The following is a 68644-nucleotide window of genomic DNA, read 5'->3' as shown; positions in this document are numbered from 1 at the left end:
CTGAGCAGGGGGCTGCTGCGAATAATCCTGAGGAACGGTAAAATAAAATGAATGAAACCAAGTTTATGAAGAAAAAATAAAGAATAGAAGAGTGATGATCAAATGATCAAATGAGTCAAAGAAAAGGACACCTACAAGAGGGGGAAAAACTTTTTCAGCTGCACGGCGGGGAACAGAGAATCCTCCATGTGTGCTAGTATCACTTGCAGTCAAAGTTTTACAAAAATAGTTGGTTGGCTGTTTGCTGGCAGCACCCAACTCTGCAGGCAGTAGGTATACATCTTTTTGCTCTTGCTACAAAACAGTTTATGTCAGGACATGAAAATTACTTGACTCACAAATCAAAATTTAAAACCAGCCTAATGCAGTACCGGACTTAATGGTTGTAGGGTCATTTGAGCATATACTTCATCCGTCTCTACATCTGCCTGTACCATAGAATTAAAATTTTAATGAGCGTCCCACGAAATTGTACAGAGAACACATAAACAGGCTGACACTTACGTGCATTGTCACATTGTGTAGCTGACAAATTAGTTGCGGAGGCAAGTTGGGGTAATTGGGAATATGGGCATCCACTTCCTTGTGGGTTGATGCTGCAACCTGTATAAGAAATACCAGGAATTAACAACGCAGAAAGGATACCCTGTAAGGTTATTAGAAGATTCAGCTGTTTGAGCAACAAGTGTACTTAAAAAGTACTGGACTACATTATAGTAATTGAGGTAATGATTTGTATAAAATGCTTAATATACAAATTTGTAGCTATATACATGATGCACAATATCAAACAAAAACAAAACAAACAAGTAACGAAAAAATAAGCTCTAATTCATCCTTTATTTATTTATTTATTTTCTATAGTAACAATCATCCTTTATAAATTAATATACACCTGTGATTACACAGCACGCCAACATCAAAATACATACTAATTTTAGTATCCAGACTCCAAGATCACAAGAATAATTATTCATTTTAAGATATGCTCTCAATAATCAAGATGCAAGGAGATACAAAAACAAGACAATGGTACCAAAAGAATAAGTCCTTAAATTAACAAACAACAAACTTCCCTATTCTACAAACTGCAAACCAGACAATTGTTTTCTGCAAATACCGATCAGAAAGAAAAATCTGCATTCAACAATAAATGAGATAATGATGCGGTTGCTTACCTGCTCGCTGTGGCCCTGTGGAAAGTAGACTACACGACTTCCAAGAAGAGGCAGAGACACCAGAGGCCCGGCACACGCATGCCATAGCTCAGAATTCAAACATTTCTTCTCCTCTGCAATAGCTTCTATGCTTGTGTCAGTACGCATGAAATAAGCATCCATAGATTCATAATCCTAAACCAATTCAATCTTATAACAAGTTTCCACCTCGAACTCCATCCAGCATTGTGGGCAGTTAAGATAATTGAAAAATGGTAAGTTGTGTGCTCAGTCACCAAACTTAATTTCTCAAACATACAAGTAATTTATGCATAAAGTGTCACTTTCCTTACCATGAAATAACTACACAAATAGACACAGCCACTAGTAAAGCAAATATAGAGTAGGCATGTTCAATGACCTTTTAATTAAGACATGCACATATAAGAATTGCCTAACACGTACGCTCAGTAACTTCAGACCCCAAACAAAAATAGCATCAAAGCAAGCAGGACAATGCTCAGAGTGAAATAACAAACGCTTCGTTGAGTATTAAATTTCGGATGACAAAAAGTGAAAGAACCAAATAAGGAACAAAAAATGCATACCTTCCTGAGGCTGATGATTAAACCCCGGAGACGAGGACGAAGACAAAAGCCTCATTGTTCGAAAATCCAAAAAAGCAACCTCCTTTCACCACCTACTGAAACCCCCTTCAAACCCAACTTAAAAAAAGATTCAAATACTAGTCCCTCCTTATTTCTTAAACATATTTAGCACCCATACTGAGCACCTTCACCTTTATATCACCAAATGCTGTAAAAAAAATGCCCACCCCCCACCCCCCCCCCCCCAAGCAAAAAACCAGAAAAAATCAACTACCCTTTTAGGAAAATCTCATCCAAAGCCAGTGCCAATATAAAACACAACCCCTCTCACCCATATACGCCCCAGATCTTCTTCCCCCTACAAACACCCTCCATATTAACCCCAATTACAACCCTAAACCCTAACTGTCACCTCCAAAGCTCAGAAATTTATCAACTCTTGCATGCTCCAGAGAAACCCTAGACAACCCAGATCTCAGACTTTGAACAGTAACTTAGACAGTGAAGTAAAACAGAGAATTGGGGAACTCTCACTGAGCCGAGAGCGACATTTTCAGAAACTCCGATTTGACTGCCGAAAGAGGTGAAGTTTGAGCTTGAGAGAGCTTGAGCTCTGCTTGTGAAGCTGCTGATGAGAGAGAAAGTCGGAGACAGAGAGAGAGAAAGCTTTATTGGTCTTCGTTGAGGGCGTGTTTGGTCTACGATCAATTAATACAGTAGTAATTATTGCTGGTGGGGTAATGTAATGTTCATAGGGATGGCTGTCAGAAAAAGCAAATTAAAATAGAAGGACCAAAAATCTAACCATACGTTCCCTATTTTACCCTAGCACTTTCCCCCTTTTTGCAATCTTGCCCATATCACTTTTAAATTTGATATTAGTTGTGAAGAATACAATTTTTTTTTAAATAAAATCTTTGATATTACAACATGATTTTTTATCAAGTGTCATAATATAATTTGTTGAATTTGTTTTTAACTAATTGTGCTATGACACTTAGTGTACTAGTCCATGTTTTCGACACTAAGTGACCAAAAAAGAGATCCATCTTGCTGGAATTGGATTCGCTCTGAATCTTAGTGTCCGAAACCTTAGGATCAACATATTTGGGCAACACAAATTGAATTTACTGGTCATCACACACAAACCAACAGCTCTAATTTTTTTTTTTTACACTAACCAGTGATCTAGATGGATTGATCTTTAGGCTCGAACACTAAGGTCCGGAGCATATCCAATTCCCATCTTGCCCATACCAATTAGTTTTTTTCTCTTTTTTCCTCATTTGGAAATTGCCAATCTTTTTCATGTTAGCTTTTCGGAATAAAAAAATTCATTTTGGGAAAAGATGATTAGGTTATCATTTGGTTGTCCATATGAATTTAATAAATGGGATTAATCAAATTACGTTTATAGGGAGGTCTCTTATCTCCTATTGTTTTCTCCATAATGCATTGATCCAACTTCCTTAAATATTGATTAGGGGGCCTTAATTTGTGTATGGTTTGAGTTAAAAATGCTTCTAAATTATGTTGAACTTCTCCATGTGTGCCCACAAGAGGCAATTTCCTTAAAAGGTTTGCTGAAATAATCAATAGGTTGTGATGGTTGCCGGTCATAGTTCAATGTGTCATCTATCAAGCAATTAGAATCTAAATTGTCAATTCAATCCGAGCGGCCACAAATTAATGTTTGAAATACTTCTTGTATTTTACTATCAAATTTTATGTTCTTGGTTTGGTTTATAGCGCTTTAACATGGTCTTGATTAAACTCATGTTTGTGCGAAAATTATTTGTCAATCGCAAAGATGAGTAAAGATTGTCATATCTAGCACCGCTTCACAACATATATAATATTTAGCATCTTATCATGATAAGAAATTGTATAGGTTGCAAGAATTACAAGGTTCTTGAATAATTATCTTGAATAAACTAAGTATAGCATGCCCCTATCGTGAGAGCCATATCTTGACCATATTCAACCATAGCTATGTGTGGCCGTTGAGAATATAGAAACATTGATCCCCATGCTTCTTGCGTTATTTGAACTAAATCTGTAGCCTTGCTTTTGATTAACTCTCTGCAAAAACAAAAACCGTTAGCGATAAAAAACTTACATACAATTATCTTCCTTGTAACTGTCATGTATAATCATTTTTCGCATCAAATAGATTACCTGTTAATCGTATAATGAAACGTATATCACGTGTGCTCTAACTCTAAGCACATGATCATACGGTTATATATACAACAATTGGGAGGAGAAGGGGAGTTGTTAATACGATTATTTACTCATTGCAGTTAGCATTTCTTGGAAATGCGAAGACCTAGTTGAACATTACAGGCCTTCCTTAATGTTTGACTTGAGTAGCGAATTACCATTTCCTTAAGGCACTCGCAGGTTTCACGCCCGTCTTCAGTGGTTTTGAGTCAGCCATGTAAAATCCTTCACGCCATAGCAATATTCCGTGAACGGGCCATGAAATGCATTGCATGCTGTGTAGCTACTTGATATATCTCTGTTAGGCTTTTCATGCATGACTATCTGCCAAGGGCGTTACCTGCTTTTCGGTAGTTTTGTTTGACATGTGTTCGATGTCATTCGACTGGTTTATGGTTTATGCATTGCATGACTTTTGTTAGTTTTAAGTATTCTATATTTTTTTTATAGTCACTTTTAAAGTCTTTTTAAGTTTTTCTCTATTTTCTTTTTTTATAGTCACTTTTAAAGTTTTCTTAAGTTTTTCTCTATTTTCTTTCTTACAAGTAGTACTTTCCAACGAAAGTGTAATTGAAGTAGTAACACATTGATTTTCATTTGATGTTTTTTATAGGTTATACTTTGCAAGAAGGCCTCAAATATAATATATACACACACAGAGATGTGCAACAGATAACTAAGATTTCTTTATTTTATTAAATACAATATTATCTCGTACATTACAAGTAGTGGTTTGAATAAACCAAGTACATATAGAATGGCTCTCTAGTGCGAACCATATCTTGACCATATTCAACCACGCATGCATGCTTCTCTCTCTTTATTTTAACTCAATCTGTAAACTTCATTTTACTCAATCCTGTGCATAAAAAAGCACAAAACATTAGAAACAGGCAAGAACACTTTGAAATATAAGCAATCAAAAAGCCACAAATAACAATAACATCAAGATGCTTGTAGCTTAGTCAGTTAGTTAAAAATATTCTCTCCTTTATGCTCGAGATCCTAAGTTCAAACCTCTTTTGCCCAATATCACTTGTATCAGGATAAACCATCAATGCCAAAACAAACAAAAAAATCTTCTTAAGACCACCGTATATAAATTGTTTCTCAAATTAGACTCATCACGTCATAATCACATGATGGATTATTGCATGCAAGAGTTGTAGGGGAAGACTTCTCAACACAATACATATATAGTAAATTTACTTACTGGTTGCAGTCAACGCTCCTAGAAATGGGAACGTTGATTTGAACTTGACACGACGCAGGGAGACCAGCAGCAGCGTCTTCCCTAATGCCTTGGTTCTGACTTGCCGCGTCCTTAAGGCATTGGCAGGCTGTACGCCTATCTTCGGTGGTTTGAGTGAGCAGTTTCAGACCCGAAACCCCACTGCAACACGCCGCAGGCGGGGTTTCAGCGCCGCTGGTGAGATATGGAAGGCAAGGAGTCAGAGATGACACTGCTTGTTGGCAAGTGACCGTGGCATGCCCCGGTTCAACCAAGACCAACATGGCCAACACCACTGCCACTGCCGCTACAACAACGCGCTTCATTTTTCTCGTACGTTTGATTTTCAATATCAATTAATGAAGTGCTAGAGTGTTTAGTTACCCTAATCGTGAGCTTAAATTGTTATGTAGGTTATGGTATGTAGGGTTTGAGGGGTATTTATAGTTGACAATGGAAGATATGATCCAAAGAGATGATTTTTGGCGTGAAGATGAGAAGCCGTTGTGGAATGAACTTGTGCTTTTTCTTGTTCTGATATGGGAAGGTTGAGCATCCTTTGCATGCTCCCTACTCCCTACCTCTTCTCTGGGTTAGGTTTTTCATGCATGCCATGGGCGTTACAATTTTCTTCGAAAGAGAAAGTTGAGTAGATTTGGTTTACTGACAAGTGTTTATTTCTTGCCTGTTAGCTGATCATATTGAACGTATCATTAAGTTAAGTACGAGGCTTCTGGAAGGGCCAAAAGTATTTTCTTACTACCAAAAGCGTTTATGACTATGTTTGGCAGAAAGTGAATTAAAGTTTTTCTAGACCAAAGAAGCGTTTTCTAAAGAAGAACCTGCCAAGTGTTATGTAAAAAATTCATTTCAACGTGTTTCTACTAAAAATGCTTTTAGCAAAAGCACATAATTGAACTTGAAATCATTTTCTTTACTTCACTATTAACAATGATACTTTTACATGCAACACTAGGTTACATCAGATACCTAATTCTATGCAGATTAAAAATTGGTAGTCACTTTCTTATATATTGATGATGCTTTCCTTTTCAATTTTGATCTGCTTGTTTCTGTTTCACTTCGTCATGATCCTTTCCACTATACAATTCGTAGACTACGTAACACAACAACAACAGTCAGCTCTTGAAGGCTTCCTTCAGAGATTCATTCATGTAGAAATTCCATGCTAGCAATGCTGCTCCAACTGCAGGCTCTACCTGACGGTGATTCAAGATAACAAATGAAGCAGTATTGTAAGCAAAACGTTAGAAATTCAACAAGATAATGTGCATATACAAGCATATGGGACAGTGGTTAGTCGGACCTTTACCTAATTATAGCTAATAACTATTATTTGTTCCTTCCGCAGACTATTTGCGTGTTGCCTATTTTTCATGTACTCTCTAGCTATCAGTTTGATATGAACTCGCTTTTCCGTTTTATTCAAAGGAAAGTGTGAAATTGAAAGACAAGGAAGCCCGACTCTTGTGAGCGCTCAAGAAGCCATCTAGCGAAAGAAGTTGGCTCACCATTTAAATCTTATTTGCATGAAATGTCAAAAGTTGATTGAAGCGAGGCATAAGATGTGTTTACCTTTGGCCTAATTGGAACTGCCCCTGGGTAGTCCTTGGAGATGCATTTGATGACTTCCTTACCTATATCCCACCTTTTATTTGCTTCAAGAACACCACCAACCATGACGAGCGGAAAAGAATCTTTCCCCTCTGCAATTATTTTCGTACAAAAAAATAAAATTAGCATGCACGTTAGGGACGTCCTACATATCAATTATTACTCGCAACACATAAAACTCCTTGAATCTGATACCCATAAAGAATATCTCTCATGAACACTACAATAATACATCCCCATATGTACAAGGAATGGGCATAGAACAAAGGCATAAAACTTGAAAATTAAATAAGATAGCAAGGCATGACCATACAGCTGCCACACCATCGTACTTCAAATAAACATTGCATGTTAAGATGGAAGGTCAACTAGGTGTACTTTCAATAAGCCGTACCCCCGCTAGTGGGAAGCGAGAGAGCACAAGACAGAGGGGAGACAACACCTATAGGTGTCAATCAACTATAATGATAGTTAAACTCATAAAGTGAATCAAATCAAGGCCCTACACAACCACGTTGTATTAATCATTTTGTTTTTACAACTGGGTATTTAAATAGTATCACTACCCTACCGCTAAATGATTAATGTCCATGAGGTCATGCATAACCACACGTGTCATGGCTTATTATGCATCATACAAATCCAAGAATTATTGGTTCGGTACCTGGACCACACAAGCCAAGTCTTTGAACAACAGCTTTCACGCTGAGCCCCAACTCCTGGACTGAATCAAACAAGATATTATTTGCAACTTCATCACCAGCCTCTGCACAAGATACAACAACTGGAACAAGCGCTGCAATGCGAGCCCAGGATGGATCTGCATATGTCCACCTAAATCCAATATAAAATTACAGTTGTTATCTGATGTCCCATACAATCAAACCCCTGGAACTCATTTATATCAACATATCTTATGAATTACAGTTCAGATGTACGAAATGATTGAGTTCTCACTTCATTTTCCCAAGATGGTTCACAGAGACATACACAAAACACCAAAATTCCATTTACATAAAATGTATTTCAATCAAGAATGCATGACAAGTGCAAGGGAAAAATACGCATAGATTTTCAAGAGACTAAAATCCAATAAAAAATTATGGTAATTCTCACTTTACTACCCTTAAGTATTGTGGTTTTCAAACTTTCATACATCAAGTTTTTTTCATCTCAGCCTCATGCCTAAAGTGAGGATTGTGGGTCACTTTCATACTTTTGTTAGGCTTTCCGTCAAAACCTCCGTTAACGTGTGATGTGGCTACAATAAGTGGAAACTGTCTCACATATAGGGTGTGTCAATATTGATATCTGACAAGATTAGTCTCAAAATATGAAATGATTGTACTTCAATGGAACTGGAAAACTTTTATAATATACATCTATACCAGAACATAGCTACAATAAGTGGAAACGTCTCACATTTTTGCATCACGTAACCAGGACTATTCAACGGATGGAACAAACCTTGTCATCTATTTCACCAAAACTGCGTAAATGACAACTAGTAACTTCACCCATATATGTGATGATGGCAATTATAAGTTTCAGATAGATACCCAATGAGTTCATCTGGAGAAGAAAGACCAAGCTCCTCTACAATACTAGCTGTAAGCTTTGTATCTGGACCACGACCATCATTGGCCCTTACAACCGCGGTTAATGCCTGTGCAGCTATACCGTATCCACTACAAGTAAACAAGATACTACCTTCAATAGAACTGCTGGAAAGAGAAAGGGTGCGAAGAAAAAGAAGCCTACATCTTTACTGATCACATCCCAAATGCTATTGAGTATCGACTATTGAATTCTACGATTGATAATAAGTGTATTTAGCATATCGATTCATTTACACATGGCAATGAAATCTTATAATTAAGCACAACATATACCGTCAGGCATGGAGCATCTTCTGACTATAGGATGATCATAATGATATGATAAATGATGAGCAGGAAAGAGTAAGATGAAACGTGAAAAACAGAAAGAACTCTACGAGATTTCAAACTAAGTTTTAATTCAAAATATGATCAAGAAGACAGAAAAGGACCAAAAGGTTCTGGGTTTAACATCTCCCATTAAGTTCTTTCTTCTCACAACCCTCATATCTTTCTATATGCTTCATGGTTAGGATGGTTCAATGACAACCACCTCCATAATGTAGATAAAGCATTGGCCATACCATCCCCTATAATTTTCATAAATTAGGAGCATCATGGATTCATGAGGCAGAGAATGAGATAGAGCAGAAATAAGAACAATGCAACAAGGCTATACCTTCCCCAATCACCTAAGGTAGGACCTGCACCGGCTGCCCGAGCTTCTCTACCGTCTTCTGTGAACCCGTAGGCAATGGTCCCTGTGCCGGCAATTAGAACACACCCATGAAGCTTTCCCAGAGTCCCACAAGCTAGAGCCGCCACAGCATCATTCTGAACATACAACCTCACATGGCTGGGAAATATATCCCTATTGACACCAAGAAAAAATCAAACATTTAGAACTAAACAACATTAATTCGACATTAATGTGTCGAAAACCCAAAAAAAAAACCAAAAGGGTACGATGATAAAACCAAAGAGAGGCACACAAATGGGAACAATGTAGGAAAAGATAGAGACTTGGAAGTGTTACCTCATCCAATCCAATATCCTCTGCTGATCAGTGGGGTGGTTGACGCCGGAAACCGCCAAACAAACAGCCCGAACCGCCGACCGGTTCGAACCCGACTTGGCCAGCGCTTCCGCCATCACCTGCTCCAACGTTTCCCTCACAGCCGCCTCTACGATTTCACCAGAAAGTGATCCCAATTGGGTAAAAAACTACCATCAAAACTTCAAAACAGTAAAAATCAACTGAAAATCCAAGAAATGAAGAACAATTACCGCCAACGCTGTTGTGGTTGGTGCAGCCAGCGACAGCTCGAGCGAGAACGGGAACCGGGTCGGGGAGGGGATCGGAGAAGGGCAAAATGGGCATGCAAATGCAGACGGTGGAGGTGGTTCCGCCGTCCACACCCAATATAACATCTCCGGCGCCGGCGGCCACTGTCATTTGGTGCTCAAAGTCCCAGATTTCGCCATTCCTGTAGGACTTCATCTGGGTTTTCACGGTGGTCCAATTGAATCGTATTGGATCGGATGGGATTGGAATTCGGCGTTTGTTTGGAGGAATCGGAGGGGTTAAAAGGCGCCAACGGAAGCTCGGTCTCCCTCCGTCAGAGACAGATGGGGATAAACGGAAGAGAACAAGGAGGAGAGGTTGGGGGAGTCGGATGTTTTTGGACTCTCTTCAATCATAAAATTGTAATTAATTTTTTAATTTTTAATTTTTGTTTTGGTTCTCGGACGGCAAGCGGGAGTGCCATAATTTTATTTTTTATCAAAAAATAAATTTTGTTAGATTAAATATCATTATTATTAAAAAGAAAATTTGAAATAGGTCCAATTTAACAAGCCTACTTTTGAAATAGATCCAATTTTTAGTAACTTTTGACTTTTGAAATACGTCTAATTTTTAGTTACTTTGGACTCATATTAAAAAATCCCTAATAACAATTAGTGGCTGTTAATTTTTTTTACGCTTTCAATAATGGCAATCCAGAACACATACACAATGTTTCGAAGAATCTTACGTATCACCAATTGTATACAATCATGCATTTACTATCATTTTGGTTCCTAAAATGGCCTCTGTTTGCATTCTACCACAAGAATGCAAAGGTGGAGGCAAGTTGGCGGAACGAGGGTTTTCGAACTAATAATCAAGATTCGAGCAGGAGGGCATCAATATTTCGTTTTCCTTCGGGGCCTTTTGTGTACCACGACGACACATAATCTCCATAAACAACTTCCCGGTAGAGGGCAGGAGTCGACTCGCTGATGAGCTCCGAAACAGGGGATACTTTCACTGTCTTGGCCGGATCGTGAAATGTCGCCACTGAGAGTCGTGGCTGACGGGAATTGGTTAGAGCCCTATGCACGGCACTTCTGTACTTGCCGTTGGTTATTATCTGCAGGCAAGATAATCCACTGTTAGAGAACAAACGAAATTGATACCATTGCTCTACTTGTTCATCCAATTCCAGAAAACAATTCCTAATGCATGAAACACGCTTTATCTTTAAATCGACAAGAATCATACGAAAGCTCACGCTGGTGATTCAGTTGTCAGCTTACGGAGAAACGGAATACACATATATCAAAACTAACCCTAAGAACGGCATTCTTAGTTTCAGACGTCACAGCTCAAGTCCACTTGGTACAAACACAAAACCGAACCAACCTAAATCGGTCCCTTGAGTATTGATCTAAAGCCAAACCCAATAATCAAAGCCAGTTTCCTAATGTTTGAATTAAATATTACAGGTTCCTCCTCATGTCACAGTTCTTCGTAATCTCAGTTGAAGACAATTATTAAGACAAATCAGAAAGGACACTGACCAAGCCTCATTGTGTTCCTTGGGACCCAAAATATATTCCTAACCAGAACACATAAAAACAAACAAAAAGAGAGAGAAAAATAAATACGACGGGAGTATTGATGTCATGCCAATGTCCAAAAATAGTGGTTGCCAGTAACATCATACAACTAGCAGCTCGATCGAAGACAAAATAAAGTTGATTAGGAAATTATGGCTTAACCCTTGCTGAAACTGAAAAAGCAGGCGTATGATCTCCAATGCGACCTCTCATACATTGACAGATTAAGCAGTTTGTGAGTTTTTTAGTGTGTGATGTCCAACTGCAACTAAAAGTGCATGTACAAAGCAGTACATCTTAACTTGGTTGGCTACGCATCCAATCAACTTAGAACCATATTAACCAATATTTATTGTCTAATCACTTATCCTACTCGACCGAGAATTAACAAAAACTAACCGAAAGAAAACAAAATGAGGTTCCTAGGTCAGTTTGTCTTCAAGTCCCTACAGACGAATTAATAATTCCCTACTAAAAAAAACATGCCCTAAATCAATACATTGAGCAAATAGAATACAAAATTATCAGAAGCCTGCCCAAGACCGACAGATAAGCACAATTACCCGGGCAAAAAAGTTAATATTCCTACACATGATATAACATATTGTGACTAGTAACTCAATCAATACGTTGAGCAAAAAGAAAACAAAATGATCAGAAGCCTGCCCAAGACCAACAGAAAAGCACAACTACCGGGCCAAAAACGTTAATATTCCTACACATAATATAACATATTGCTACTGGTACCACTTGATTAAATTCAGCGTCATTTAAGAAATCTAAATGCAAAAAGAATACTTTGCAATACGTTCATCATCTTCTCAAAAAAAATACGTTCATCATGATTCATTCACTGAGTTTCCTGGGATTCAAGCAATATTCTTATCTATTAAAAATGCCACACAGCTAATGATAATTCCGCAATGACATGGTGATTGGACTGCATATATTCAATGGGCGTAGGCATCAATTGACAACGGATGACATCTGTTATTAATAAAACAAAGGCACACTACAAGGCGCTTCTTGACGCCAAATTTATTCCTACAAAAGCGTTGATCAAGAAAATTTGACACTGCATTATAAAAACAGAAACTTCAAATACTTGGAACACACCCTCCCCTTCCCAGTCCCCACTTCCACTCTAAGAAATGTTAAACCCCCTGCATTCTATGCCCCTCCTTTCTTTCTCACCAACAATATTTAGCCCATTTCCTTAATCTTTATAGCAAAAGTTTTCAACTCTGTTATACTAAGAACTTGTATAATCAATTGGGTAATGTCAGCTCTTCGTCGCTTCGATTTGTTAAATAAAACAACCATAAAACAACCGATTGGGTAATGCTTATAAAACTAAAGTCTGCAATTTTCTCATAGTTATAGGCAGCAAAAAGAAGAACAAAGGTGTGTTTGTTATTTGACAGTAGAGGTTACCTCAGTTTGGTCAGCTAAAAGCACAACAACGGCGTCGCCGCCCAAAGGCTTCACCGGCACCCAATCACCGTCCTTAAGCACCTCAAGCCCGCCCACCTCGTCCTGGACCAGCAGCGTGATCGCCCCAAAATCCGAATGGGACTGCAGGCCCAAAGTCAGCTCCGGCTGAGGACACGGCGGGTAGTAGCTAATCGTAATGTTCTGCCAAAACTCCCCCACCGCCTCCTCCATACGCCGCGTTTCAAGCCCCAGGCTTTCCGACAACAGTCCCAGCAGCTCCCGCGCCAGCGAAGCTATTCGATCGCTGTACTCGGATACCACCCGTCGGTAGTCCGCGGGAAAACCGGGCCAGCGCGTAGGGTCCCGGCGCGCGAGGGGCAGAGTGTGGTGGTCGAAGTAGTCTCTCCAGTCCAAAACGGTGTCGTCCTTCTCCAACATCCGGCTGCCGTACCCCTCCGACGCCGACGAGCTCGGATCGCACGCGTAGTTCAGCTTGTCTTCGACCGAGCTATCGTTGAAGAAGGTGAGGCCGGCGCGCTTAATGGCATCGAGTAAGGCGGCGGGTACGCCGTGATTGGTAACGTGGAAGGCGCCCCAGTCTCTGCAGGCTTGTCCGATTGAGGCCCGAACCGAGTTGCGGCGGGTCGGGTCGAGTCCGAATAGGTCGATGATGGGAATGTTGGTTGAGGATGATGGTTGGTTGGGTCGGTACTGGGGAGGTTGAACGTATTGGGGCGGAACTTGGGTCAGACCGGCTTGGGCCAGGCTTTGAACCCTGATGGGCTCCGCCGCCGCCGCCGCTTCCATTTTTGATCGAATTGGGATTCCCGGAAAGGTACACAGAGCGATGCGAGGACGATGATGCCGATTTTATAGCCTGAAGCTAATAATTGGTATTGGTTCAGTGTTTTTGTTCATAAATAACACTGATTTTATTTTTCTATTTTCCAGGCAATTTTTTTTTTATCTCGGAAAAATAAATATATCCAGTAAAATTGACGGTAAAGGACAAAAAAATAAAAAATAAAAAAACTAACGAAAAATTAAAAAAAACTTCTCTTTTAATAAAAAGTCATTTTTAAAACTATAGTAAATAGTGCTAGTTAAAGGTAAAAATATGGTATTTCGTTAAAAGTGAATAGTACCGAAGTGTTTTGTTAAAACTCCTAAAAAAAAGAGGCAATTGAGCCAAATAATTTGAGTAATTAATGTGAATATATGGTTACATAAAAAATTCATGTGAATTTTATTTCAATCCAGCGATGTTAGGGGGCGTTTGTTTGAGCTTGCTAGCTTTCGCTAGCTTAGACTAGACTATGTAGTAGTCCAGTCCCGTATTTGTTAACAATCTGAGACTAAGTTTAATGAGATTAGAAGAGACTCGTGGAGACTAACTCCCTCGCTAGCAAACCCGTCGAGAACCATGAGATTAGCGGGGACTAACTCCCTCTCGTCTTCCTCTGCTCCTATGTTTTCACAAACGCCGAGAGCCACCATCATTCCCCCTCGCCAATTCCCCCTTCCCCTCCTCCTCTCTCCTCACTTTCTTCTCTTTCTGCTCTGTCGAGATCCAAGCTCAACTCGAACTCGGCCGCCACAGCGACAGTTGCCCCATCCTCTTCATGCTGCAAGTCTGCACGCTGCGTACAAAGTCTGCTTCTCTGCAACTCTGGCCACCTGTACCCAGACCTGAAACCCACCACACCCACTGCCTAATTCTCAACATCCAACCACCAAAATTTGAAAAGAAAAAAAAAAATCAATTCGATAACAACAACAAAATCTTCATTTTTCCCAAAAAATTAAGAGATTTTCTGAGAAAATCAGAGGAGGGGCGAGAAACAAAGTGGTTGTGAAATCCATGACACCGCAGAGAGGAGCCTCTGCATGATTTCAATTTTCCGTGGGATTTGAAGTTGGCAAATCAAAATATGTGGTGCCATAAATAATTTAGAGGAATCACAACATCAAAGAAACGGAAAAGGAAAAAAAGAGAGAACAAAAGGGGGTGATGAATGATGATGTTTTGAGGGAGGAGAGAATGGAAAGGAAAAGAAAAAGACGAAGAGAGGGAGAGGGTCATAGCAAAATTAGGAAGAAAAAGGAAGATCAGAGGAAAAAAAAAATAGGAATGGAGATGGGAGTTTCCAAAATGATAAAAGAAATAGACCGTGGTAGTAATAAAATATTACTAAATATGTATTAAATAATATAAAATATTAATAAAATATGAATGAGAAAATATAATATTAGAATTTGTTGTTATCCTATTTTTTAGTCCGACACTGCATCAAACGCTTCACTAAGTCAGTTCAACTTAGTATAGTCTAAGCCAGTTCAACTTAGTCTTTGAAGCTAGTCTAGTTCGAGATAGTCCGGTACAACAAACGCATCTTTAGTGAATTAAATATTTGGTTGTACTTGGTGCATTTTTAGGTCATACTTTTTTGGAGAGGAGCTTGGCTCCTTAAGATTGAGAGGAGTACCTCCTCAATTTAATTTGTGTCTAATTCAATGAAATTTCTGTTTATAATCGAAACCATTTATTATTATAGATGGCATTAATTGTTGGAGTGAAAAAATTTGAGTCCCCAAACCCTCCCACAAGTAATTTTGTAATCACGTCGAGAAGTTGAGCACCATCTTTGCTTGTCATCAATGAGGGAAGTTGAGGTACCTGTAAAAATACACTCTGACACTCTCAGTATTTATTCAAAACAATTGAATTACATTATAAAGTGATCATGTACTTCCATTTTTTACCCCCTCATATTTGATGGGATTATTAGCCTTTTTTGGGCATTCGAGTCTTTTGCACTAAGTCTCACTTTCCTTCTATTTTCCATGTTCCACATGGCCAAGCACAAGACTCCCCCGGCTATAGCATAAGGAGAATTTTGGTTCTCAAGCTTAAAAATATTAATCTTTTAGGCTAGTTTATGATTTTTAATTGTTATATTCCACTTGGCAAATGAAAATTTGATGATTAAGACCATTTTAAGAGTAATAAGAGCTAACACATGTTAAATAAACTCATCACTTTAACCAATATTATATTTTAATAGTAATAAATTAAATATTTCATACCACAAATGGTTCCTTATTTTATTCACTTGAAAGCTTTGAAGGCTAGAAACTTAGAAAACATAGCATAAAATTCTTGCTTCAAATTATTACATTCAAGTTTTTACTACTATATAACTCTATGTAGGCAACAAAAAATTACAAATTTGATTTCGTAGTAATAATTTTAGCTTAACCTACCCACCAAATAATTTTTGACTACGCCATTGTATGTTCCATCTCTTTTTTTGAAAAATTACTAGTTGGTAGCTTCGTTACAACAGTTCACCCTTTTAGAGGCCACTAGCGTAAAAAATCGAACTAAATTTCCGCGTTTCATGTTCTATGTTCCATGTTCCATGAAAGTGTTTAATCGGTTCCATCTTTTTTTTTTGAAAATTGACTACCTGGTAGCTTCACTACAACAGCTCACCCTTTTAAAGGCCACTAACGTCAAAAATCGAACCCAATTTCCACGGTTCATGTTCTATGTTCCATGAAAGTGTTTAATTGTGCTTCTTTATTTTCATATCCCTCCCTATTTTACTTCCACCCTCTTTTTTTTTTTTGGTCGAAATCATTTCCACCCTCTTTCACATGACCGCCATTGGCCTTAAATAGCCAACAGTAAAAGACCAAGCTCCCACAGTAAAACTAGATAATCCAATCCAATCCAATGGGCACTGAACAGAAGTATCTGCTTGCCATCTCCAACCGAAGGGTCCAGAGGGCCGAAAATAGCCCTAAAACCGTCTCCAACCGAGGGCTAGGCCAGAGGGCTCTGGAATCTGGGAGGGTCCCACGGGATCGGAGAGGGCTGGAGGGCTGGAGGGCTGGCTGCTTTCGGCCAGCCAGCCAGCCCGCTGGCTGGCTATTTTTTTTTTTAATATTTCCTATTGCTGTCGGTTAAAACCGACAGCATTAAAGGGTTTTTTTTTTTTTAATAGTTCTGCTATTAGTGTCGGTTATAACCGACACTAATAGTTTGAAATATTTTTGAATCTAACGGCTAGCTGAGTCAGCTAGCCGTTGGTTTTTTTTTTTTTTTTTTTTTTTTTTTTTTTTTAAATTTATTTTAAACATTTTTTTCTTCTATAAATATGGTGAAGTTCTTTCAATTCTTCACTTCATTTGCAATATTTCCTTCTTCAATATTTTTCAATATTTCCTTCAATATTTCCTTCAATATATTTTCTAATATTTCCTTCATCTATAATATTTGTTTTAATTTTTCAATATTTCCTTCAATATATTTTCCAATATTTCCTTCATCTATAATATTTGTTTCAATTTTTCAATATTTCCTTCATCTATAATATTTGTTTCAATTTTTCAATATTTCCTTCATCTATAATATTTCTTCACTTCATTTGCAATATTTCCTTCAATATTTCCTTCATTTTTTTTCAAAAAAAATGGCCTCATCTGCAATGAAAGGTAGGGCTTGGACCCGAAAAGAAGATGAAGCTCTTTGCAAGGCTTATAGATGGATCTCAGAAGATAGTGTGAGGGGGATTTCTCAAACAAGTGAAGGTGTTTGGACTCGTGTGTCCAAAAAATACTTAGAGTTCTACGAAGGCACCACTCCACCGAATACCCGAAACCACGAAAGTTGTTCTTCAAGATGGAAGAAACATCTTCATCCAAGTTTGAATAAATGGCATTAAGCACTATTAGCAGCAGCATGTAGACATGAAAGCAGCGCCAATTACTATGACGAAGTTAGTGTTTTTACAGTTTATTTTAAATGTTTAATTATATTACATTTAATTTCGTGAATTAATTTCCTAAAATTTTTTTAATTATATTTTCTAGGTACGCCAAGCGGAGGAATTGTATATGGAGGGCAGCTCAAAACCCTTTCAGTTTCACGGTTGTTGGGAAATTTGTAAAGGGTGGGTGTTATTTGAAGATCCACCTCAACATAGAGTGGATCCTTTGGAAGCTGCATCCCTATCTGTAGATATGAATGAAGATGGATCTCCTACCATTCAACAAACAAGGGTAGAAAATCCGACTTCGTCCGAAATTTCTTTACCTAGGGCTATGGGACGAAACAAGGCCCGAAGGTTGAGGGAAAAGGGCAAGGCAAATGCTGATTACGCCGCTCAACATGAAGTGGCGGCCTCATTTCGATTACTGGCGGAGCAAAATGCCCGTGAGGCGGAAGAAAGGAAGTGTAGACATGAAGAGCGAGCCAAACAAATACAAGAAGAGATGGATGATAAGAATATGGAAAGGAACACTTCGGATTACACTCTAATGAGTAAGGCCTATTTTGATAGGAAAAAAAAAGAAATTATGGCTCGGCGGCAATTGTTTACCTCTGACTATACTCCTACAATGGCGGATAATGAAGATGATATTAATTATGGATATTAAATTTAAGTCGTTGTAATTTTTAAATTTAAGTTAATGTTGTTTTTAAATTTAATTTGTAGTGTTTAAATATAAGTTGTTGTTTTTAAATTTAAGTTGTTGTAGTTTTTAAATTTAAATAATAAATTATGTTTGGTCCTATGGCCCTTTGGCCCTCGGTTGGAGACGGTTTTTTGTGACAGGGCTAAAATGAGCCCTTTGGCCCTCTGGCCCTCGGTTGGAGACGGAGGCAAATATGGCCCTGTACTGTTCATTAAAATATTAATATCTTGGGAAATCTTGGAGGGCTAGAGGGCTCAAACGAGCCATCTGGCCAGCCCTCGGTTGGAGATGGCCTTACATCTCGATTTGGTTTTGACTGACCGCCTTATCCCAATTCCAAATCCCTCCCTCTCGATTTCCAATGCCAGAAAGACCCATCCTTTAGAAAATCCGATTCAAAAATCGTTTCCAAACACCCACAATGCCACCGCCGGCGGCGCTCTCAGCTTCCTCCTCCTTCACTCTCCTCTCCCCACCTCCCTCCCCAAAACCAAAGCTCCCGCCTTTCTCCCCCATAAAACGCTCCTTTGCCATCACCCCACGTCGCCACCCCGTCCACTCCGCCCCCTCCTCCGCCGTCCGATGCGCCGTCATCGAAAAAGAAACCCCCGAGGCCCACCGCCCCGATACCTTCCTCCGCGAGAACTCCTCCTCGTCCTCCGTCCGCTACCGCTTTGAGAAAATGATAAGAGATGCCCAGGACACTGTCTGCGCCGCCATTGAGGCCGCGGACGGTGGCGCCACATTTAAAGAGGACGTGTGGTCGAGACCCGGTGGTGGCGGAGGCATTAGCAGGGTCCTCCAGGACGGCGCCGTTTGGGAGAAGGCTGGTGTCAATGTCTCTGTTGTGTACGGTGTTATGCCTCCTGAGGCTTACCGAGCTGCCAAGGGCGCCGCCGCAGCTGATCATAAGCCTGGCCCGGTTCCCTTCTTCGCGGCCGGAGTTAGCTCGGTAAATTCGTGAGTTGTGCTGTGTTTGTGAACAAAGAAATGTTGGGTTGTCTTATTTTTGTGTGTGTAATATGTGGGGTTTGATTGATTGCTTTCAGGTTTTGCATCCGAAGAACCCATTTGCGCCTACTTTGCATTTCAATTATCGGTATTTCGAAACCGATGCTCCCCAAGGTTAGTAACTTTGTTGTTGATTGTACATTGCTTAGCTAGGTGGTGTTTGTAGGTAGGCAGGCATGAATCCGTCGTTTATCGAAGTGCTGAAGAAGTAGATGATCTCAAATTGAGTATATCATTTTCGTTCATGCTTATGTTGAATAATGCAGAGGTTGTTTTTACATAGAAAAATGTGAAACCCTTAAAACATAGTCAGCTGGGAACTCGGATTATGCTCACTCACATGCTATGAATGATATGTTGAGATTCTGAGTAATGCCTTTGTGGGTTAATTAACAGTGAATAATGATAAGAATTGCAATGTTGATAAAACTATCAGTTACATTAGCAGAACAATATTAAGATTAGTGACCGAGCTAAGATATTTCTTCTCGTCAGCATCTGGAAAATTTGCCTGTTCCTTGTATCACTCGTGTATATATAATTTTATGAAAAAAGAGAGCTGCTGGGACTCTATGTTGATTTGTCATATTTGTGCAGATGCTCCTGGAGCGCCGAGGCAATGGTGGTTTGGGGGTGGTACTGACTTGACACCTGCTTATATTTTTGAGGAGGATGTTAAGCATTTTCATTCAGTATGTACTCACAACGGACAACTTTCCTCGTGGTGTTTTGTCTCCGGTGTTTTAACATTCTTTTCTTTTGAAAAACGCTGGGTGACTTTAACTAACTGCATACTAATGTTAGCCTAAATCTGTAGGTTCAGAAAAGTGCTTGCGACAAATTTGATCCTGCCTTCTATCCTCGGTTCAAGAAATGGTGTGATGATTATTTCTATATCAAGGTATTTTACCGAACCTTTTTTACTGTTATGTATTATGATTCTATAATATGGCGTTGATGATGCATTGATGTTTTCTAAACTCTAATAGTCAATTTGGACAACTTCTCAGGAACTAACAAAAGACGTGCCTGTGTGCCAAATAACTGCGTTCTTGTTTCTGTTTGCTTATATTATACTGGTGATATTATTCTGTGAAATGAGTATGTTGACGTTCTCATGGTAATGCAATTATTTGTGGATTGTGATTGTTGCCGTGTTAAATTACGAATTATTACAAATGTACTGAGGTTTACCCATCTAGAAGTTCCTGATGTACACATAAAAGGCATAACATTCAATACTACATCCACTAGGCATGTAATGTCTGTACTTTCTCATGTTTGTGGATTGTAGTCAATGAAGGGTAAAACCCTTTCGCCACTTCCCAATCATTCACTCTTAAAATACTTGTTTATTTTTAATTACGATGCTGACTAAATGGATAAAAGTAAAACTATTAATGAGTTCGGACTCGATGCAGATGTCAAATTACTATGTTTGCCTGATATTATTTTGCTTTATATTTGACAATCATCTTCGTATGCAGCATCGAGATGAGAGGCGAGGACTTGGAGGAATATTTTTTGATGATCTAAATGACTACGATCAGGAGATGCTTCTTTCTTTTGCCACAGGTATTGCTTAGAAAAGTAGAATGCTCTCTTTGTGTATTTTCCGTTAATTGTTTCATTCTTGTTGAGCGACTAAATCCTCTTCCTGCATGGACTTCTGTTGACATGAAGAATGTGCGAATTCTGTGGTCCCTGCTTACCTGCCGATTATAGAGAAAAGAAAGGACCTACCATTTACAGATCAGCAGAAGGAATGGCAGCAATTGCGAAGAGGGCGCTATGTCGAGTTCAATTTGGTATGAAAATAAGTCCTTAAGGCATTTAAAGACTTTCATATCATCAAGACTTAAGTAAATGAGGTCTAATTCATCTTGTTCTTTTATACAAAAGGTTTATGATCGTGGAACTACTTTTGGACTAAAGACGGGAGGTCGAATTGAGAGTATTCTCGTCTCTCTTCCACTGACTGCTCGATGGGAATATGACCATGTAAGCGATATTTTATTGACACTACTGAAAATGGAACGGTTTGAACTTTTGAACTCGTAATTGAGGGAGTGATCTTATTGTTTGCTGTGCAGAAACCAGAAGAGGGAAGCGAAGAATGGAAACTTTTAGATGCTTGCATCAACCCAAAGGAATGGGTTTAAGGTTTTGAAGATTATCTTTAACTGTATGACCTTGATTTTTACTTCTGTCCCCACTCCTCGTTTTTCTTATATCATCTTCCGTTCGATTTTTTTCTTTAGTTTGAGAGTTAGAGGTTAGCAGTCGGTATCTTGATCAAGTGTAGTATATGTACAAGGCGATGTAAGCTGTGAATCCTGAAAGAATTGTCATCTTTTGTAAGATAAGAAGCTCTTGTTGAATAAATCTCGAGATGAACAACATTTTCGAACTTCTTAGTATCCCGAGAACTAATCTGATAGACGGACAAGTTGATGTACGGTTTTTCCAATGGAAGAAGGCTCGGAAATGAATACAAACTCTTTTTTTCCACGTCGTGTTAGCAAGGTTTTCTTTCTCTTCTGATTGCCTTGCAATTGAGGGTCGGAAATGAATAGGGTTTTTTTTTCCAATGGTGACCAAGTTGTCTAACATCAGGCTTGTGGGGGAGAAATCCCAATTCTTTTCTTGATTAGCTACTTCATACAACTGTATTTGGGGGTAGAAGGGGCTTCGCCGCACAATGCAGTAAAAAAAAGATCGAGATGGCTACATAACTCGAAGACAACACGTTAAATAAAAAATACAAACTAAACCAAATTGTTAACTTTTCGAACCTAGCACTCAAGTCGTGTCAAACTCATGGTAGTAAACGACATGAGTTTGCCAAGAAAAATATTTGAAGCTGGTTGCCGATGCCAGTTCCAGTTCGAACTTTGGTACAGTAAAAACTTATGGGAAGAGAGAGAGAGAGAGAGAGAATTGATGCCAATTGATGAAGATGGAATGCAGCTGACAGGGGCAATGCTTGATCACCAAGAACACCGTCCGTCTAGTTACACAGCCTAAGATCTCACTCGAAGCAGAGAAGTTGCTAGCTATAGTGACAACCAACTCAATCAAAAGTTCAAAACCAAAAACCATACACTTAAGTAAATACCGCTTCAGATGCAGATACTGATTCAGACAGATTAAAACATGCAGAGAGATTCAAATGCAGAAGAGAGTTTCTAGCAAGGCATGAGGTTTCTAGTAAGGTTAGGATATGCGGGGCATAAGGTTTCAAATCCTTATCTACTTATCAATGCGCAAGCAAAGAAAAAAAAGAAATGTTGAGCCTAAAGCCAAATTAAGGTTCAAATCCTTGCAAAATGCCAGATCCATTAAACTTATCATAAGCAGAATAATTCCCTATCCGAAACTGAAGAAACTCGATCTTAGTTAGCTCTGTTGTGATTGGCTCATATTTTGAGCTGTCAACAATGAAGTGACCTGTGTTTGCTTTCGGTGGAAATATCACATGGTGTGGGTTGCATGAAAGTTGCAGACAAGTGCTGCAAAGTAAAAGCAAAAGTGGACAACAAGTCAAATGCATTTCGGCTAGTAAACTAAACAAAAAAAAGTTTGGTGGACACCATTATGAGTAAAGACACAATGATGATGCTTGTAAGAAAATAGAAAAAGGTGGTTGCTTTTACTTTAATGATTATAAAGAAATGTGATGATGGCTTGTCCTTTATTTAATGCAAGAAAATGCTTGCATTATGTGTGCTTGCCGATGGAGAAGGCTTGCATCAGGGAAGCATCCAAGGAGATGGTGAGAGCATTTGGCTCTACCATGGGAAAGGTTGAACATGGGTTGAGAGAAAATCAAGAGAGCTAGAGTGAAAAGTATTATAGTGAAAGAACTCTTGGGGTAGAGTGAGGCTCTTGGGAAAATTCTATGAGTGGGTGTGCAAGGGATTTGGGATTGTGTTATGTCGATTTAACTCATGTGTATCTTGTACTATTATTCTCATAGTGAAGAGCAATATCTCTCCGGGGACGTAGGCAGGATTTTTGCCGAACCTCGTAAATTTCTCGGTGTCTTTATTTCTTGTATTTTATTTTGTTCAAATGAGTGTGATTTGGTGATGTTGTAATCTAAATCTCGTTTCCGCACTAACGAACGGGCAAAGGCATAACAATTGGTATCAGAGCATCGTTGGACGCTTGGTTCGTTGGAGGTCCAGATTTGTTGTTCACCATGAAATTTTCAGTTGAGCAGTTTAATGGGAGAGGCAGTTTTACTCTTGGTAAAGGAGAGTAATGGAAGGTCGAAGAAATGAAAGGCATGTTCAGGGATGCTTGGATCAACTATGAAAGTTGATGTTGAGGAAGAAGACAAATGCCTCTTTCTTCTTACCTCACTTTCAGATTCGTACGAGAACCTTGTGAAACTTTACTGCATGGAAAGATACAGTAAGTTTGGAGCAGGTGCAAGCTTCTTTGGTGTGGAATGATACACAAAGGAGACCATGGATGATGGTGGGCACGAGACTGCTTAAGCTATTCAAGGTTGGAATCGTGGAAGAAAATTAGAAAGAGGATATGAGAGAGACAACAGGTTCAGATCTGGTTCCGGAGGCAAGGTCTACAGTGTTACGGTGCAAGGCTGGGTGGTAGCAAGTTTGTGGCATAAGGCTTTGAGTATGCCTTCTAGGTACTTGAAGCAACACTTCTCCTGGTGATGTTTAGTCTTAAGTGTTGCAGGGGTTTTGCAGCAGGTGGAGCTATGAGATTCACAGGTGATGAGATGGTCCTGAGGTAGGAGGAAGTGTGGGAATTTTGTTTGGCTCAATGGGTTGTTGCTGGAAACGGGCGCACTAATGAGTTTCTAGGTTGCAGACAATGAAGAGGAAGAAAACCTGTTGGAGGAGACGAGGGTGTGTCGAGATCCTGTTTGAAGCTAAATGGTGATTTTTAGCTTGCAGCAGCTGCACATGCATTGGCAGTGACTGAATCGGAACAGGACCAACGAGGTTGATTCAGTGTGTGTATACTGGTACGTAAGGCCAATGAGCTTTGGTGATGGGTGCAAGGATTTTTGCATGGTGTATTCGCTAAGGTGGAGATTGTTGTGATTTGCTCATATTTTGAGCTGGCAACAATGAAGTGACCTATGTTTGCTTTCAGTGGAAATATCACATGGTGTGGGCTGCATGAAAGTTGCAGACAAGTGCTGCAAAGTAAAAGCATAAGTGGACAACAAGCCAAATGCCTTTCGGCTAGTAAACTAAACAAAGAAAAGTTTGGTGGACATCATCATGAGTAAAGACACAATGATGATGCTTGTAAGAAAATAGAAAAAATGTGGTTGCTTTTACTTTAATGATTATGAAGAAATGTGATGATGGCTTGTCCTTTATTTAATGCAAGGAAATGCTTGCATTATGTGTGCTTGCCGAGGGAGAATGCTTGCATCAGGGAAGCATCCAAGGAGATGGTGAGAGCATTTGGCTCTACCATGGGAAAGGTTAAACATGGGTTGAGAGAAAATCAAGAGAGCTAGAGTGAAAAGTATTCTAGTGAAAGAACTCTTGGGGTAGAGTGAGGCTCTTGGGAAAATTCTATGAGTGGGTGTGCAAGGGATTTGGGATTGTGTTATGTCGATTTAACTCATGTGTATCTTGTACTGTTATTCTCATAGTGAAGAGCAATATCTCTCCGGGGACGTAGGCAGGATTGTCGAACCTTGTAAATTTCTCGAAGTCTTTATTTCTTGTATTTTATTTTGTTCAACTGAGTGTGATTTGGTGAGGTTGTAATCTGAATCTCGTTTCCGCACTAACGAACGGGCCAAGGCACAACAAGCTCGTCTCTAAATCCCCAAAGGTGATCGACTTGGAATCACTAAAACTGCCGGAGTGTATAAGGTGCTAACAATGAATTGCATATGAATTGCATATATTACCACAAGGGTGCGAAATGGGGAATTGACTTTGAGGACAAACAATTAGATCCTATAGCCTTCGGCAGCCAAATATAATTACAAGATGTATAAAAATTTCATGAAGCTTCTCAGATAGAGCAAAATATGTTGGTAAACCAAAGAGTCAATTTCATTGTACAAAGCATGAAAATAAATTAAGCACCAAGTCGGAATTTCAAGTCATGTCACCAGCTTTGAAACTAGGCAATCGTGAGCCCGTTACATGCCACCACAAGAAACTTTGTCATAAGCAACGACTAGTTGTTCTTGAAGAAAAAATGTTGGTAAACCACAAAGTAACATTTCCTTGTACAAGGCGTGAAAAGATAGTAACAATCCTTACGTGGTGACCATACAAATATTCAGCACCAAGTTGGAACTTCAAGTCATGTCACCAGCTCTGAAACTAGGCAATCGTGAGCCCGTTACATGTTACAGTCGTTGGCTTTGTGGTCTAAGAGATTGTTTTACGCATGCTTTGACAAGTTGTTGCAGATGGACATGTGCAACAACTTTAATTTGCTCACCTTGCTGACAATTTTAGGGAACGACTCTCAAATTGTCGTAAATTCCATAATCCTCTACTATTTGTTGCCTACTAGTTTGACTCCATAGTTGTTGCTTATATCCATCAGTAACATGTATGCCGTACGCTGCGTATTGTGGATTTGTTTACATCTACAACTCCTTTCTGCTTCGTTTTCATTTCACCAGCCACACAACATTCCCATTTTTTAAGAGTACCATCCTTAGAATTTTTAAGCCAATCTAATATGGATCCCGCGGTTCGCTGTGATCTACTGCATAGGGATCACTCAAATCATTGCAAAATGTATACTGCATCGGATCAGCAATCCACTAGATTTCAGTGCAAATACCATGTTCGAGAAATAATCGTCTTCATGAAAATAAAGAGTGAATGAATAGATTTCTTACTCCTGTAAAGAAATATCCTGAAGTATAATGTTGAATCAAGGTTTGTCGTCCAAGGACCAATAACTCTTGGTTCTGCAAACAATGTTACCATATCCATAATGGCAGGAACAATTGACGCAAGAATCTTGAGGATAAAGGTCGTACCCAGTGCACAAGGCTCCCGCTTTACGCAGGGTCTGGGAGAGGTGAATGTCGGCTAGCCTTACCCCCATTTATGGAGAGGCTGCTCCCAAGTCTGGAACCCGAGACCTACCGCTCATGGACGAAGACACTTGCTATCGCACCAAGTGCGACCTCTACGCAAGAATCTTGAGGATAATTAAACAAAAAGAATACTGAATATATAAAAGAGTATTACATAATCTTACTATGTCACCATGTCAATTGAGGCAAGAAAGGAGGGAATGAAAGCCTCACAACCTGAGTTTTGGATGTTTTCACTACTTCCCAGTTGCTGGTGAAACTAAGGTCTCTACATATAGGGCAAATGCAAGCCTCAACTGCTTTTTAGGTTTAAGAACACTTCTGTATCTGTTTTCCTTTAAATCATATAATTTTAAGTCACCCTGTCTTAAGCCTATGAAAACTTTATCATCCTCTGAAACGTACACGGGATGTGAAAGGTCTTGATCTTTCAGCACAATCAGTTTGGTCCAAGATTGTTCAACTCCATATTCCATCATCACCCATATTTCTGTATTCCCAAATCTGAAATTGTCAAATGAACACAAAAGGTGAGAACTTTTATAAACCCCAAGATCTGCCCCCAGAAATATATCTCCGAGAACATTGGGTAACGACACTAGCTCCTGAAATTTTTCCTTTGCTAAATCGAAAGAGGTTATTGTTGTTGATTTCGGATCTATTGACCCATCTGCACGACGTTTAATGTTTAGCCAATGTAGGGCGCCGTTCAACAACAAACCCCGGTCGGACCCAATATGATCGATACCTTCAACAATCCTCCATGAACCCGTTTTCAGTGTAAAGACAAAAACTTCATTGGTTCGATCTGCACTTAGACAGTTGCAAATGACTTTGTAATCATCAGTCGCAGAATCATAACCAAATCCATAAAATGCCGGAAGAAAAGCTTCTGGACTGGGTTTTGGTATCTTCTTGGAATTGCCAGTACAAGGATTCCACAACAAAGTGTAATGGCAATTTAGAAAAAGACAAACCAGGCCATTGCTAGAACCCATGATCCACACATTTCTGTTGTCACGCTGCGTTAATGGTAATTTGTGCCTTCTGCAGCGTGGAACAACTACACGACTAATATTTTCGTGCTTGTTCTTCGTTAAAAATGACAGTAATGATTCGTAGTCTATGGACTTTATCAGAAAATGCCACCTGTTTGTAAACATTAGCAGCCTCAAGTTGGTGCTGTGTCTAACTGCTTGGCTGCACTGTTTTCTAACAAAATTAGGGTCGGAGATTAAGCTACACCATGACTTGCATACACGCCGACATCGTAGCAAGGATTTCCCTGGAACCCATGACAGTATCTCAAGGATGATGTCATTGTTGAAAATACAGGCGCCATCATCAGAGGGCACCAGTTGCGTCTCTCGTTCCAGGAGGACGCCGTCTGCCATGTTAATTAGATTATCAAATCCATCTCATCTAACTGCAAAAAGATCCATAAAAATGTCAGAACAAAAATTGAAAGAAAAGTAGAAAAAACCTAAGGCTTTTACGTATGTAGGATTTATAAAATGAGAGGAGCTGGCCAAGTTCGACGTGCCACAAGAGCTAGGAATTCGATCCTATACTACCATTTAAAAAATCTCATAAAAATTTTGCCATGATATTGGGACGAGGAAGGAATAATCAACAAATAATCATCTGAATCATAGAGTTCTAGCCACGCCAAAAAAATCAGAATCATCCAAATAAAAAACCCTAAAATAGTTGTAAAGCTGACGAAATAATCTGGAAATATGTAGAAAAAAAAAGAATAAAATTAGCAAAATATGTGTTAAAGAAAATCCATACCTGTGATTATCAGAGGGACAGGTGAAGGGAAGAAGATGAAGAGACAAGAGCTTTGTGCGTTGTGCAGGGAGGGGAAGATTTTAAGTGAAAATGATTCTGCGTTTGATGCGTTATTTCGGAATGGGTGGCCATTTTAGAAGAGGTGTATTTAATTGGGATTTTGAAGGATTTTAATTATTTAATAAAAATAGAGGGAACAAAGAAATTGTGGTGCTCCATGGTATGCGGGTTACCCTGGGAGTGTCTATTTCACATCTATATTTTGCGGATGATCCGGTTATTTTTTGTCAAGCAACAGTACATGAGATTTGGGGAGTTCTAGAGGTGTTTGATTGTTATGCGGATGGTTCCGGACAACTTGGAGAAAAGTTCTTTATTCTTTAGGGCAAATTGTAATACATGGCAAAGGAAGAAAATTGGGCGGTGTACCAATATTCAAGATCACTACTACAAAATTATCTATAACTGGCGGTTCAAAAACCGACAAAAAATGGATGCAGTGACAGATATAATAAGCGACAGAATTGCCAGCGTCAGAAAATGAATTATCCGACAAAAAATATTCTAAAACCGACAGAAATTGTGTTGGATATAACCGACAGAGAATAAATTAATAATGAATAAATAATAGCATTTTCTGTCGGATAAAACCGACAGAAAATATTAAAAACCGACAATAAATATATTAATAATAAATAAGACCATTATCTATCGGTTAAAACCGACAGAAAATAGATTAATAATAATAAAAATATATAAAAAGGACATGACAGCATTATCCCTTCTCTTCTCGTTGAACGTGAAAGTGACTACTCCTTGTCTGTCCTAATTTTTAATTTTGTACTCCCTGGAGCGGTTCTAACTTCTACATACGTATACCAACTACTATGATTCCAATTCTTCTATGGTAAACTCGGACCCTACTCATCAATCATGCAAAAGATTTGTCATGACAAGAAAATGCATCCATGCCTAAGAATTGTTGTAAACTATAAACTTTACCGGTTCAGGTGTGGGGATGCTTGCATTGGATCACCCATATTAGCCCATGCAATTGCACCACATTTTATCACCATTTCTGGTTAACGAAGGCTTCCATAGAACAAGATCAGCCAGCTTCCCCGCCTGCATAACATGCAAAGCCCATGAGAAGAATGAGAATTCTGCTATTTTAATGGCAATAACAGTGTTTGTTGAGCCCACGATACGCAAAATAATTCAATGGTAAACTCTGATCTAGTTTTCAACATCATCGTCATCGCCATGGGGACTCTGTTTTACATGTGTTGCAGATCTTTAACATTTTCTTCTTCGTATTCTTCTTCTGGTGGTGGTGCTGCTGGTGCTGCTCTTGTTGGTGCTGCTCCTGCTGTTGATGATGATGCCCCAACTCTTCAAGAAAAGTATGATGTGTTTATTAGTTTCAGAGGTGAAGACACCTGCCCTACTTTTACCAGCCATCTTCATGCTGCTTTACTGAGCAAGAAAATTGATACATACATAGATTACACACTTGAGAGTCTGAAAAGAAGAGGAACGAAGAAAAGCACCTATGATTAATATCACTGAAAGCGTGTGCATTCTTTCGTAAATCCATGATTAGCCAAAAACTTTACAATCCATGATAAGCCAAAAACTTTGAAAGAATAAAAGCTTAAGAAGGTGAAGTGAGTGACGAAAAACAATTACTTACCGTTCTGGATTCTTTGCCAGCCACAGTTTTTTTTTCTTATTGGAAGAACTTATTAAGTCTGCTGTAACTTGAGGCATATGAGGAGAAGAGAATAGGGGAAGGAAGAAGCATCGGCGCAAGGAAGATGGAGGGGTTTTAAAAATTTAGGTTATTTTAATTACTGTCGGTTAACCAACAGAAACATTTTTTAAAAAATAAAAACCAACAGACAAATTTCATTACTGTCGGTTATAACCATGGATTAAAATATCGATAATATCGGCGATATTTCGCCGATATTATCGTTTTGGTAAGGGTCCGATATTTTTACACCTATCCACTTGATTATCGTCAATATATCGAGATAATATCGATAATATCGCGATAATATCGATATTACCGATATTATCTCGATATATTAGGCTGGGAGCCGGAGACTCCTCGGAGGCGCCACCCTGAGCGCAGATCCGAAGGCCAGAGCGGTGACGGCGGTGGCGACGAGGGTGGATACGAACGAGGGGGAGATGGATGCGGCGGGGGAGGTTGGGAAGGGAGCCGGAGACTCCTCGGAGGCGCCACCCTGAGCGCAGATCCAAAGGCCAGAGCAGTGACGGCGGTGGCGATGAGGGTGGATACGAACGAGGGGGAGATGGATGCGGCGGGGGAGGTTGGGATGGGAGCCGGAGACTCCTGGGAGGCGCCGATGGCGGAGAGGACGAAGATGAGGGAAGAGAGAGAGAGAGAGAGAGAGTAAATTCAATTTTGGGTTTCTGAAAGTGAAGGGCGAAGAAGAACGAAGATGAGGGAAGAGAGAGAGAGAGAGAGAGAGAGAGAGAGAGTAAATTAAAGGTCAAAAGTTAGTGATGGGGGGGTAAGGTGGACAGCTATTTACATCAGATGGGTTATTATAAAAACCACCCACTTGCATGGGCGTGGGATTTTTATATTTTAAAAGTTTGGGAGGTGTATTATATTATTATATGTATATAAATGTTATATAAATTATAAATTATTAGATTTTTTTTTCTTAGGCAAACATATTAGATATATACATAAAACATTCACATATGTATGTTCTTTTATAAGAAATAACATATTATTCAATAATTATTTACATCTGATATAGTAAATTTAATTAATTCATATAATATATAAGAAATTTACCTAAATCTGCCTAGACCGCCTAGGCGCCCGCCTAGATCCCACCTAGCCACCTAGGCGCTAGGCGCCAGCCCACCGCCCGACTAGTGCTTAGTGTTTTTTAGAACCTTGGTATTTATAGCTGGGGTTTTTTGTGGGTAGTGGCGGGCAGGTCGGGCAGCTGCCCGTTAGAAACAGGCTGGCCAATTGTTATTGGTTCGGCTCAACAGCTCACATTGCTTAATCGCTTGCTTAAATGAGTGTAAAATATTGTACTAATTCATTATATATAAATGATTATGGTGTGTTTAAACTTCTTTCATTAATTACTACATATTTTCTACACTCACAATGTTTGCCAGCTCGCTATATAATCAACTTAAATAAGTTAAATCCATCATGCAATGCATTTCCTTCCAATTTTTTGTGATAAATTAATAGATAATTGACTAAATAAACATCCTGCAAAGTTTCAATAAAAATTTCCAAGTTTTTCTTACAATTTCCGTGGTTTCCATGTAATTTTTATCGATATCGATATTATCCCGATATTTCCATCGATATTTCCGTGTTTTCGAACTACCGATATTTCCGATATTACCGATATTTTCTTCCTTGGTTATAACCGACAGAAACAAAATGGCAGCAAAATTCCCTTTGAAAATTTTAAAATTTCCCTCAAAATTTTAAATTCCCCCCAAAATTTTGTTACGATTTAAAAAAATAAAAAAATAATTGTTTGGTTTAATAAATATATAAATACTATGTATTTAAAAAGAATATGTTTTTAAAATTTAAATAAATAATTGTTTGGTTTAATAGAGAATAATGCATGTAAAATATGCGATAAAGAAACAAAAAAAGAATTGTACAATGAAAATGTCATCACACAAAATAAATATTGTCTAATCAATACTTGAAAAACATAAATAAATATTGTCTAATGAATAAATTTGATATTCAATTTAAAATATTTACACTTATACTTAATGGAAGTATAAAATTAACTCTAAGTGTTTGTTTAATCTACCATTTTGATGCGATATGCATTCTACAAAGTGTTTTTCAACGATCAAACCGTCAAACTTGTTTGTACACACTCTGAGATCGCAATACGTAAAAAATCACCAAAAACAAACATTAAGAGATTAGGGAACGGAATAAAAGTTTTCAACACTTATAAACGAAAAATCACAATTTAACGGTTACTTTAGCTCCGATTTTGATGATTTTTTACAGCTACACTCCTCAACCCTATAAGAATGCATTGAACGAATTCGATCTTCAATTTAAAATATTTACACTAGTGGATAAATCTTATTTTATACTTAATGGAAGTATGACATTAACTCTAAGTGTTTGTTTAATCTACCGTTTTGATGCGATACGCATTCTACGAAGCGTTTTTCAACGATTGAACCGTCAAACTTATTTGTACACACTCCGAGATTGCATATGTAAAAAATTGTAAAAAACAAACATTCACAGATTACGTAACGGAACAAAGGTTTTCGATGGTTATAAATGAAAAATCATAATTTAACAGTTATTTTAGCTCCGATTTTAATGATTTTTTACAGCAACACTCCTCGACCCTATAAGAATGTAATGAATGAATTTGATCTTCAATTTAAAATATTTACACTAGTGGATACCACAAAATCTTATTTTATACTTAATGGAAGTATAACATTATACTTAATGGAAGTATAACATTAACTCTTAAGTGTTTATTTAATCTACCATTTTGATGCGATACGCATTCTACGAAGCGTTTTTCAACGATCCAACCGTCAAACTTGTTTGTACACACTCCGAGATCGCATACGTAAAAAATCACAAAAAACAAATATTAAGAGATTAGGTAACGGAACAAAAGTTTTCAACGGTTATAAACGAAAAATCACAATTTAGCGATTACTTTAGCTCCGATTTTGATGATTTTTTACAGCTACACTCATCGACCCTATAAGAATGCATTGAACGAATTCGATCTTCAATTTAAAATATTTACACTAGTGGATAAATCTTATTTTATACTTAATGGAAGTATGACATTAACTCTAAGTGTTTGTTTAATCGACCGTTTTGATGCGATACGCATTCTACGAAGCGTTTTTCAACGATCGAACCGTCAAACTTATTTGTACACACTCTGAGATTGCATACATAAAAAATCGTAAAAAACAAACATTCACAGATTACGTAACGGAACAAAGGTTTTCGACGATTATAAACGAAAAATCATAATTTAACGGTTATTTAGCTTTGATTTTAATGATTTTTTACAGCTACACTCCTCGACCTTATAAGAATGTAATGAATGAATTTGATCTTCAATTTAAAATATTTACACTAGTGGATACCACAAAATCTTATTTTATACTTAATGGAAGTATAACATTAACTCTTAAGTGTTTATTTAATCTACCATTTTGATGCGATACACATTCTACGAAACTTTTTTCAATGATCTAACCGTCAAACTTGTTTGTACACACTACGAGATCACATACGTAAAAAATCACAAAAACAAACGTTTAGAAATTAGGTAACAAAACAAAAGTTTTCGACGGTTATAAACGAAAAATCACAATTTAACTGTTATTTTAGCTCCGATTTTGATGATTTTTTACAGCTACATTCCTCGACCCTATAAGAATGCATTGAACGAATTCGATCTTCAATTTAAAATATTTACACTAGTGGATAAATCTTATTTTATACTTAATGGAAGTATAACATTAACTCTAAGTGTTTGTTTAATCTACCGTTTTGATGCAATACGCATTCTACGAAGCGTTTTTCAACGATTGAACCGTCAAACTTATTTGTACACACTCCGAGATTGCATACGTAAAAAATCGTAAAAAACAAACATTCACAGATTACGTCACGGAACGAAAGTTTTCGACGGTTATAAACGAAAAATCACAATTTAACGGTTATTTTAGCTCCGATTTAAATGATTTTTTTACAGCTACACTCCTCGACCCTATAAGAATGTAATGAATGAATTTAATCTTCAATTTAAAATATTTACACTAGTGGATACCACAAAATCTTATTTTATACTTAATGGAAGTATAATATTAACTCTTAAGTGTTTATTTAATCTACCATTTTGACGCAATACACATTCTACAAAACTTTTTTCAATGATCTAACCTTCAAACTTGTTTGTACACACTCCGAGATCACATACGTAAAAAAATTCACAAAAAACAAACATTCAGAGATTAGGTAACAAAACAAAAGTTTTCGACGGTAATAAACAAAAAATCACAATTTAACGGTTATTTTAGCTCCGATTTTGATGATTTTTTGCAGCTACACTCCTCAATCCTATAGGAATGCAATGAATGAATTCGATCTTCAATTTAAAATATTTACACTAGTGGATAAATCTTATTTTATACTTAATGGAAGTATAACATTAACTCTTAAGTGTTTGTTAAATCTATCAATTTGATAGGATATGCATTCTACGAAACTAGTTTCAACAATCCAACCATCAAATATGTTTGTATATACTATGAGATAGCATGTGTAAAAAATCGCAAAAAATATAATATTTAAAACATGTGTTTATTTATTTTTAATCAATATAACTTTTTAAAATAATAAAATCAGACATGATAAAGTACACCAGATGTTCATGTGTGTTTATGTGCCAGACAATGTGCATTGTGACGCATTGGAAAAAATTGTTTAAATTTCTTTGTATCTTGTTGCTTGCCTGTGAGGGAGCATAATCCTTATTACAAAAATGATAGAGCTTTAGATTGTAGTCTGTTGTTATTATTCTCTCAGCAAATTTATGGCTTGTGGGAATTGGGTTCATTAGACTTTAGGTTCATGAGTGAATTTTTTTTTAAAAAAATATGTGTTTATTTATTTATTTTTAATCAATATAACATTTTAAAATAATAAAAATTTCATTTATGTCGGTTATAACCGCCATAATACTAAAATAATAACCGCCATAAAGTAAAATAATAAAATAGTCAATTTATGTCGGTTATAACCGCCACCATTAACTTAAAAACCGCCAGAATATGTAAAAAATATTAAAATAAAAAATACCGTCAGTAAATATCCGCCAGTATTTTCTTGATAACCGCCAATAAATATCCGTCAGGAATTTATGTCGGATATAACCGACATGATTTTTCTAATATCCGCTAGTAATTAAATGATGTGTCAGATATAATTTATCCGACAGGATTTTCTAATAACCGCCACCATCATCCGCCACCTAAAGCTAATATTGTAGTAGTGGATAGGGAAGGGTTTGTGAAGTACTTGAGATTGTTGGCGGATTTTGGGCATTCCAAGTGTGCGGTGTTCGAAGAAGTGCAGATCAGGATATGGATGCACGGTTTAATGGGTGGGCGGAGCAATATTTATCACAAACGGGTAAGAAGGTGTTAATCAAGGCGGTTACGATGGCTATGCCAAATTATGCAATGTCATGTTTCAAGCTTCTGGTGAGTACGTGCAAAGAGATGGAGCAGGAAATTACGAGATTCTGGTGGAGGGGTAATAAAAAGAATTCCGAAATGCATTGGATCGTGTGGGAAAATTTGAAAAAGAGAAAGGAGGGGGCTGATTGGAGTTAAGGGACTTCCAATGCTTCAACCTTGCGTTTTTGGCCAAAATTGGGTGGTGACGGGTGATGGCTCCAAATTCGTTGTTGGCTCAGGTACTTAAAGATAAATACTTCCCGAATACTACTTTTTTGGATGCAAAGTTGGGGTGTAAATTGTCATGGGGTTGGAAAGGTATCTTTCAGAGAAAAAAAAATTATTGAAAGAGGGTTACGTTAGAGGGTGGGTGAGGGAAAGAATATTAGAGTCACGGGTGATCTGTGACTTCCTATACCCAATACTTTCAAACTTCAAACTCAAAATGCTTTGAGGCCGGAATGGTGAGCGATTTAATTGATTTTGATTTGGGTAGGTGGAATGTGGAGTTGGTACATGAGTTTTTTGATGAGAATGAATCAAAGTTAATTATGGGATTACCATTTAGTTTGATGGGTTGTAAGGATAGGATTATTTGGCATCATACGAAACATAGAGGGTATATGGTTCAGACAGGGTATAAGGTTGAGATGGAGCTGCAAGTGAATGGGGAGTTTGGAAGAAGGGGTACGGGCATGAGTAGTGGGAAGGCTGAAGGAGACTGGATGTGGAAGGGAATTTGGGGACTTCATGTTTTGAATAAGTTTAAAAAATTTATGTGGAGATGTTGCAATGGTTCGCTAGCAGTAAGAAGAAATTTACTTTGGAGACACATGAATGTGGATAGCAGGTGTGCTGTTTGTGGTGCCGAGGAGGAAACGGAGGAACATCTTTTCTTCCAGTGTGAATTCAATAAAGTTTTTTTGGTTTTGTTGCCCTTTACAAATTTGATTCGTCGTCTCTGGTGTGTGAAGAATTTAGAGGATGTTGGGAGGCTCTGCAATTACGTATCAAAGAGATGGCAATGCATGACGAGACTCTTCAGGATATGGTCTATGGGCTTTGGAGAATTTGGAAATGCAGAAATGACATGGTGTTTAATGGGAAAGCATGGAATCTGATGGAGGCAATTGAGGTCTGGAGGAGGCAATGTGGGTGAGCATAGGGTAATTGAGAAGATGTGCGGGATTCCTTGGTTAAGTCGTACAAGAATGAGGTGCGGGAGGAAGGTGGGGCGATTGAAGTGTGGAGGAACCCGAGATTCGGTACTTTGAAAATAAATTGTGATGGATCGTGGAACTCGAAAACGGGGCTGGGAGGTTATATGTGGGTAATTCAGGATTTTGTAGGGTGTTTGCGAAGAGTAAGAAGGGTGGGGAAGAGGCCTTTTAATTCGGCAATCTTGGCAGAAGTCGCGCGGCGCTTGTGTTATGCAAAAAATGAAGGATTCTTGAAGTTGGAGATTGAATAAGATGCCCAGGTGCTGATGCAAATGATTAACAATGAGATTGAAATGGATGCTGATTTGGAATGTCTTTTGTTTGATATTGATTCTTTGGTGAAGCATGTTGGTGATGTCAAGTTCGAGTTTGTGTCACAGGATAGCAACCTGGTTTCTCACATGGTTGCTTCGTTACTGCCAAACATGGTGGTTCGTTTATTTGGGACGAGATTGGCCTTGAGTTTTTATTTAACATTCATAAATAAAGTCTATCTTTTGACAACAACAAAAATCTAGGTTAGGATTTTAAATGATTTTCTAAATTTATGGTGTTTTCAATCAAGATTTTTATGATAGTTTATTAAAATGGGGAGCATTTTTTTTCACCACCATAAACTATGGTGTATACTCATCATACACCTAATCAATTGACACGTGTCATTTCACTTAATCTTGGTTAATTTTTTTTCAAAATTGAAAAACTAACATTTAATGTGAAAGTTAACTAGAGTTAAGTGAAATGACATGTGTCAATTGATTAAATGTATGGTGAGCATACACCATAGCTTATGGTGGTGAGCAAAAATGCTCCCATTAAAATGGTTAGAAATCTCGGTGTATTCAATTAAGAATTGATTTTAAAGAATTTTAAAAAGTTGAGGTATTTGAGTGAATTAAAGATATTTTATAGGGGTAATGCTATGGAGACAAAATTTGCAAACTAAGTGATGTATCACAAATAGGAATGAGCACGTTTATCAACGCTTAAGTAATAAACTAATCATCAATTTTCATGTCATTTAGTTTCCAAAATTTAGTTTACAAATTTAGTTTCCCTAGCATTACCCATTTTATAGTGTATTTTAAGCATTCACAAATCTCACTTCCCCCTGAGATTTCGAGAGAATTGAATCAAAACCTTACATGGAATCTCTATAAATCAATTAAACTTCATCAAAAGTCTTACATGTAATCTCTATAAATCCTTTAAAATCTATTAAAATTCCAACTCAATACACCCAGGTAGATATTTTTTTGGTTGTTGTATTAACACCCTAAGTTGAAAACACCCCATATTTTGTTTTTCTTTTAAAATTTATCCTAATACACTCTAGATACTTTCCCGTAATAGTCTCATCCCACACTCTTTTCATGCACCCCACGTTTTATTTTATTTTTATTCTTTACTTTTGTGTGAAAACACGGGGAAATTGACTTTCTGGACAAAGAATTAGATCCTATAACCTTCAGCAGCCAAATATATTTACAAAGATGTAAAAAAAACCTTCAAGTCATGTCAACAGCTCTAAAACTAGACAAACGTGAGCCCGTTAAATGTTACAGACGTCGTTGCCAGGGTCGTTAGCTTTGTTGTCTAGGGGGATAGTTTTATGCAAAAACTTTGACAAGTTGTTGCAGATAGACATGTGCAACAACTTTTGCTCTCAATGTGGATTATTTTAGGGAACGACTCTCAAATTGTTGTACATTCCATAATCATCGACTTCTTTTCGTTGCCTAGCTATCAGTTTAAACGAGGACTCCATAGTTGTTGCTTATCCATCAGTAACATGTATGTCGTACGTTGCCCATTGTGGATTTGCTTGCATCATCTACAACTTCTTTCTGCTTCGTTTTCATTTCTCAAAAAGAATACTGAATATATGAACGAGTATTACATAATCTTACCATGTCAATATGATGTTTCGAATGAAAATAAAGTTACATTAATCCTAAGAAAGGAGCGAACGAAAGCCTCGCAACCTGAGTTTGGATGTTTTCACTACTTCCCAGTTACCGGTGAAATTAAAGTCTCTACATACATAGCTAAGTCAAGCGACAGAGACTCTTTAGGTTTAAGAGCACTTCTATATCTGTTTTCCTTTATATCATATAGTTTTAATCCACCCTGTGTTGACTGTATGAAAATTTTATCATCCTGTGAAACGTACACTGTATGTGACAGGTTTTGATCTTCCAGCAAAATCAGTTTGGTCCAAGATTCCTCAACTCCATATTCCATCATCACCCATATTTCCGTATTCCAAAGGCTGAAATTGGTAAGTAAACACAAAAGGTTAGAACATTTATAATCCCCAACATCATACCCCATTGATTGATCTTCGAGAACATTGGGTAACGGCACTAGCTCCTGAAATTTTTCCTTTGCTAGATCGAAAGAGGTGATTACTGATTTCGCACCTACTCGCCCAATTACTGATTTCGCACGTATTCGCCCATCTTCACCATGTTGATAGTCTATCCAATGTAGGGCACCATTGAACAACAAACCTCGCCTCCTCAGTTCACGATCATTGAGACCTTCAAGAATCCTCCATGAACCCATTTTCAGCGTATAGAGAAAAACTTCGTAGGTTCCATGTTCAGTTAGACATTGGCAAATGACTTTGTAATCATCAGTCGCAGAATCATAACCGAATCCATAAAATGAAGGTAGGAAAACTTCAGCTGGAGCAGGTTTTGGTATCTCGTTGGAATTTCCAGTACAAGGGTTCCACAAGAAAACGTTCTCACAGTTTATATAAAGACAGATCAGGCCATTGCTAGAACCCATAATCTGCACGAATCTTCTTTCAGGCTGCATTATTGGTAATTTGTGCTTTCTGCAGCGTGGAACAACTATACGACTAATATTTTCGTGCCTGTTCTTCGCTAATAGTGACAATAATGATTCGTAGTCAATGGACTTGAGATGCCTCCAGCTTGTAAACATTAGCAGCCTCCAGTTGGTGTTGTGTCTAACTGCTTGGCAGAGCTGTTTTCTAACAAAGTTAGGGTCGGAGATTAGGGTACACCATGACTTGCATACCCGCCGAAATCGTAGTAAAGACTTCCCTGGAACCCATGACAGTATCTCAAGGATGATGTCATCGTTGAAAATACAGGCGCCATCATCGGAGGGGACCAGTTGCGTCTCTCGTTCCAGGAGGCCGCTGTCTGCCATGTTAGTAAGATTATCAAATCTATCTCATCTGACTGCAAAAAGATCCATAAAAATTGGAAGAAAAGTAACCAAAAAAAAAACCCTAAAGCTTTTACGTATGTAGGGTTTGTTGAAGCAATATTAGAAAATATGAAAATAACAATATAATTCCAATGATAATAATCATAAAGAAATTCCTAACATCAATTATATATGAGATTAATATAAACAACTAAAGATAAAGTTAGAAAAACTAACAAACTTAGAGATTGAGGCTTGCATAAATGCAATGTCCTAAAGACAGAATTTCGCCCATACTCTTGTGCTTGTAGTTCAGTAGGCGTCCATCTCCCAGGATTCAACAATCTATAATCCGAAGTCAAAGCACTTCAATCTTCGGATTCTGATGAACTTTATATATTCCATACTATACTCTCAAGACACGACTCAGAATTTGACTAAGAATGAGAGAAACAAAGTGGGGAAACCCTATTTCTCAAGAGTAAAAATTAACTCTAATTTCTCTATATATTAATGATAATGGTTTCATGAGTTTATATAGAACCCAAGTACTTCTTGTTAAGGAGATGTAACTTTTCATCTACAAGTATACATCACTTATCAAGAGAATACACCTAAACAACATAACCTTTATAAGAAATTGGTTAACACTATTTTTCATTCAATTATTAAAATTATATATTACAATATTTTATACTATAATATATAATTTCCAACAATCCCCCGCATGAATGACAAATCAAGAAGAATTTGAGAGTATAGGTGGACAAGAGATGCATCGGGAGATGTGTCTTTTGGATTTGAACCTACCATAGTGAATACTTATCGGATTTACTTGGTGACGCAATGAATATAAAATCTTGAACTGTTCACCGCAATATTAAACCGAGACAATAAGCAACACACATCACTAATCCTAATATATTCTGGTTCATACGGTTGTGTTCATTTTGGTCCTGAACAAATCCCGGATTTATGAGAGCTTTAGAGAATTTAGCCATCTCATTCTTATAGAAGCGACCCACTTCTACTCTCACATAGGAGACCACTGATTAAGAATAGTCTGCTTTATTCCTCTTATTTATAAGATATCACTGTCATTAAGTATAAATATACAACCTAAAACGTCTACAGACAACACACTTCTTCCATCGTAGGAATGAGGTATATAGTGTGTTAACTTATTTGAATCATACCCAACCAATTTGCCTATTGAACTTAGACCATGGGATCTCCAATCAACTAAGTTAGGATTCCGCTCGGCTGGTTCATTAGTTATGTTAGCTTTAGCCTCATTCCCCTCGATGATCAACTTACTCTCTAGTCTAACCTTTCCACTGCTAGGTTGACTATTTTTAATGGTGTGCACAATCCATCTTATGAAATTATATTTCATACGAGAATAGTTGTTTTACAATGTCAAGTCCTCAAAACATAGGTTAAGACTTTTCAACAATTTGCTAACACTAGGAAATAGATTTCCCCCACATTTAAGGTATTTGTAAGAAGGTCTCTAACCTTGTCATACCTTAAACAATAACTCATGACAAGAGATGATATTTTGATTATCTCACTCAATTAGCAAATTACATTTTCCATTCTTCTTATGCAAATCTCATATCTCAAAGATACGTGCAGCTACTCAAATAACGAAGCCAAAATGATGCTATTCAAAAGGGCACCGTCACAACTATCAAAGGTTACCGTCTAAGAAAGAACTATCATCTCCATAACCAGTAACTGAATTGTTACAGTTTGAATGAACCAAATCCATGACCCTACGATGGAAACGATCGTGCCTTTCCATGAGAAGCACTTCTTAGCTTTTATTTCAAAATTGTCAAGGATCTAGAACCCCTAGAGGAATATTATCTTCTTTTGATTATAGGCCTCAACCTATACAATGTAATTTGTGAATCGTACATGCAACCCTTAAAATTGCAAAATATTCCCCACACTTTTAGTGTCTTTTAATTTGATTCAACATAAGTCTTGGACCTTGACCCCATAATTAAATAAGCGTCTTTCGGCGTTGACAGATAACTCATCTAAAATGAGTTTAGTTTATTATTTTATTTTCGTTGCTTCTCAAAGCCAAATTTATCCACTTTCTGGGTTCTTATCATGACTGACCATGACTAAAGACTAAACCTAATTTTGATTAAATTTCCTTCATATGTATTCCATTCTATCCATGAATAAATATAAATAATCTGCACTCACTTATATTCTATGATACCATGGAAGTTGGGTTCATATCTTCTACTGGAGTTTTCCAAACTGTTTCAATACAGATTTAGAACAACCCCATTTTATTTGGGTACTCATTCTTCATCGAGAGCTTTCACTGACATCTTTATGAATATAAGGGTTTTCTCAACAAAACCTGATTAATCATCCTCGTGCCCAATCAAATATTGATTTCCTTTGTCCCAAGAAAGAAACATTGCATCAGTCCACGAACTGGTACACATTATTGCCCTTTTAGATTTGCAAATAATGCAAATCTTTGAATCAAGCCATTTCATTTAGCCTTAACTGTCACCTCCTTTCTAATAGAAAAGTCAATGCCAAACATACTTGCCAAATATTCATGAATGATGCAATTGAATCATGAGAATCGCATATGTGAAACAAAAGATTCATGATTGCAGTGTAACATATATTATCAATATATCCATGTTTTCTCTGAAAATATCTCAAAACCAATCATGATAATCAAAGAAAATTTAGAATAGCCATATCTAATTTCAGCCCCCAACCACGAACCACACTAAACTGATTGGTTAAAGTACCGAATATCTTTTCATGGAGATATCCAGGTCACTTATCAGTAACTCATGAAATAATTTAATTTTGTTCTTTGAAAGAAACACTCTGGGCATCAGCCCATATGACAATTCAAATTTTAACATGGTGGTAAATGGCGGTAAATGGCCAGAGACATCAATACCCTCTCACTGTCAAATGTAGAAATATCTATTTATTAATTTTCTTTTAGTCTCATATGAATGGCAGATTCATTTTAGTGAGAATAACCAGGCCAAGAAGGCATATATGTTGTAACATACATATGCAAACAATGAAAGCACACATATAATTGCCAGATGAAAACCGAAAAACATCAGTATATACACAATGCAATTACCACTAGTGTGGCAACTTACAGATATTATTGTATATATCAAGAATTCAAGCACATCAAATAAACTAATATACATCAATATGCTCATAAAATCCAGCCCCACAAATTTTCCAAAGCAACATCAGAGTTTCTTCTACTTAGCGTTTAGGGCTATGTTCAATGTTATTGATTTTAACTTCTTCTATTACGTACTCAGACTCATACTCTCTAATATTGCAAGAGAAAAAATTTATGTCTTTAGATTGTTGGAGCAATTTTAGAAAATATGAAAATAACAATATAATTCCAATGATAATAATCATAAAGAAATTCCTAACATCAATTATATATGAGATTAATATAAACAACTAGAGATAAAATTAGAAAAACTAACAAACTTGGAGATTGAGGCTTGCATAAATGCAATGTCCTAAAGACATAATTTTGCCCCTACTCTTGTGCTTGTAGTTCAGTAGGCGTCCATTTCCCAGGATTCAACAATCTATAGTCCGAAGTCAAAGCACTTCAATCTTCGGACTCTGGCGAACTTTATATATTCCGTACTTTCAAGACAAGACTCAGAATTTGACTAAGAACGAGAGAAACAAAGTGGGGAAACCCTATTTCTCAAGAGTAAAAATTAACTCTAATTTCTCTATATATTAATGATAATGGTTTCGTGAGTTTATATAGAACCCAAGTACTTCTGGTTAAGAAGACGTAACTTTTCATCTATAAGTATACATCACTTATCAAGAGAATACACCTAAACAACATAACCTTTCTAAGAAATTGGTTAACACTATTTTTCATTTAATTATTAAAATTATATATTACAATATTTTATACTATAATATATAATTTCCAACAGGTTTATAAAACGAAAGGAGGTACTGGTCAGTCTGCTGGCCAAGTTCAACATGCCGCAAGAGCTAGGAATTCATATACTACCATTTAAAAAACTCCTAAGAATTTTGCTATGATATTGGGACGAGGAAAGAATAATCAGACAAATAATCATCCGAATGATAGAGTTCTAGCGACGCCAAAAAAAAAAAATCAGAATCATCCCAATATAAAACCCTAAAATATATGGGTGTAAAGTTGACGAAACAATCTTGAAAGAAGTAGAAAAAAAAGAATCAAATTAGCAAACTATGTGTTAAGAAAAAAAATCCATACCTGTGATTATCATTGGGACAGGTGAAGGGAAGAAGATGAAGAGACAAGAGGTTTGTGCGTTGTGCAGGGAGGAACAGGGAGGGGAAGATTGCAAGCGAAAATGATTCTGCGTTTGTTGTGTTATTTCGAAATGGGTGGCTATTTTGAGTCGAATTGGATTATTTTAAGTTAGGTATTCTTAAGCAAATTATGGTTCCACATTCTTAGACAACACGTGAACCACGATATCCACCGTCGTTGCTATAGCCGTTATCTCCACATTGGACGAGCATGCTTAATACGCGGTGCTCCTAGTTTTAGTCGATTCCCTACCATTTACGTTGTACCATATATTGGGCCTCAATTGGGCCTCAACTACACTATGTACCGTATATTGATCTTCCACAACTGGGCTTTATAAAAAATATTTGGGGGAGTTAACCCATTATTTATATATTGAGGAACGAACCCTTATTTTATAAAAGGGACTCCCTCACCATCATTAGAGAGTATCGCCGCCTGCTGAGTAACCGCCTCACCGCAAGCATCAACTCTTAGCTCATCACTTATGTATTGAGGAGCGAGCCTTTATTCTATAAAAGGGGCTCCCTCACCTTCAACGCCACAAGCCGAGCCAACCAAAGCAACATAAGCCACAAGCAAAGCAGCCTCGCAACATGTGCTACTTCTAGTTGAGCATCATTTTAGATTGGGCACCGCCTCATATCGAGTATAAGTTCTAAACGACATCTAGTTACTTCGGCCCACACATGGACTGAATTGCAAGTCTCCAACCAAAAGACTCTCTTAACTGAAGACTTGGGGGACTACTATTTGTACCATACTTAGGGCCTCTGTATTTAGATCTCGTATAAATACTCGGGGGACTCAAATATAATTATATAATAAATGAAGGGGCAAATATGTAAAAAGGGGAGGAGCCCTTAGTCTATAAAAGGGCCTCCTCACCCTCACAATCCTCAAGCTCTGAGATTCAGAGCAAAGCCTCACTCTCATATTCCAAGCTCTCACAATCCTCTCACAAACAGAGAAATACAATATCAGTGTGGACGTAGCTTAAACATTGGGGTGAACCACGATACATTTTGTGTTATTTATTTTCTTGCATTAACATATCCATTGAGACGAATTTGCAACAACATTCTCAATGATAATAAACGATGCTGCTTCATTCGCTTCCTTGTCCACTATGTTTCCAATCCATCACCTCGAACATCTATCTATGACTATGGTAGCTTAGCATTCATCACTCTCAAGTGCTCATACAAGCAGGGGCAGATGAAAATAGGACCAAGGTGGTCTCAGGACCACCCGAGTCACCAATCCGAGAAGTCAGAGTCGGCAAATTGAACATGACTGCATGAAAACATGTAATTCAGAGGCAAAACCAATAAAAGGAAGGGCTTATATAGCCATTGGTTTCAACAATCAGATCTAGACAACATGAAAGTTACAACTTATTCTAGGTGCAACCGGCATTTGCCTCTAAACGTACAAACTGGATTCTGATAATTTTGAAATATGATTCGAGACCTATTCCTAAACCAGTTTTCAGGAAACAGTTCGAACAATTAATTCAAACCACAATACATCAGAATAGCCATAAAGTTTGTATTGGTAATTTCTTCATCAATTTGATAAGTGAAGGACAACCGTTAAGCAGAATCTCTGTTCATCTCATATGTGAGTTATATCACACAGTCAATGTTACTCGTAGATATGGCTTGTCACTCGATCACCACATATCAAAAGTTAGAAAGTTCAATCGCATCAATAAAATCATTTACTAAAAAAGATTCGGTAGCACTTTTGTTTGAAAAGTGCACAATTGAAAAGCAATTCAATGAAAAATGGGGGGGGGGGGGAGGCAGGTCAGTCTCTGTAGCTTTTTGTGGTATTATGTCTATTATATTTCTATATATTCATACAAAGGTTACACAAAATATATATAAGAGTTTGAGTGAGTTGCAAACTGCACTCAACACTCATGACAGCCAGCATAGGATGCCATGCACTCAACACTTTCGACAGCCATCATAGAATGCCACACTAATCTCCTTAAATCATGCAAATCATCTCTCTCTCCTAAAAGCATGCAAGACAGCTAATCTTCCTTGAGACATAGGGAGCCACACGGCACTTGAAATGATGAATAAGAACAAGAAGAAAAAGAAGGCTATTAACTAAATAAAAAACCCTAATGGAGTTGACCCTAATCATGAGTAGTCAAAAATAATAACCGGTGGTCCTTCCTTGGTGGTCCTTCCTTCAATACTCCCCCTCAAGCTGGATCCAAAAGATTGATGGATCCAAGCTTGCCAAGAAGAAGCTGAAATTGATGAGAGGCCAATGATTTGGTGAATAGGTCCGCAAGTTGATCCGAGCTCCTTACAAAATGAGTTTGGATAACCTGAGATTGAACTTGTGTACGAACATAGTGACAATCGACTTCAATGTGCTTGGTTCTCTCGTGAAAAACTGGGTTGGAAGCAATGTGCATTGCAGCTTGATTGTCACAGAAAAGAGACATGGATTGATGATTGAAAACACCTAAGTCACACAGTAAACCTTTGAGCCAAATTAGTTCACACGCAGTAGATGCCATGGCCCGATATTCTGCCTCAGCACTTGATCTTGCAACGACCGTTTGTTTTTTGCTTTTCCATGAGACAAGGTTGCCTCCCACAAACGTGCAATATCCCGTTGTAGACTTACGATCAATGGAATTGCCAGCCCAATCTGCATCACAATAACCTGTAATCTGAGTGCTTGCATTGTTCTTCATGATTATACCACGACCCACAGAACCTTTTAGATACCGAAGTATCCTTTTGACTAGATTAAAGTGCTCAATCGTGGGAGAGTGCATAAATTTGCTAACAATACTGACAGCATAGGTAATATCGGGCCTTGTGATGGTCAGATATATCAACTTACCAACCAACCGCTGATAATAGCTTATGTTCGGAAGAGGTTGACCCTCTAAGCTGAGCTTGAGTTTAATGTCGAGAGGTGTAGGGACCGGTTTAGCATCACTCATGTTTGCTTCCTTAAGGAGATCAAGAACATATTTGCGCTGGTTAAGGAAGAAGCCCTTGTGAGAGGTAGCCATTTCGATGCCAAGAAAGTATCTCAGTACACCAAGGTCTTTTATTGCAAAGCGTTGCTGAAGAGAATGCTTGAGTTCTTTGATTTCTTCAGCGTTATCTCCGGTGATGATCAAGTCATCAACATACACAAGAACAACCAATGTACCAGCGGTGCCTGAGCGAACAAATAAAGAGGAGTCCGCATTGCTTCTTTCAAAACCAACACTGATAAGGACTGAACTAAGCTTAGCATACCAGGCTCTCGGTGATTGTTTAAGACCATAAATTGATTTGTGCAATTTACACACAACATCCTGTTTATGACTTTGAGAGTGACCCGGTGGTAATCTCATATAGACGTCTTCTTCAAGCTCACCATGTAAGAAGGCGTTTTTGACATCCATTTGATACATAGACCACCCTTTGTTGACAGCCACAGACAAAAGGACACGTACTGTGTTCATCTTTGCAACCGGGGCAAAGGTTTCCTTGTAGTCCACATCAAATGTTTGAGTGAAGCCCCGGGCTACTAATCGTGCCTTGTGTCTTTCTATAGACCCATCCGAGTTGAATTTAATCTTGTATATCCACCTGCAGCCTACTATCTTTTTTCCTTTGGGCAATGGCACAATGCTCCAAGTTTTATGTTGATCGAGTGCATGTAATTCATCTTGCATGGCTTGCTGCCATACATGGGATTGGTTAGCTTCTTGAAATGATTGAGGCTCTTCATGTGCAGATATATTACTCAAATAGGCAATATAATTAGGTGAAAACTTTTGGTAAGAACAGTAGTTGGATAAGGGGTGCTTGGGCTTGTACGTAACAAAGTCTTGCAGTCTTGCTGGTGGGTGCCTCTCACGAGTTGGATTTCGTCGAGGTATGATAGGAAGAGACTCCTCTGAAGATTCTTCAGGACCAATACTGCGTAGAGTTTCATCTTCCACAGGCATGTTGTTGTCGTCATATGGGGTCGGTTGATTTGGGACCACAAGATCCATTGTATGAGGTTGATCACCCAAATTGTTGAGTATCTCAGTCCTTAGCAGTGGAAACATGTCCAAGCTAATCTCCCCCTGACTTGTACCATCCAGAGACTTACTGTAATAAGAATTAGTTTCATGAAATTGAACATCCTTTGAAACAATTAATCTCTTAAGTTGTGGATTGTAACACTTATACCCTTTTTGTGTGGACGAGTAGCCAAGGAAAATGCATTTAGTTGCCCTAGGATCAAGTTTGTCTCGATGTAAGGGCTGAACATGAACAAAACAGATGCATCCAAAGACTTTAAGATGAGACAAGTCCACCTTTCTGTTCTTGATTATCTCCATTGGAGATTTGAACCCCAAAACCCTACTAGGTAACCTGTTGATCAGGTAAGCAGCTGTCATGACGCCTTGAGACCAAAAACGTTTTGGTACATTCATTTGTAACATCAATGCCCTAGTTTTTTCAAGGAGATCACGGTTTTTTCTCTCGGCAACACCATTTTGCTGGGGTGTGCCAACACAACTAGTTTGATGTATGATTCCATTGTTACTCAAATATTGAGTCATGACTTGGGACATGTATTCGGTGCCATTATCAGACCTTAGGGTTTTGATTTGAGAAGAAAAATGATTTTTAACAAGGTTGTGAAAGTCTTTAAACACTTCCATCACCTCACTTTTTGATTTTAACAAATATAACCAGGTGGTTCTTGAATAATCATCAACAAAAATTATGAAATATTTATAACCATCAAATGATTCACTTGAAGGTCCCCATATATCAGAGTGTACAAGCTCAAAAGGTTGAAAAACTCTAGACATCGAAGACCCTAGTGGTAGTCTTGTTGCCTTTGACAAATGGCAAGTTTCACAGTGGGTTGATTCTTTGCCTAAATCAGGAAATAAGGTGGACAAGATAGGTTGAGATGGATGGCCTAGTCGCTGGTGCCACAAGGAGACAGCTTGAATGGAGTTATGGATGGATTTTGACTTGGCATGGAACCCACAGGAAGAGCTTTTCGATATGTAATAGAGACCATCAATGAAAAACCCCTCACCAATCGTCCTCTTGGTTATACAATCCTGAAAAATGACATTTTTTGGTGAAAAAATGGCCAAACAATTTAAGGAATTTGTGATTCTTCCCACTGAGAGAAGTTGAAATGGAAAAGATGGGACATATAGGGCCGTAGACTCTATTTGATCAGATATCAGATGGATTTTTCCCTTTCCTACAATCCTAGCACCTTCACCATTAGCAACAGATACATGTGAATGATTATGTAGTTTCTCAAATTTATGTAACTTTGACATTTGATTAGTCATATGGTCTGTGGCACCAGAATCTACAACCCAAAAATCATGTAACTCATTTATTTTAAGAGCAGTTTGGAAAGCAGTTACAATACCTTTCAAATCTGTCTGAGGTACACAATCAGCATCAGCTAAAAAACCTGCAAATTTGCCCATCAATGCAGTAGTACTTCCATCTTCATGATCAACAGATCCTTCCTTTCTTCCCTTCTTTTGTTGGAGATACGCTGCGAACTCATTTAACAGGGTGGCAGGATTTGCAGTGAACTGTTGATAGGTATCAAAACTGTTGCTAGATGAAGATGTTGCAGTGTTGGCACGAGGGTGTGCTCGACTTGTCTTGGGTGCGGATTTATCCTTCATGAAGTCAGGTTTGAGTTCTGGATGTAGGATCCAGCACTTGTCTCTCACATGCCCGATGTTGTCACAATGTAGGCACTTCAAATGAGGATTTTTCCCTTTATACCTTTTTTCATTTGTCAGGTAAGCCCTAGCTTCTGTCATGTTGGTTTTTATACCATTATTCATGACTTTTCTCCTTATTTCCTCACGTTGGATAGTTGCACAGACACTAGTGAAAGATGGTAGCTCCGGGTTCATGAGAATGTGACTTCTCAAATCCTCATATTCTGAACTTAAGCTAGACAATAATTGAAAAATTTTATCTTCTTCAGTTCTTTTAAGGAGCACTGAGGAATCAATAGTGTGAGGTCTGTACACATCTAACTCATTCCACATGCTTCTCAAATAACCAAGATGTTGAACAAAGCTTTTACCTTCTTGCTGTATATTGGAGATATCCTTTTTGAGTTGAAAGATGCGAGCTGCATTGTTTTGATTTCCATACATCTCCTTCACGGTGGTCCAAAGAGTGAGAGACGACTCGGAATAGCTGAAGATTTCAGCAACCTTCCTTTCCATAGAATTTAACAACCATGACATGACCAGTTGATCTTTACATAGCCATCCTCCAAATTCTGGAGAAGAAGCATCTGGTGCAGGTTGACTGCCATTGATGAAACCAAGCTTGGATCTTCCACCGAGAGCAAGACTAACAGCCCTTGCCCATGGCAAATAATTAAACTCATTCAATAACACTGAACTTAGACGTTGGTTTGGATTGATATCCATTTCAGATGCGCTTATAGATGGAGAAGCAATGATGCTTACATCCTCTGGACTTCCATCTGCCATTGTTTTTGAAAAATTAACACAGCAGTTTCGATATACAGAACAGGCTCAGAATGATGCCCGCTCTGATACCATGTAGCTTTTTGTGGTATTATGTCTATTATATTTCTATATATTCATACAAAGGTTACACAAAATATATATAAGAGTTTGAGTGAGTTGCAAACTGCACTCAACACTCATGACAGCCAGCATAGGATGCCATGCACTCAACACTTTCGACAGCCATCATAGAATGCCACACTAATCTCCTTAAATCATGCAAATCATCTCTCTCTCCTAAAAGCATGCAAGACAGCTAATCTTCCTTGAGACATAGGGAGCCACACGGCACTTGAAATGATGAATAAGAACAAGAAGAAAAAGAAGGCTATTAACTAAATAAAAAACCCTAATGGAGTTGACCCTAATCATGAGTAGTCAAAAATAATAACCGGTGGTCCTTCCTTGGTGGTCCTTCCTTCAATAGTCTCTTTTTTTTTTTTTTATAGAAAAACAATTCAACGAAAATTCACAATAGCAACTTCTGGTAAATGAATCAAATTGTCAGGCATACAAAGCTTCTCGAGGCAAAATATTACACCAAACTTGTTATCGATGCCGTTTTGGATTTAATTATGTAGCATCCCCTGGAGACTTAAACCAATCATTGACGATATTCGATGGTTGGCTTCCTCTTTCCTCTGTATCAAAAGGATGCATGTCTTCAGGGAGATTGCGAATATGGGCGTTTCCAATCAAAACATGCATATTTGGGATAGGTCCATCTCTAACGTAGCTATTAATACTCTGTTATTTGATTTTATTGAAACTGATTATACTAGAGGTTTTTCCATTTGAATGAACGAATTTTATTTCTGAAGAAAAAAACTTGCATTTGTGCAACATTTGACCAAAGATTTCAAATGTACATGCATCTAGATCACAAGTTGAATAGTAAAGATCATGTGCTGTTGTAATCACTAGCTTCATGTTGGGACACAGCATCTTCCAATGAATTATTCACTTTCGATTTCTCCCTTTTCTTTCCCCCAAAGAGTTGCAGACAAACAAAAAACGATCAAGAAAGCCCCTAAAATACTGAAAATGTTCAAAAGTGTTAAGGTGTGTTAAATTGAAGATCCCAGACTAAATGAATTCATATAAAATCAGCCACCTAAAGATCCAGGGACCATTTGATAACCATTTCGTTTTCGAAATTTTCAGTTTAAGAAAAAAATGAAATGGTTATCATATAGCCCGTAAATGTTGATCAATACAATGCACTACACGAAGTAAAAGGCGGATAAAAGTACTGATTCTAAATGTAGAGACTCGGGATCCAGTAAATTGATCATGACTCAACTCAGTTTAGAAATACCTTCCCAAGTATATAGCTTCTCCTAAAATAAACAATCCCATAATAGCCGCAACAATCGTAGCCAGGGGTCTAAATGCTGTCATGAAAACTGGACCTCTTGTTTTTGCTACCAAAGTTTGCAGATAAATCACAACTCCCTGCAAAAAAGGTTTCACCTCCTCAGATTTCCATGAGCTGAGCAGTAAAAACATTAGACAGTTAAAAGACCAGTCTTCGGAGTTTGGATTCTTACACTATACACATGAGCAAGAAGTGTAATGTTCCATGATAACTTCCAAAAGGATGCTTTGTGATCGAGAATCGCTGCCATGATCCCCGTGAGTAAAGTCCCCGATAAGCAAGTGAGTAAGGTAAGCGTGATTGGTGCTGGAAACATTTCAATTGTTATCGTCTGCATCAATAATATTATGTGGCTATGAGAATTGTGACAAAACTTGTATAAGATGTAGGTTTTTCGAGCACCTGTAAGATGTAGAATGCAGATAATGCAAAATATGAAACTAGAAGGACAAGAGAGCCCTTTATCCAGTCTCTGTGTATGGATGGTTTTGAGGTAGCTGCAGTTCGATGGAAGCCTTCAATGTGCATTGAAATCACAGCAATGCCCTTGTATAGGGTCATCAGCGTCGCGCCAGTAAACCCAACAAGAGTTCCCCCAGTCTTTGTTTGCGTGCCAAGCTTCCCAATATCGAATTTCTCCATCCTGAGTACATCATGATGTAAATCCTTAAAATCCTAATGCAATAATCATATGACTTCTACGTGTGACCAAATGGATTGCATTACCTGCACAAAACTGCTATGATAAAGGTAATACATGGAATAAGGTTGCTCATGGCAGTTCCAAAAGCCGCTGAAGTGTACTCAAGTCCCAAGTAATTCAATGTTCTTCCTAACACTCCTCTAAGATAGACACCAAAATTTAGAGGATTAATCAGAATTAGATTACTTGTTCTGAGTTTAGCAAGCTTCTCACCCAAGGAAGCCCAAGAAGAAGACATTTCGCAAGACTGGAACACTGATTTTGCTCTTGTTTTGTCTGCCATGAGATAGGTTACGCTTAATGAGAGGAGAAATTCACATCGGATACAACATAAACAAAAATACAAGAAGAATGAAAACTATATTGACCTCTCGAAAATTAGGGCAAAAAGAGCAGTTGCTAGAGTTCCGAAAACATGTGCATAAACCACAAGCACATAACAGCTCATGCCTTTGTCTAGAGAGACCTTGGAGACAACACTGAACCCTGCAAAACATATGTTAGAAAATATGCAGAGGATGTATGGTTTCAACTTCTCGATTACTCTCTCCCGCCTACTGTTTCCTTCGATTGCTGTGTCTCCTAGTTGCTCTTCCATTTGCATTCTCCTTTGCAAATGCCAAATTCTTCTCGGTGACTTGCCTTTTATATCAATTTTGGGGGCAATTAAGGATGTAAATTAATGAGACTTGCTAAGTTGATTCACTTGACTAACCTTTAAAAAGAAAACCAAGTGCTTTGTGACTACTCACAAGAGCTATTTCAGGTCAAGCTCTTTGCACAATACATGAAATTGTTCCTTCTCATGTAAATTATTTATCAAGTTACAACTATCTACGGTGTACAAGCGAATACATACGTGTATCATTCGTCAACTTTTGAAAAGAACACCGATATGATACAAAAAATGTGCGGATATAATACAAGAGAACATGTTAAATAGCTTCATTTCTATTTCTTGATTTCGTTTCGGCATAGAATTGTGTGCAAAGAGCTGTCTACACAGCTCCCACATTGCTGAAAATGCACAAGAGTTGAAAAGGGTGGGACTTTAGTATTACAACAATTCAAGAAACACTCCTTCTTGGCTAATTAAGCAATTGATGCATGACTAAGGATACATGCCTAACAAGTGGGAGACTTGTAGGTCCAAAAGACTCCTAATTAAACTTGGCATGGGGTTTAACTTGTGGATGTCAATTAACTTATTAACCAAATGGTCACACTAATCAAACGATAGTTGAGATCATTGTCGTTTTAATTTAATATTTGTTCATTAACAGATAGGAGATTCGAACTTCAGACATCTTCCAATATCAATGTAAACACGAAAATTCTGTAACGAATGAAATAAGAACACGTGTACAAAGTAGATTTGTATTGATGAACAATCTCTGTTTACAATTTTTCTCTGATTCGATCTTCAAATTTGATATAGATGCATAGGTTGTTGATCCAAAAGTCGCGATGACTTGATCTCGGATGAACGATTGAATGATTGCTTCAAGTTTTGAGCTTCAAACAACACTTGGATGGTCTTCACCTGCAGCAAAGGTAGTGTTGATGTAGGATTTCGTTGATTCAAGGGTCTTGACGACTTGATCTTGAATCAAACATCGTTACAAGTTTTGAGCTTGCAACAAAGTCTTGAAGGAATCGGCACAAGTGCTTGTTGATTCTTCAAGGGAATACTTCGGCTTTGGTCGAAAGAAAGCTTCGGCCTTGGTTGTGCGTTCTTTGAAGAGAGCTTTGGCAACGTATTAGTCTTCAAAGATTTGGCAGAGGTTCTCCTTTTGTGAGAATTATGGCCCTTCAATGTAGAAAATTACCTTATGCTTGTCTTGGGACCTTATATTTATAGACTTCTCAAAACTTGCATTTGGATGGATTTGGCTTTTATTTATGTCTTGATTCGTCCATGGGAGAATTTAGGCATGTTTTGTGTCTTAATTTCAGCAACTTTCCCTTGCTTGGCCGAATTATAAGGCTTTCTTACCTATTTTGTGAGTAATCTTCTATTCTTGCTTATTTTGTGAAGATGCTTTATCTTTATTTCCGGTTTCGGGAACAATTTGAGCCCCTTGCCGATTTTAAAGGATTTCTTCCCCCTTTTGCCGACTTTTGGGGAAGTTTTATTCTTCCTTTGCTTGATTTATGTCACATGTCATTGATGACTTATCCATTTGTGATGAGTTATATGCCACATGGAACTTTGTGATGCATCATTTGTATGCAACGAAATTTACATGTCTACAATCAATAAAATATACAATAAATCTTTGTTAAATGTTAGTACAAACGTAGTCATAGCCGTTTTTGCTATGCTATGATTCTACACTCAAATTCGAATTTGCTCTTTTGAAAAAGGCTAAAAAGTCAAAACGGTCATTGAGATTTGCATAATCAATAGAAATGGTCCCTTAGATTGAAAATAAATAGAAATGGTCCCTGAGATTGTCCACCATCCATGATTTTGGTTATTCCGTTAAAAACTCTTTGGGCAATTTTCAAAGCTTCGTAACTCAATCGTTTATGAACCAAATTCGACCCATAATGATAATATATCAAAATGAAGATAGGAAAGTGTAGAACAAGATTATACCTATTTGGAAGCCCAATGGTTGCCAGAGATGGCCGAAAAATAGCTTGAAAGGTGACTAGTCCGCGGGAAAACTGGAAAACTCGTTGGAAACTGGGTAAACTTTAAACGTTCATAACTTCTTCAATACTCAATGAAATCGAGTGATTCAAAAAACGAAAATCATACTTCTCGACGAGAAGAAGATAATGGTACCTTTCTTGATGGCTAACTTGTCATGGTTTGGCAGGAAAACAGCTCGAAAGTGGCTAACATATGCTTTGCAGGGTTCAGTGTTGTCTCCAAGGTCTCTCTAGACAAAGGCATGAGCTGTTATGTGCTTGTGGTTTATGCACATGTTTTCAGAACTCTAGCAACTGCTCTTCTTGCCTTAATTTTCGAGAGGTCAATATAGTTTTCATTCTTCTTGTATTTTTGTTTATGTTGTATCCGATGTGAATTTCTCCTCTCATTAAGCGTAACCTATCTCATGGCAGACAAAACAAGAGCAAAATCAGTGTTCCAGTCTTGCGAAATGTCTTCTTCTTGGGCTTCCTTAGGTGAGAAACTTGCTAAACTTAGAACAAGTAATCTAATTCTGATTAATCCTCTAAATTTTCGTGTCTATCTTAGAGGAGTGTTAGGAAGAACATTGAATTACATGGGACTTGAGTAAACTTCAGCGGCTTTTGGAACTGCCATGAGCAACCTTATTCCATGTATTACCTTTATCATAGCAGTTTTGTGCAGGTAATGCAATCCATTTGGTCACACGTAGAAGTCATATGATTATTGCATTAGGATTTTAAGGATTTACATCATGATGTACTCAGGATGGAGAAATTCGATATTGGGAAGCTTGGCATGCAAACAAAGACTGGGGGAACTCTTGTTGGGTTTGCTGGCGCGACGCTGATGACCCTATACAAGGGCATTGCTGTGATTTCAATGCACATTGAAGACTCCCATCGAACTGCAGCTACCTCAAAACCATCCATAGACAGAGACTGGATAAAGGGCTCTCTTGTCCTTCTTGTTTCATATTTTGCATTATCTGCATTCTACATTATTGGATGTCATCAGTCATCATTGAAAGTAGGGTTAAAATATTAGAAAGTTTTTGTCTAGTGGTGTTGTTACTTTCGGTTCCCCCCTCACTTACTGTTTTTTATTCTTTGCTTTCGGCTCTTCATGCTGTAAAGCAAAAGCAGGATATTAGATTAAGTTTTAGAGGGATTGCATGTCATCATGATGTTGGCTTAGCTGCCATCTTCCCTGCTTTCTTCTTCACGTTTCTTCTTCCTTATATGCTGCAACTTGTAACAATTTTAGTCATGAAATAAATATATAAAACTTCAATATGGTATCAGAGCAGGAAAAATAACCTGCTTCTGCATTTCTTCTAGCTGATCGTATTCCATCTCCGACATGGCGGAAGAACATTCTTATTCGTTTGGAGATGAAAATCCCCAGCCTTCCTCCTCAACCGTGTCTGAGGTGGATGTAAATCCAAATCAAAGATTAAGCTCGGTCTTGTTAAATGAGTTTAATTACTTACCTTGGTCGAGAGCAGTGAGTCTTGCCCTAGGTGGAAGATCCAAGCTAGGGTTCATAAATGGAAGCATCGAAGTCCCAGATGTTTCCTCACCAACTTATGAAATCTGGCTTTGCAAGGATCAGCTAGTTATGTCATGGCTCCTAAATTCCATGGAACGTAAACTAGCTGAAATATTCAGTTATTCTGAATCATCATTCAAGCTATGGGAGACAGTCAAGGAGATGTATGGCAGCCAGAACAATGCTGCACGTGTGTTTCAATTGAAGAAGGACATTTCCAACCTACAACAAGAAGGAAAGCCCTTTGTTCAACTTCTGGGCAGCATGAAGAGCATGTGGAATGAGCTGGAAATGTATCGGCCTCATACAACTGAGGCGTCTTTGCTACTAAAAAGGGCAGAAGAAGACAAGATATTCCAACTCTTGTCAAGCCTCGATTCAGGATACGAAGACCTACGAAGCCACATACTCATGAACCCCGATCTACCTTCCTTCACCAGCGTATGTGCAACAATCCAACGTGAAGAAGTACGAAGGAAAGTCATGAACATTGGCACAAAGACCGGTGTAACTGAAGCAAGGGCTTATCTAGCCAACGAAAGAAAATACAAAGTGAAGAATCCACACTTAAAGTGTCAACACTGCAACTATACTGGTCACGTTAAGGAGACATGCTGGATTTTACATCCAGAATTAAAGCCAGAGTTCATGAAGGATAACAAGGGCTCACAAAGACTGAACCGTGCACCACACAGAGCCAACAATGCAACTGCCTCAACATCTCATGGTTCTGATGCACTCAAGAATTTCACTGCAAATCCAGCTGCACTCATAAATGAGTTTGCAGTGTATCTTCAAAGCAAGAAAGAGGTTGGCTTTGAAGATGGAAATTCAATAGCTTTGCTAGGCAAGTTCGCTGGATTTCTGACAGACACACAACACATGACCCGAGATGACATGCAAGGTATCATGACTGCTTTCAAAACTGCTCTTAATGTAAATATGATGCATGATTTGTGGATTGTTGATTCGGGTGCCACAGATCATATGACCAACCATGTTTCTAAGTTTCACAAGTTTGAAAATTTTTCAAAACCTTCTCAAGTCTCAACTGCCAATGGTGAGAGTTCTAAGGTTTTAGGGAAGGGAAATATCAACTTAATGTCGGACAAAATTGAGTCAGTAGCCTTATTTGTTCCTTCTTTTCCATTTCAACTTCTATCTGTGGGAAAAATCACTAATACCTTAAATTGTTTAGCCATTTTCTCCCCTCACAATGTCATTTTTCAGGATTGCCTCACCAAGAAGACGATTGGTGAAGGGTTTTACCTTGATGGCCTCTATTACATATCAAAAAGCAGTCCCAGAGGATTTCAAGCCAAGTCCAGTCCATCCCAAGATAGTCAATTGTGGCATCAACGTTTAGCTCATCCTGCCCAACCTGTTTTGTCATCCTTGTTTCCAAACTTAGGAAATGATTTAATTTTGTGTGAAACATGTCATTTGTCTAAAGCCACCAGATTACCTTTTACCTCATCCTTATCTAGGACTAGTAAAGTTTTCGAACTAGTTCACTCAGATGTATGGGGACCAACGTTTGAATCTTTTGATGGTTATAAGTATTATGTAACGTTTGTTGATGATTTCTCTAGAGCCACCTGGTTATACCTTTTAAAGTCTATGAGTGAAGTGATTGAAGTTTTTAAGGATTTTCACAATCTTGTTAAGAATCATTTTTCCTCTCAAATTCAAACCTTAAGATCTGACAATGGCACCGAATATATGTCCCATATCATGTCATTATATTTGAGCAAGCACGGTATCATGCATCAAACAAGTTGTGTCGGCACACCTCAACAAAATGGTGTAGCTGAAAGAAAAAATCGTGACATACTGGAAAAAACGAGAGCATTAATGTTACAAATGAACGTACCAAAGAGATTTTGGTCACAAGGAGTCATGGCGGCTGTGTACATCATCAATAGACTTCCTAGCCGAGTCTTGGGGTTTAAATCTCCACTTGAAGTCATGAAAGGAAGAAAAATCGACCTTTCACATCTTAGAGTCTTTGGTTGTGTCTGTTTTGTTCATATACAGTCACACCATCGAGATAAATTGGATCCTAGAGCTCTCAAATGTATTTTTCTTGGTTATTCATCAACACAAAAAGGATATAAGTGCTATGATCCTCAACTAAGAAAAATAATTGTATCTAAAGATGTTCGATTTCATGAAGCTAACCCTTTTTTCAGCAAATCACATGAAGCCACAAGTCAGGGGGAGTGCATCTTAGACCTAATTCCTCTACCAAGAATCTGTACTCAAGATGTTTTAAATGACAGAGGTACTAACCATGACCACATTGATGAATCTTCTACACCTCTCATTGAAGTCAATAATGAAGGTACTCATCCTGATAGTTCTGTGCATGATGATGACAACGGCAACCAAGAAAATCCTCAAGGTGTGGATGAAAATTTGAACGAGGATGAGATAAACCTCCCAGAACCTCGACGCAATCCTCGGCGTGATAGACAACCTCCCACAAGGTTTCAAGATTTTGTCACATATAAACCGAGGCATCCAATTTCAAATTGCGTGTCGTATCAAAAGGTAACTCCATCTCATGCTGCCTTTCTTAACAATATTTCAAGTCACAGTGAGCCTCAAAACTTTTATGAGGCTAATAACCAAGTTGTGTGGAAAGAAGCAATGAGAGATGAACTCAAAGCACTAGACCAACACAAAACCTGGAGCATCACCAAACTTCCACAAGGAAAAAAGGCAGTGGGCTGCAAGTGGATCTATAAGATCAAGTTTAATTCTGATGGTTCGATTGAGAGGCATAAAGCCAGGCTGGTGGCTCGAGGATTCACTCAAACATTTGAGGTGGATTACAAGGAAACATTTGCTCCTGTTGCAAAAATGAACTCAGTAAGGGTTCTATTGTCTGTTGCGGTCAATAAAGGTTGGTCTATGTACCAAATGGACGTGAAGAACGCCTTTCTACATGGTGATCTTGAAGAAGAAGTCTATATGAGATTGCCACCAGGACACCCTCAAAGCCAAAAGCCTAATTTGGTGTGTAAGTTACATAAGTCAATTTATGGATTGAAGCAATCGCCACGTGCTTGGTATGCAAAACTAAGTACCGTTCTTCATAGCATTGGTTTCAAAAGGAGTAATGCAGATTCATCATTATTTGTTCGCACAAGAGCTGCGAGCAAATTAGTTGTGTTAATATATGTGGATGACTTAATAATTACAGGTGATAATGCTGCTGAAATCACCACACTCAAACAGTCACTTCAACAAAAATTTGCAGTCAAAGATCTTGGGGTGTTGAAGTATTTCCTTGGAATCGAAATGGCATCTTCTTACAAGGGACTATTTCTTAATCAACGAAAATACGTCATGGACCTACTTAAAGATGCTAATATGAGTGATGCTAAGCCTGCACTTACCCCTCTTGATAGCAAGCTCAAGCTTGACTTGGGAGGCACGTCACTCTCGGATATCAGCTTATATCAGAGGCTTGTCGGCAAACTGATCTACCTAACGATCACCAGACCAGACATCTCACATTCAGTAAGTATCGCCAGTCAGTTCATGCACTCTCCCACCATCGAGCATCTGAACCTTGTCAAAAGGATCTTACGTTACTTAAAAGGGTCTGTTGGTCGTGGCATCCTTATGGCAAAGAATGACAACACTCAAATCATGGGGTACTGTGATGCTGATTGGGCAGGAAACGCAATCGATCGCAAGTCCACCACGGGTTACTGTACCTTTGTTAGTGGAAACTTGGTCACGTGGAAGAGCAAGAAACAAACTGTCATCGCAAGATCAAGTGCTGAAGCTGAATATCGTGCAATGGCCTCAACCGCGTGTGAGCTGATATGGCTAAAAGGACTTTTATGTGACTTAGGAGTGTTCACAGCTCAACCAATGACATTATTTTGTGACAACCAGGCTGCCATGCACATAGCATCAAACCCCGTCTTTCACGAGAGGACGAAGCATATTGAAGTCGACTGTCACTATATCTGTGAACAAGTACAGTCGCAGGTGATTCAGACGCATTACGTAAAAAGCTTCAATCAGCTGGCTAATATATTCACTAAACCTCTGGCTTCCCATCAGTTTCAAAGGCTCCTCTCCAAGCTTGGATCCATCAACCTACTGGATCCAGCTTGAGGGGGAGTATTGGATGTCATCAGTCATCATTGAAAGTAGGGTTAAAATATTAGAAAGTTTTTGTCTAGTGGTGTTGTTACTTTCGGTTCCCCCCTCACTTACTGTTTTTTATTCTTTGCTTTCGGCTCTTCATGCTGTAAAGCAAAAGCAGGATATTAGATTAAGTTTTAGAGGGATTGCATGTCATCATGATGTTGGCTTAGCTGCCATCTTCCCTGCTCTCTTCTTCACGTTTCTTCTTCCTTATATGCTGCAACTTGTAACAATTTTAGTCATGAAATAAATATATAAAACTTCAATATACATCTTACAGGTGCTCAAAAAACCTACAGCTTATACAAGTTTTGTCACAATTCTCATAGCCACGTAATATTATTGATGCAGACGGTAACAATTGAAATGTTTCCAGCACCAATCACGCTTACCTTACTCACTTGCTTATCGAGGACTTTACTCACGGGGATCATGGCAGCGATTCTCGATCACAAAGCATCCTCTTGGAAGTTATCATGGAACATTACACTTCTTGCTCCTATGTATAGTGTAAGAATCCAAACTCCGAAGACTGGTCTTTTAACTGTCTAATGTTTTTACTGCTCAGCTCATGGAAATCTGAGGAGGTGAAACCTTTTTTTGCAGGGAGTTGTGATTTATCTGCAAACTTTGGTAGCAAAAACAAGAGGTCAAGTTTTCATGACAGCATTTAGACCCCTGGCTACGATTGTTGCGGCTATTATGGGATTGTTTATTTTAGGAGAAGCTATATACTTGGGAAGGTATTTCTAAACTGAGTTGAGTTATGATCAATTTACTGGATCCCGAGTCTCTACATTTAGAATCAGTACTTTTATCCGTCTTTTACTTCGTGTAGTGCATTGTATTGATCAACATTTACGGGCTATATGATAACCATTTCATTTTTTTTCTTAAACTGAAAATTTCGAAAATGAAATGGTTATCAAATCTTAGGGATCATTTCTATTGATTTTCAATCTAAAGAATCATTTCTATTGATTATGCAAATCTTAATGACCATTTTAGTTATTTAGCCTTTGAAAAATAACTCAAATAATAAAAAAGAAGGGCAAAAGACTGTTTACTACCTCATGTTTCGTGGTTTTCAAGATTTAGTACATAAAGTTTTTTTCGTCCCAGAGTCATACCTAAAGTGTAAATTTTGGGACAGTCTCATACATCTGTTAGTCAAACTGTTAAGTCTTCCATTAATTGATGACATGACACCCACGTGAACAATGATTGGACGTCACGTGTCAATAAGGGTCCCACGTGGATATTAAAAATTAAAAAATTAAAAAATAAAAATTACAAAAATTTAAAAATAAAAATTTCAATTTATGTCATAAAGAAGGAAGGCGCTGGCGATGCCTCTTCCTTCTTTTTCCTTTCCTGCTGTTTTTTTCTTGCTCTCTCACCCTAAAACTACCCAACAACCCTTGCAAGGTTGCCCTCACGACCAAGTAATCCTCAACAGAGGTTTAGGGGACGGAGGGAAAAGCTCAGCGCAGACCTTGTTACCTTCGCCGTCACTACCAGCAGACCCATCTTCCTCTCGCTGCCACCGGCGATGATGGTGTACGAAGACTAGATCGGTCACCGGCAGAGGGATCGAAGGGGAAAATGAAGCGGGCCGAATGATATGCCTATCATACCGATTTGTAGAATTTGAATTCTTCATCTATGGAGTTTGCCCTTGAAATTTTTCCCAAATCCATTTCCGTTAATTTTTCCCTATTCTTGCTTGAAACCACTGCAGGCGCTAAAGATTTTATTTGTGTTTTATGGGAAATGGATGGATTAATTCTTGGGTATATGAGAAGTCTTTTGCTTTTTTGGGTTGTTTGATGGGTTAATTCTTTGATTAATCCTTCCTTTTTGCCTTTTGGAATGGGAAAAGAAAAACGAATGTCGAGGGGTTTGGGGACGAAGGGATAGAAAGAAACGGAGAAGCTGAAAAAAAAATTCAAAATAATCTTGGGCCGTAAGATATGAGCTGAATGGTTCGGATGGATTGATCCCCACTGGATCCGCAGAGAAAGATCCGCGCGAGGATCCTAGTCCCTGCGAATCCACCATTCCCCCTCCATCTTCAGCCGTGCGCCTTCAGATTTGCGACGAGATCGAAGCTGTGGCATGCCTCCGACGGCGACGTCGATTTCTCCTCCGCCTCGGTCATCCCGTCGCTGGTTCTCTACGAAGTGGCTGCGATTAAGTTCATGGCGAACTTGGAAACTGACGAGTTGTTCACCAGGAGGATGAACCCAATTGAGAACAGCGAGGCAGGTGCCGGAGAAGAAGACGGTACAGATGAAGATGGGTTGAAAAATTAGGAAAAGCCAGTGTCTTTTGCCAAGGTGGGGCTCGAAGGTTCGAGCTCACGGGGCTGTCAGAGAGGAGATGAGGGTTGGGTGGGTGCAGAGAAGAGAAGTGAGGGAGGGATGAGGGAGGGAGAATGGATGGGGTGTCGGGGATGGGGTAGGGGAGGTAGAAGAAGACCCTTTAAAAAAAATTAATATTATTTTATTATTTATTTAAAGAAATTTAATCTACGTGGGTGCTACATTATCAGTTAACGAAATATATCAATTAACGAAAGAATTAACAGTTTGACTAACGGATGTATGAGACTGTCCCAAAATTTACACTTTAAGTATAACTCTGGGACGAAAAAAACTTGATGTACTAAATCTTAAAAACCACGAAACATGAGGGAGGGTAGTAAATACTTTTACCCTAAAAAAGAACTTGTGTCAAATCCATGGTTGTTAAACCCTTTTCTAAAACCCTCCATTTTCATTTAGGAGAACAAAGCAGTAAACATGAGTGTCCGTCTGTCTCTCCGCCACCGCTCTTTCGCATACCTCAATCGCCGCCTTTCCTCCTCGCCCTTCTCCACCACCACCACCTCCAAAATCCCCACCCTTTACGAACCCACCGCCGCCCCCACCACCACCCAAAACGACGCCGTCCCCACCACAACCCTCCAACTCCTCTCATGGGGCAGAGGCGCCTCCGGCCAGCTCGGCGGCGGCATCGAAGAAATCCGGCTCTACCCAACTCCAGTCGCCAACCTCGTCGTTCCCACCTCATCCTTCACTCTTTCACCAACCCAGGGCCGAATTCAAGCACCCAATTGCTCAAATCAAAAGAACAATGCCGACAGCGGTGTTGTGGAGGTGGGTATTTCTTGTGGCTTGTTCCACTCATCGCTGTTGGTAGACGGTAAGGTTTGGATTTGGGGTAAAGGCGACGGCGGTCGACTTGGTTTTGGGCATGAGAATTCTCTGTTTCTCCCCACTTTGAACCCGAATTTGGATTCGGTTCGCTTTGTGGCGCTTGGCGGGTTGCATTCGGTGGCGCTCACCGCCACCGGGGAGGTCTATACTTGGTCAGTACAATAGTAAAGATTACACATCTCTAGCAGTTTATCACAGGATGTGTTGCCCTGCATTTTGTTGATTGCAATCAATTCGGTTTTCTTTGTTGTTTTCAATTTGCACAAATATTTACTGCTTTGATCTTATTGAAAGAGGAAGTATTGTATTGAATTCACGGTTTACCTGTATAGAACATATTGTGGCATTGAGAAGAGTCAGCCCATAACTTGTAAAGTTCGTTTCTTCGCAAGAGTAATCGTTTCTACTCTCAACTATATGCAGTTAAAAATTCTTTTTTTATGAGTAAAATTGCCCAAAACATTTGCTTATTATAAGTTGAAAGACCAATTTACTATTTACTTATCCAACCCGCATGAATTTTATCAAATTCTAACACTTACTCCATAAGTTTGATATAATTATATTGTTTTCGTGTGTGCTACAAATCTTTATGTTCATTGACCATATTGCTCTATCGACTCATGGTTGTCATTAAACATGAAGCTTGCAGGGGTTATGGTGGTTTTGGTGCACTTGGGCATTCTGTTTATACTAGAGAGTTGTTCCCTAGATTGGTAGAAGGATCGTGGAGTGGGAAAATATGTCATATTTCGACTAGTGGGACGCATACTGGTGCCATCACGGAATCAGGTTTGTTGCAGTTATTTTTTACTGGAGTAAATGTGGTACTGCGTGGATGCAACAAATTAATGGACTCCAACCGCTAGGATAGGAAGAATTTAAACTAGTATGTTGCAGATGGCATGCTTTTCCGTTTCTCACTCCTTTCTGGCTTTCTGCATTCGTATTCCAGTATGAAGATTATGTTTATATGTTTTATTTGTCGTTACATATAATAGGCTATTAGTATTACTAATTGGATGTAGCTTGTAGGAGAACTTTATACTTGGGGTCGAGATGAAGGGGATGGTAGATTGGGACTTGGTCCTAATCGAGGCCCAAACGAGGGTGGTGGACTCAGCATACCCTCCAAAGTAAAAGCATTACCTATGCCTGTGACTGCTGTTTCTTGCGGAGGTTTTTTCACAATGGCACTGACAGAAGATGGGGAACTTTGGAATTGGGGAGGTAAGGTTGCAGCCTCTTATGCGGAAAGTGTTTGCTTCTTTCTTATACAAGTGAATTAAATTTATTTACTGTAACTTAACCACATACTGCCAATGCTGAGTAAGTTTTGTATAATTGTTGTAGGAAATGGTGTTATTGTTTTCAAATGTTCTCCAAAATATTTGATTCATTAGTCAATGAGTTAATGGAAGTTCATTTCAACCTGTAAATTTGACAAATGGAGATAGCCATAAGGGGATAATAAAAGGCTAGATTTAGTTAATTTTAGCAATCCCGAGGCCATTGGAACATCTGTGAGGGAAGCGTTGTTGTTACTGTTAAATTAAGGGGCTTAGCTAATTGGCTCTTGATATTGTTGCCATCTTTGAGACTTATGACTGACTTTAAATGCTCCACTTTAATGAAACTAATTTATTGCGTTTTCTTGTTATTTTCTCAGCAAACTCTAACTATGAGCTTGGAAGGGGCGATAAGGTTGGTGGTTGGACACCAAAACCAGTTCCTAGTCTTGCAGGCATTCGTATTATTCAGATAGAAAGTGGTGGATATCATTCTCTTGCGTTAACCGGTAAATTGACTGCAGCAGCGACTATTATTGTCTTTAGTTCTGGAAAGGTTAAGTCTTATTAATGGTCCTTCTTTCTTGGTGTTTAATTTTCAGATGAAGGTAAAGTACTTTCATGGGGACATGGTGGTCATGGTCAGTTGGGCAACTCTTCTTTACAAAGTCAGAAAACACCTACAGTTGTTGAGGCTTTAACTGATGAGCGTGTTATCTATATTGCTTGTGGGGGTTCATCTTCAGCAGCTATAACAGGTAATGACTCATGCCTTATTGGTACTGTAATCAATTAGGTCTTAGAAATACTTTATTCTGGCACTCAAATGCGTAAATGCCTTGCATCCTCTAATTTTACATTCTACCAGAGCATTTATCATGAGTCATAAATGTGCTATTGTAGCAAAACAGGTTGGTTTTTCGTTGAAGGTTTAGTCATCCATAGATATTTATATTTAGGAAACAATTCCAGACTTAAAGATGGTCTGAGAGAGCATAACAAATTTTAGTTGCATAAATCAGAACATGGATAGGCAGATGTTTTGGCTTTTGGTTCAAACCGGTAAGCGTGAAACTTTCATACATTCCTGCTGAGTGTCCATCTTTTGTTTCGTAACAGATAAAGGAAAGTTGTATATGTGGGGATACACCAAAGACTCTCAGCTAGGAGTACCTGGGCTGCCGGAGATCCAACCATCTCCTGTTGAAGTCAAGTTTTTAATGGAGGATGATGGACTGGGAGCCCACAATGTGCTGTCTGTTGCAGTTGGTGCGTCCCATGCCATGTGCTTGGTTTCAAGGTCCGTTTGTCAAAAATTTCACGGTGATAATTACTAATGTTTTCCTTCTCTCTAACATATATAGATTCGCAACAGGGATGAATTGTCCAACTGAGCTAGGAGAAAAATGAAAATCTATGGTTCTGAAGTAAGCTGATTTGAGATTATAAAGATTATCGCATGCGAGAAAGATGACGTCTAGTCAAGATATACAAGAAATACGACACACGAAATAAAATGTGAACGCTTGAGTGCAATAAGTTGCTGCCCTTCCATGCTCTGGCGTAAGTGCTATTCGACCGTGTGTTCCAACTCAACTTGCTTAAACTTACTCAAGGAACCTGCTTCCAAATGCAACAGATCAGAGTCCTGTTGCAAGGATATGGCGACATTGACAGAACTCAGTCATTGAAAACACATTAGAGCTTCTCAGTCTCTTTAAATTATTGGCAGAGGTGGTAGATATCTTCTTTTACATTCTTGTAACGTATGGTGGTTCTTTGTTGTACCAGTTGCTAGACTGGCCCAAACTTTACTAAAAATTTTCTTTGGCTGTGATTGTCCGGCAATTATTTTCATGATTTCGTTTCCAAAGTAATTTGAAAGTACATTTTTTCCCCATGATTTCTTCACCAATAGCTTTCGAGTTTCTCTTGCTTATTGTATTTACTTCTTCAATGTTTGCTTGAGGAGAGATTCCGTCTTTATCACCGCTGTATATTTCTCTCCATGTGAATAGGTCATGATTATGTGAAGGCAATTTAGCCAAAATAATTTCTAAGACTAGCATAACTTCTGACTTTGGTCATTGAAATTTGAAATCGATATAAGTAATTTATGAGTTTGTCCATCGTCAACCATTTTGGTTATTCTGTGACATCTCTGTTAAATAAGTATCAGAATGACAAAAATACTCTTAATTTAATAAATAACGGGCCAAATGATTTGATAAATTTTGGGGGTGGTTTTTTCATTTTGGTCCGTATTTAATGAACATTTTTCACAGAATGACCAAAATGATTGAATATAGACAAACTTAGGGACAATTTCTATTGATTTTAAATCTCAATGACCAAAGTGAGGAGTTATGCTAATCTCAAATTCTCAGGAACTATTTTGGCTGAAGAGTTGTGTGAAATACACAAGGAGATTTATACCGGTGACAACATGGGTGACATTAATGGTGTCAATTGGTATCTCTAAGACTGACATGTCAAGTAACCCTGTTCTTGGAGAGAACATACATGAAACAGCTTTATTGTCACGTAGTGTTCCAATTCAATAATGTAATGATGTACGGATACAAATTTTCACATGACATTACAATATTGAATTAGGATGTTATAATAGGAGTGAACCTATTATGTGTAAGTCCTAGTTTGGTTGTTGTACCGTGATTTTCACTGCTTTCCTGGCTTTTTCCATGAAAATTTGAAAACAGTTACTTGCCAAATTTTATTTTTAAAATAAATTATTTGGGTAAAATGGACCCAACATTTTCTGAACATCATCGTACATTTACTTGGCTTTGCTTTCGTCTGCTGATGTTGATTGAGGCTTTTCACTTGCCATGGTTGTTTTATAATTTTCATGACAGACAGAGAGAGGGACATCATTTTCCTTGGCTTCAACGCTAACTTCGTTAAAAGCTGGTTTTTCCCCAG

General features: G+C 38.3%; 10 protein-coding genes, 1 long non-coding RNA gene and 1 pseudogene across 13 annotated transcripts in view; 3 read left to right on the top strand and 9 right to left on the bottom strand.

Moving 5' to 3' along the window:
* The window catches only part of LOC126583764 (auxin response factor 6-like), a 6739-nt gene extending 4272 nt beyond the window's left edge, over positions 1-2467 (bottom strand). The window contains exons 1-6 of the mRNA XM_050248279.1: positions 1766-2467; positions 1179-1291; positions 505-603; positions 372-428; positions 136-294; positions 1-27 (exon numbers count right to left, since the gene is read on the bottom strand). The exon at positions 1-27 is cut by the window's left edge and continues 58 nt beyond it. Of these exons, the coding sequence (XP_050104236.1) occupies positions 1-27; positions 136-294; positions 372-428; positions 505-603; positions 1179-1291; positions 1766-1820 (510 nt within the window). The 5' untranslated portion in view covers positions 1821-2467. The remainder of the gene's footprint in view (positions 28-135; positions 295-371; positions 429-504; positions 604-1178; positions 1292-1765) is intronic.
* Positions 2468-4652: 2185 nt separating this feature from the next.
* On the bottom strand, positions 4653-5681 carry LOC126583773 (non-specific lipid-transfer protein A-like). The gene is made up of 2 exons (XM_050248290.1): positions 5202-5681; positions 4653-4847 (listed from the first exon to the last, which is right to left on the bottom strand). The coding sequence occupies exons 1-2, from the start codon at positions 5543-5545 to the stop codon at positions 4838-4840; spliced, it is 354 nt and encodes a 117-aa protein (XP_050104247.1). The 5' UTR covers positions 5546-5681; the 3' UTR covers positions 4653-4837.
* Positions 5682-6132: 451 nt separating this feature from the next.
* On the bottom strand, positions 6133-10157 carry LOC126583770 (uncharacterized). The gene is made up of 7 exons (XM_050248287.1): positions 9740-10157; positions 9489-9636; positions 9132-9323; positions 8414-8542; positions 7519-7688; positions 6816-6946; positions 6133-6439 (listed from the first exon to the last, which is right to left on the bottom strand). The coding sequence occupies exons 1-7, from the start codon at positions 9951-9953 to the stop codon at positions 6359-6361; spliced, it is 1065 nt and encodes a 354-aa protein (XP_050104244.1). The 5' UTR covers positions 9954-10157; the 3' UTR covers positions 6133-6358.
* Positions 10158-10415: 258 nt separating this feature from the next.
* On the bottom strand, positions 10416-13672 carry LOC126583771 (jasmonate-induced oxygenase 1). The gene is made up of 2 exons (XM_050248288.1): positions 12770-13672; positions 10416-10866 (listed from the first exon to the last, which is right to left on the bottom strand). Exons 1-2 carry the CDS (start codon positions 13574-13576, stop codon positions 10618-10620), a joined length of 1056 nt encoding a protein of 351 aa, XP_050104245.1. The 5' UTR covers positions 13577-13672; the 3' UTR covers positions 10416-10617.
* Positions 13673-18552: 4880 nt separating this feature from the next.
* Positions 18553-21674, top strand: LOC126583768 (oxygen-dependent coproporphyrinogen-III oxidase, chloroplastic-like). Its single transcript, XM_050248285.1, has 8 exons — positions 18553-19205; positions 19303-19378; positions 19862-19956; positions 20082-20165; positions 20752-20839; positions 20948-21072; positions 21167-21265; positions 21358-21674. Exons 1-8 carry the CDS (start codon positions 18675-18677, stop codon positions 21424-21426), a joined length of 1167 nt encoding a protein of 388 aa, XP_050104242.1. The 5' UTR covers positions 18553-18674; the 3' UTR covers positions 21427-21674.
* Positions 21675-26109: 4435 nt separating this feature from the next.
* Positions 26110-28263, bottom strand: LOC126634307 (F-box/kelch-repeat protein At3g06240-like). Its single transcript, XM_050304802.1, has 2 exons — positions 28128-28263; positions 26110-27759 (listed from the first exon to the last, which is right to left on the bottom strand). Exon 2 carries the CDS (start codon positions 27725-27727, stop codon positions 26570-26572), a length of 1158 nt encoding a protein of 385 aa, XP_050160759.1. The 5' UTR covers positions 27728-27759; positions 28128-28263; the 3' UTR covers positions 26110-26569.
* A 746-nt stretch (positions 28264-29009) lies between these two features.
* Positions 29010-29884, bottom strand: LOC126634308 (uncharacterized). Its single transcript, XR_007627278.1, has 3 exons — positions 29821-29884; positions 29130-29603; positions 29010-29047 (listed from the first exon to the last, which is right to left on the bottom strand). It is a non-coding gene; the product is annotated as an uncharacterized LOC126634308 (long non-coding RNA).
* Positions 29885-38378: 8494 nt separating this feature from the next.
* LOC126634270 (F-box/kelch-repeat protein At3g06240-like) lies at positions 38379-44245 on the bottom strand. Of its 2 annotated transcripts, none has more exons than XM_050304777.1 (2): positions 44118-44245; positions 38379-39843 (listed from the first exon to the last, which is right to left on the bottom strand). In XM_050304777.1, exon 2 carries the CDS (start codon positions 39809-39811, stop codon positions 38630-38632), a length of 1182 nt encoding a protein of 393 aa, XP_050160734.1. In that variant the 5' UTR covers positions 39812-39843; positions 44118-44245; the 3' UTR covers positions 38379-38629. The 2 variants fall into 2 exon arrangements, with proteins under 2 accessions (XP_050160734.1, XP_050160733.1); XM_050304776.1 differs by having other exon boundaries at positions 38379-39804.
* A 4708-nt stretch (positions 44246-48953) lies between these two features.
* On the bottom strand, positions 48954-50292 carry LOC126583275 (uncharacterized). The gene is made up of 2 exons (XM_050247609.1): positions 49608-50292; positions 48954-49281 (listed from the first exon to the last, which is right to left on the bottom strand). Exons 1-2 carry the CDS (start codon positions 50248-50250, stop codon positions 49253-49255), a joined length of 672 nt encoding a protein of 223 aa, XP_050103566.1. The 5' UTR covers positions 50251-50292; the 3' UTR covers positions 48954-49252.
* A 968-nt stretch (positions 50293-51260) lies between these two features.
* LOC126583256 (WAT1-related protein At5g07050-like) lies at positions 51261-53423 on the bottom strand. 2 transcript variants are annotated; one of them, XM_050247582.1, is made up of 7 exons: positions 53195-53423; positions 53040-53102; positions 52850-52966; positions 52526-52766; positions 52296-52454; positions 52064-52200; positions 51261-51783 (listed from the first exon to the last, which is right to left on the bottom strand). In XM_050247582.1, the coding sequence occupies exons 1-7, from the start codon at positions 53272-53274 to the stop codon at positions 51702-51704; spliced, it is 879 nt and encodes a 292-aa protein (XP_050103539.1). In that variant the 5' UTR covers positions 53275-53423; the 3' UTR covers positions 51261-51701. The 2 variants fall into 2 exon arrangements, with proteins under 2 accessions (XP_050103539.1, XP_050103540.1); XM_050247583.1 differs by having other exon boundaries at positions 51695-52200.
* A 2219-nt stretch (positions 53424-55642) lies between these two features.
* LOC126633787 (WAT1-related protein At5g07050-like) lies at positions 55643-61944 on the top strand (annotated as a pseudogene).
* Positions 61945-63924: 1980 nt separating this feature from the next.
* LOC126634017 (RCC1 domain-containing protein RUG3, mitochondrial-like) lies at positions 63925-67616 on the top strand. The gene is made up of 7 exons (XM_050304501.1): positions 63925-64564; positions 65065-65204; positions 65448-65642; positions 66082-66210; positions 66304-66459; positions 66821-67001; positions 67077-67616. Exons 1-7 carry the CDS (start codon positions 63996-63998, stop codon positions 67093-67095), a joined length of 1389 nt encoding a protein of 462 aa, XP_050160458.1. The 5' UTR covers positions 63925-63995; the 3' UTR covers positions 67096-67616.
* Positions 67617-68644: the final 1028 nt, after the last annotated feature.

Source organism: Malus sylvestris, chromosome 9 (genome assembly GCF_916048215.2).
Source record: "Malus sylvestris chromosome 9, drMalSylv7.2, whole genome shotgun sequence".
Taxonomy (NCBI): domain Eukaryota; kingdom Viridiplantae; phylum Streptophyta; class Magnoliopsida; order Rosales; family Rosaceae; genus Malus; species Malus sylvestris.
Note: the sequence above shows the minus strand (reverse complement) of the source record. Positions and strands in the feature narration are given on the sequence as shown.

What these genes read in the sequence shown, in the direction of transcription:
- LOC126583773 (XM_050248290.1), bottom strand. Translation starts at nt 5,545, where the DNA reads ATGAAGCGCGTTGTTGTAGCGGCAGTGGCAGTGGTGTTGGCCATGTTG.
- LOC126583770 (XM_050248287.1), bottom strand. Translation starts at nt 9,953, where the DNA reads ATGAAGTCCTACAGGAATGGCGAAATCTGGGACTTTGAGCACCAAATG. An exon ending in AGGATATTGGATTGGATGAG is followed by an intron (nt 9,324 to 9,488) that starts GTAACACTTCCA and finishes TGGTGTCAATAG; the next exon opens with GGATATATTTCCCAGCCATG. An exon ending in CAGTTCCAATTAGGCCAAAG is followed by an intron (nt 6,440 to 6,815) that starts GTAAACACATCT and finishes AATCACCGTCAG; the next exon opens with GTAGAGCCTGCAGTTGGAGC.
- LOC126583771 (XM_050248288.1), bottom strand. Translation starts at nt 13,576, where the DNA reads ATGGAAGCGGCGGCGGCGGCGGAGCCCATCAGGGTTCAAAGCCTGGCC. An exon ending in TTTTAGCTGACCAAACTGAG is followed by an intron (nt 10,867 to 12,769) that starts GTAACCTCTACT and finishes TCTTGCCTGCAG; the next exon opens with ATAATAACCAACGGCAAGTA.
- LOC126583768 (XM_050248285.1), top strand. Translation starts at nt 18,675, where the DNA reads ATGCCACCGCCGGCGGCGCTCTCAGCTTCCTCCTCCTTCACTCTCCTC. An exon ending in ATGATTATTTCTATATCAAG is followed by an intron (nt 20,166 to 20,751) that starts GTATTTTACCGA and finishes CTTCGTATGCAG; the next exon opens with CATCGAGATGAGAGGCGAGG. An exon ending in GCTTCTTTCTTTTGCCACAG is followed by an intron (nt 20,840 to 20,947) that starts GTATTGCTTAGA and finishes GTTGACATGAAG; the next exon opens with AATGTGCGAATTCTGTGGTC.
- LOC126634307 (XM_050304802.1), bottom strand. Translation starts at nt 27,727, where the DNA reads ATGGCAGACGGCGTCCTCCTGGAACGAGAGACGCAACTGGTGCCCTCT.
- LOC126583275 (XM_050247609.1), bottom strand. Translation starts at nt 50,250, where the DNA reads ATGTGGAATGAGTTAGATGTGTACAGACCTCACACTATTGATTCCTCA. An exon ending in ACCTCAGACAGATTTGAAAG is followed by an intron (nt 49,282 to 49,607) that starts GTATTGTAACTG and finishes GTCATTTTTCAG; the next exon opens with GATTGTATAACCAAGAGGAC.
- LOC126583256 (XM_050247582.1), bottom strand. Translation starts at nt 53,274, where the DNA reads ATGAGCTGTTATGTGCTTGTGGTTTATGCACATGTTTTCGGAACTCTA. An exon ending in ATCATAGCAGTTTTGTGCAG is followed by an intron (nt 52,767 to 52,849) that starts GTAATGCAATCC and finishes TGATGTACTCAG; the next exon opens with GATGGAGAAATTCGATATTG. An exon ending in TTCTTGCTCATGTGTATAGT is followed by an intron (nt 52,201 to 52,295) that starts GTAAGAATCCAA and finishes CCTTTTTTGCAG; the next exon opens with GGAGTTGTGATTTATCTGCA.
- LOC126634017 (XM_050304501.1), top strand. Translation starts at nt 63,996, where the DNA reads ATGAGTGTCCGTCTGTCTCTCCGCCACCGCTCTTTCGCATACCTCAAT. An exon ending in ACCGGGGAGGTCTATACTTG is followed by an intron (nt 64,565 to 65,064) that starts GTCAGTACAATA and finishes TGAAGCTTGCAG; the next exon opens with GGGTTATGGTGGTTTTGGTG. An exon ending in TCATTCTCTTGCGTTAACCG is followed by an intron (nt 66,211 to 66,303) that starts GTAAATTGACTG and finishes TTTAATTTTCAG; the next exon opens with ATGAAGGTAAAGTACTTTCA.